Raw genomic sequence first — 72,089 nt, forward strand, 5'->3', positions numbered from 1 at the left:
TCCAAACAATCCATGTGGTTAGAAATATCTGACATTTTCAAAGACATTTATTTTTCTGGAAAACTATTGCGTTTTTCTAGTCAGTTGCAGCTTGAATAGCACAGGCGAACGAAAAAATTTTTTTGAAAACATTTTTTACTTTGATAGCTGATCTTTATAGATTTTTATGAGCTGAATCCAAATCTAGCCTGAGTTGTTTTATGTCACCCATAGTTTTCCAGCAATATGCTTTTTATTAAATAGTTTAAAAATCCTGTGCTATTCGGTAAACGGACAAATTAATGAAACGCTTTGTTACAACATAAGCATGGTTTGTATTTGCAGTAAGCTACCGAAAAACAATGATATATGTTAATAGAGGTTTCATTTGTCAGCTAGTATTGGTTTGTATTTTCTTTCTCTGTTTTCTTTGAAACTTCTTGTGTAGCTTTTTCTACGATGAGTCGCTTGCTGAACTTCTCGGTTAAGTGACCAACAGTAGTCTCCCATCATGTTGGTGTTCTAGCGTCCTTCGCAGCGTTTTTCCACCACTTTAATGTCCTGGTGAAAACGCTCTCCTTGCTCCTCACTAACATCTCCCCTATAGTCCGGGAAGTAATTAAGGTGACTGTTCAAAAAGTGAACTTTCAGGCTCATTAAACATCCTAAATCCTTAAACTTCTTTGACATTGTAGCTATAATAGAAACATATTCTGGGTCTTTTTCATGTCCTAAGAACTTTTTAACGACTTGCTTGAATGATACGCATGGTACTTTCTCATTTAAGGTCATTGTGGATTCAGAGTTAACATCAAACATCAATTTTCTAATGTCAGGTCCGACAAAGACGCCTTCTTTTAGTTTAGCTTCTGAAAGGTGTGGAAACTTTTAGCAGAGATACTTAAAACCTGGTACACCTTTAGGCAAAGTCTTTACACACTGTTTCATTAGGCCTAACTTTATATGTAGAGGTGGTAGGAGTACGTTCTTTGGATCTACAAGGTTTTTGCGTAAAATGTTCTTCTCACCAGGTTTTAAAGACTCCCTCACAGGCCAGTTATTTATGCACCAGTGTTGATCCCTACCCATACTGTCCCATTCACTAAAGAAACATGGAAATTTGGTAAACCCACCCCGCTGACCAAGAAGCATGCATGTTACTTTTAGAACGCCACATATCATCAAACCATGAGCAGAATAGCCTAATTTATTTAGCACTATTTCTAGGTTTTCATAGCTTCCTTTCATATGTACAGAATGTCCAACAGGTATAGATGCATACATGTTACCATTGTGTAACGAAACAGCCTTGAAACTGGTTTTGGATGAATCAATCAACTGCCTCCAGTGTTCCTTTTTGTATTCAATTCCAAACTCATTCATCAGACCGGGAATGTCTGAGCAGTACTCTAAATCACCTTCTTGCTGAAAAAAAAAAACTTGGAAAATTGCTGCTCTCTCTTTCTATACATGTATATGCTGGTTCCAACTGCCAATAAGTTATTTTCTTTTAATCTAGAGCCAAGCAATTCAGCTTTCTCTTTCGTTACGCCTAGATCCCTAACTAAATAGTGAAGCTCGGTCTGAGTAAACAATTTGGGCTCTAGACTTTCTGTATTGCAGTGGAATTCATCATCATCTGGTTTATCTAAATTAGAGTGTACATCAGAAAATATTTCTGTTGGAATAGAATTTAAATCATGTGGTGTTTCAGGAACCGGCAAATCGACATCATACCCTATTGGTCGTAATGCAGACGGGAGATTAGGGTAGCTTATTACCTTCTTGTTTTTCGAATTATGACCAGTAATACCAACACTGCAAAAGTAGCAATCATCGGAATGATTTCTTGGCTCCCTCCATATCATAGGAACAGCATATCTAAAGTCTTTTTTATCCTTTTTGGACCATTTTCTCAGATCTTCAACACACACATAACATACCTTATGAAACCGGAAAGTGAGGTTAGGTTGACAATAAACAAAACACCACCTGTTAACACAAAAATAGAATCGACCTTTTTCTGCCAGCAAATGTTTTTCAGCAGTGCTACCAACGTCATCTACATTCATTACACCTACTTTTTAAATTATTTTAACTATATAAAAGCTGTTAAATTCCTTAAAAAATCGCTTAATTTAATAAATTTAACTGTAAAATGTGAAGAAATTGTGGGTGATACAGTTTTTAAGTATCATATTTGGATTTCCCACCAAAAAAACTTAAGAATAAGGTATTTTCAGCAAAACTTTTTCCATCGTTGGCCTGTGCATCATGGTGAATTTTGTGGTCGTTTTAGAAACAGTATCATACATTGTTAGTAATGCAGCAAGTAATGAAATGTTTGCAACAACACCAAACTTTGATGCAAAAGATTGTAATTTTAACTTGCAAGTTATAGTGACTGATCAAAAATTTTGCAAAAATATTTTTATGGAATACTGTAACAATGCTAAGGCTGGAATCTATTTACACAGACATTTTTTTTGTAATTCTGGAGAAATTTTTCAAAATGTTGTTGACAGTCAGTGAAAGCAAAATCATGATTTTCTGTGATAAAGAAGGACACGGTTCTGGTTTGCCAGTTAAGCTTAAACGAAATAATGAACATAAATGTAACAGTAACATTTTGTATAGTCACGGAAACTGTGAGAAAAAATAATTTTTAGAATTGACTTTGAAATGGAAAGTTCATCGGAGGATGTAGTAGTTAAAAGGCTCAACAAGCCACCCAATAAACTGTATAATACTGAAAACACAGAGAAACGTGCTGAGTTCTTGATAGAACAAATCATTTTCTTGTTTTATTTTACTTATTATGTAAACTCTGAATTTTTTACTATGATGTAGGTAATGTTAGGATGTACAGACAGTCACAGAATTTACGAGACCCCTCGCACTATTCGTTATGCACAACCGAAAAGCTTTACTGTCTGCTCCAGAGTATAACAGGCTAGGAAACACAATGGCACCAACTTACAGTCAGTTTCATGTGTACCTAGTGTACCTTACACGAAACGAAAGCTGAGTTGAAAACAGTTACCTACACGTATCACAGCCAGTAGCGTCAAGTCGCCCATTGTTTTCTGCGACATGAAGCGGACCTCGCAAGCGGATTTTCAAACTAATTTGCATTTTCTTTCCCACAGTGTTTTAAGGTAATCACGAGTACAAAATTGGTTTCTCCATACCTTTATAATGGATTCAGTGAACGAAGACAGCACCGACACACTTGCTGGATCCACGTAACAACATTTATTCGTTGATAGCACAGACAATAGGGATCCTGTTCTAGATCCTTCGTTACGAATCTCTAGAAGCCATAGTACACTACGATGTTCGGACTGGTCGTGAGGCGTTTTCCGGCTACTGGTTCTATCAGAAAGCGCTCGAATGGCGACAACTATTTGGCGTGGCAGACCCCTGGAGGCGTTCTTCAGAGTGAAGATTACATCATTCTAACTGTCGCCTCCATTGGTTTTAACGCTTGATTGACGATGCTGCTAAAACATTAATCTAAATTTAGCATATACACTACTGGCCATTAAAATTGCTACACCACGAAGATGACGTACTACAGATGCGAAATTTAACCGACAGGAAGAAGATGCTGTGATATACAAATTATTAGCTTTTCAGAGCATTCACACAAGATTGGCGCCGGTGGCGACACCTACAACGTGCTGACATGAGGAAAGTTTCCAACCGATTTCTCATACACAAACAGCAGTTGACCGGCGTTGCCTGGTGAAACGTTGTTGTGATGCCTCGTGTAAGGAGGAGAAATGCGTACCATCACGTTTCCGACTTTGATAAATGTCGGATTGTAGCCTATCGCGATCGCGGTTTATCGTATCGCGACATTGCTGCTCGCGTTCATCGGTATCCAATGGCTGTTACCAGAATATGGAATCGGTCGGTTCAGGAGAGTAATACGGAACGCCGTGCTGGATCCCAACGGCCTCGTATCTCTAGTAGTCGAGATGACAGGCATCTTATGCGCAGGGCTGTAACGGATCGTGCAGGCACGTCTCGATCCCTGAGTCAACAGATGGGGACGTTTGCAAGACAACAACCATCTGCACGAACAGTTCAACGACGTTCGCAGCAGCATGGACTATCAGCTCGGAGATCATGGCTGCGGTTACCCTTTACGCTGCATCACGACAGGAGCGCCTGCGATGGTGCACTCAACGACGAACTTGGGTACACGAATGGCAAAACGTCATTTTTTCGGATGAATCCAGGTTCTGTTTACAGCATCATGATGGTCGCATCCGTGTTTGGCGACATCGCGGTGAATGCACATTGGAAGCGTGTATTCGTCATCGCGATACTGGCGTATCACCCGGCGTGATGGTATTGGGTGCCAGTGGTTACACGTCTCGGTCACCTCTTGTTCGCATTGACGGCACTTTGATCAGTGGACGTTACATTTCAGATGTATTACGACCCGTGGCTCTACCCTTCATTCGATCCCTACGAAACACTACATTTCAGCAGGATAATGCGCGACCGCATGTTGCAGGTCCTGTACGGGCCTTTCTGGATACAGAAAATGTTCGACTGCTGCCCTGGCCAGCGCATTCTCCAGATCTCTCACCAATTGAAAACGTCTGGTCAATGGTGGCCGAGCAACTGGTTCGTCACAATACGCCAGGCACTAGTCTTGATGAACTGTGGTATCGCATTGAAAATGCATGGGCAGCTGTACCTGTACACGCCATCCAAGCTCTGTTTGACTCAATGCCCAGGCGTATCAAAGCCGTTATTACGGCCATAGGTGGTTGTTCTGGGTACTGATTTCTCAGGATCTATGCACCCAAATTGTGTGAAAATGTAATCACATGTCAGTTCTAGTATAATATATTTGTCCAATAAATACCCGTTTATCATCTGCATTTCTTCTTGGTGTAGCAATTTTAATGGCCAGTAGTGTATAAACTAGCTTTCTTACCACTAATGGCAATTTCTTCTGTAGATACGTTGTCTATATAATAAAGCACCGGGCATCGCGGGTCAATTTCGAAACAAGAGATCTTACGGTACCAATAAATAAATAAATATATGAATAAATGAAAATAAAAGTAAATCATCCAATTGTGTTTGTGTAATTTATATGAATTAGGGCGGTGGAATGTTCTGTATTGGTGCAAGGTGTCTTGGGGACGGCGCAAGAGCGAATGGTCACTCGCTGCTGATAAGGACTACTACCTGATCTTCGACATAATGGGACCGCAGGACGCGGGCAGAAGTACGGGAGATAGGGCTTTATCGCCACACCGGGCAGACGTACCTGTAACTGTAGTTCTCAATGTAGTGTTACATATGCAGTCCACTTTTCCAACCGTGTACTTTTATTTTCAACCGCCTTTCCTTTGCAACGAGTATATGTATTCGTCTGCATTGTGGAAACAGCGAGGCAGCGCAGAATTACGGCGTGGTTTGCGGCTTCCTACAGCGTCAAATATTAACACATACGATTATTTGAAATGAAAACTCAGAAAAACGAGTTTTGCTAACATATGAGCTTCTTTATTAAGTATGTCTAGCTGACGTGGCACTTGTCAGCATACGACGGCTTGAGTACTGTCTTTTTTTCGTTTTTCTCGCATTTCTTCATTTTTCTGATTATGTTTTTCTTGTTACAAAAACAAACGTATACAAAATTTTAGTAAAATGAGTATCGCAAACATTCTGACAAATTTTTATTGTGATTCAGATTCTTGTTTCATAACCTTGAAAAATCTGGATAGTAGGAAAAGAAACATATGCAGCAGAAAACTGTATTGCACCTAACGAATTTCTCGTAGCCATCATTTGCAAACATTTACTGATGTTTTTATTTCTTATATTTCAGTAACGGCACAAAAACTACAGTTTGTGAGTAAGCAACATAAAGAATTTTAAATTGGCCGCAACATCTGCCTCTGCCATGGTTTAATCCTATTTCACTCCCCTCGGTAGTGGGAGGACAAAACGAAGGAGCTCTTTTGGTGTGAGTGAAAGTTTCTGTCGCTGGTGGGATTCAAACGAGAGACCTTTCGCATACTAAACAAAAACGCGCCGACAAATACAACCCCCATGAAGCAGACTTCTCGACGGACGTCTTGCCGCGCGGAGTGGCCGCGCGGTTTGAGGCGTCATGTCACGGATTGCGCGGCCTCTCCCGCCGGAGGTTCGAGTCCTCCCTCGGGCATGGGTGTGTGTGTGTTGTCCTTAGCATAAGTTAGTTTAAGTAGTGTGTAAGTCTAGAGACCGATGACCTAAGCAGTTTGGTCCCTTAGAAATTCACACACATTTGAACATTTGAACGGACGTCTTACATTAAACTCTGCGTCTTTTTCCAAGAAGCAGTCATTAATGTAATATTGTGAACAACGAAACCAGATGCTGAGAAACATGTGGAAAGCAAAATTTCGTGTCTATGATTCTAATTTTCGACTTTCTTCTTCGTGGCGGTAGTCATACTGTGTGAAATTAAGGAGAAAAACGGAGCAAAAATGAACACTGATCTCTTCCATTTAGCCGCGCGGGATTAGCCAAGCGGTCTCAGGCGCTGCAGTCTGGACTGTGCGGCTGGTGCCGGCGGAGGTTCGAGTCCTCCCTCGGGCATGAGTGTGTGTGTGTTTGTCCTTATGATAATTTAGGTTAAGTAGTGTCCAAGCTTAGGGACTGATGACCGTAGCAGTTAAGTCCCATTAGATTTCACACACATTTGAACACATTTTTCTTCCATTTAGAAGTCAAAATTTATTTTGTTATCAACGCTGACAGCATTATACCGTGGTGGGTTTCAGTTAGTGCGTGGAAATCAAAATCATGGTTTCTAGTCAGCGATCAAAGGGTGAGTGCTTTCCGGATTGGCGTCTGTCACTTCCGCATGAATGATATGTTCTTACAGAAGTTCGAAACTCGGTAATGCTAAGTTATATGTTTTCATCTTACGGGAGAGGAGATTAAAGTTCTCTCGCCCATTCGATCCATCTTTAAAGATAAGTCAGGTTCATGACCTAAACTTCAAACAAGCAGAAGTATAAAATACCATTTTTGGCCATTCGCATTCAAAAATTATCGATGAGGTCCTACGATCGAGTCCATTTCTCAGCAGGTTTTTTAGTATGCAGTCATTTACATGAGTACCAAAATTGTATTCTATATATTTGATATTCAGAAATACGAACCTTTTGTGTCCAATAAGCAGTTTACAAGGCAATATAGTATAAAAAAATTGAAGTATCCATTCAAGTAGTGCATACAACTTTTTATGTGCGTAAAATATGTAAAAATTTGCACTGTCCACTCAATCCCTTCGTATAATGACTCACATAACCACTTTGAGAACTGATGGCCGACTAGCTAAAATACACTTTTCAGTCGCGAGATGAAGTTATGTTCTTATTTCACATGTCCAGAATTGCTACAGAGTGGATCCAGGAACCCTCTCCCGAGTTTAAACGCTTCCGCTGGCCCCAGACATGAACATTTTTGAGCATATCTGGGATTCCTTGCAACGCGCTGTTCAGAAGAAACCTCTACCCCTCGTACTCTTACGGATTCATGGACAGCTCTGCAGGGTTCATGGTGTCAGTTCCCTCCAGCACTACCTCATACATTAGTCGAGTCCATGCCACGTCGTGTTGCAGGGATCCTACACGATATTAGGCAGATGTACCAGTTTCTTTGGCTCTTCAGTGTAAAAGGGATACAACAGCTCAAAGTATTCAGAAGCCAATAAGTGATCGCCCGCATCTCGTGGTCGTGCGGTAGCATTCTCGCTTCCCACGAACGGGTTCCCGGGTTCGATTCCCGGCGGGGTCAGGGATTTTCTCTGCCTCGTGATGGCTGGGTGTTGTGTGCTGTCCTTAGGTTAGTTAGGTTTAAGTAGTTCTAAGTTCTAGGGGACTGATGACCATCGCTGTTAAGTCCCATAGTGCTCAGAGCCATTTGAACCATTCACATCAAGAGGGTTGAGGTCAGGAGAGCGTGGAGGCCACGGAATTGGTCCGCCTCTACCAATTCATCGGTCACCGAATCTGTTGTTGAGAAGCGTACGAACACTTCGACTGAAATGTGCAGGAGCTCCATCGTGCATCAACCACATGTTGTGTCGTACTTGTAAAGGCACATGTTCTAGCAGCACAGGTAGAGTATCCCGTATGAAATCATGACAACGTGCTCCATTGAGCGTAGGTGGAAGAACGAAATTAAAATGAGCTCTAACAAGGAAATTAAGCGTTTCCGGACACATGTCCACATAACATCTTTTCTTTATTTGTGTGTGAGGAATGTTTCCCGAAAGTTTGGCCGTGCCTTTTTGTAACACCCTGTATAACAGCTACGTCGTCACTCTTCGAATGCAATTTTCTCCACTGGGACTGAGAATTGCCCCTTAAGGTTTTGTGTGTTGGAAGTCCCAGTCATGAATTTTACGTATACTGAAAATTTTCGAAATAGAATGCATGGAGACATCCGTCTTTAAATTGATAAAGACGGAAACATTCAACTTTTCTACCAACGCCGAATTTTCGAAACAGTAACGAATCTAAATTTTTAACACGGACATGTTTTTCACGGTATACTGTCTCTTGAGTGAAAATGTAGCCGTAACCAATAGGCATATGAGTTAAAAAAAAAGTAATTTTGTGGAAAACTTAGGACGAAATTTTTATACCTTTGCAGACCAGTCGTGTTTCGAAACATCCAAAAGCCAGATCTTTGTAAGTCGAGATGTTCATACTATTGTCACTCGGTGTTGCATTTCCATCGACTGCAATGACAAAGAGAGCTTTATATACGAGGGTAAGTCAATTATTATCCGCAATTTAGTTAAACTTTTGTTTATTTTGGTAGTACTGTCGTTTTACGTTGACGCATGCCTAGTTTATTTGTTGTTATATCTTTGCTATTTTCAGGCTGCTAGGTTAGTTTCGTTATCGCTGCCGAACTGTTAATCATGGCTGCTCCGCTGTCTATTTGCACGAAAGAATAGCAACGTTCAGTGATCCGTGTTTTGTGGTCCGAAGGCGTATCAGGGACTGAAATTCACCGAAGACTTTCGGTACAGTAAGGAAACAGTTTTTGCCACAACGGAGTGTCTAGGAATGTATTGAAAAATTCCGATATGGTCGCACGAGTGTTACGGACGGCCGGCCGTTGTGGCCTAGCGGTTCTAGGCGCTTCAGTCCGGAACCGCGCTGCTGCTACGGTCGTAGGTTCGAATCCTACCTCGGGCATGGATGTGTGTGATGTTAGTTAGGTTTAAGTAGTTTCTGAGTTCTAGGGGACTGATGAATGGTTCAAATGGCTCTGAGCACTATGGGACTTAACATCTGAGGTCATCAGTCCCCTAGAACTTAGAACTACTTAAACCTAACTAACCTAAGGACATCACACACATCCATGCCCGAGGCAGGATTCGAACCTGCGACCGTAGCAGTTGCGCGGTTCCGGACTGCGCGCCTAGAACCGCTAGACCACCGCGGTCGGCGGGACTGATGACCTCAGATGTTAAGTTCCATAGTGCTTAGAGCCATTTGTTACGGACGGTGAAGAAGCCGGACGACCGTTTACCGCCACAAATGAAGAAACCATTGAGCGTTGACGTGAAATGATTGTCTTAGACAGACGATTAACTATTGACGAAGTGGCACATCGTCTGCAAATTAATCACGGTTCTGCCTACGAAATCATTCACAACAGACTTGGGTTTCATAAAGTTTGTGCGAGATGGGTCCCAAAACAACTCACACAGTTGCATTAACAAACGCGCTTGGACATCTGAAAAAAAAAAAAACATTTGGATCGCTATGGTAACGAACTGGACAACCTCTGAGATAGGATCGTTACTGGTCACGAAACGTAGAGCCATCATTACGAGCGGGAGAGTAAACGACAGAGTATGGAATGGAAACATCCAAATTAGCCGTGCAAGAAACAAGACCCAACCGTCCGCAGGAAAACTGATGCTTACGGTTTTTTTGGGACGCATAAGGTCCAGTACTGGAACATTATGGGGAAAGGGACACAACAATAAACAGTTTACGTTACAGTGAGATGCTTACTGTCAGGCTAAAGCCTGCAATTCGAAGCAAACGCCGAGGATTGCTGTCAAAAGGTGGTGTGTTGTTGCACGACACTCCATATAGTCCCGATCTTGCCCCTTCTGACTATCACTTGTTTGGTCCCCTCAAACAGGCATTAAGGGGCCGTCGATTTGCCTCGGACGAAGCAGTGAAAGAAGCGGCGCATTCCTGGCTCGCAGCTCTACCAAGAACGTTTTTTTATGAGGGTATCAGGAAGGTTGTACAACGATGGACCAAGTGCATTGAAAGGCAAAGAGACTATGTTGAAAAATGAAGTTCTTTTAAGTTTCCTACTTGATTACAATAAAATTTTATAACTACTTTGCGGATAATAATTGGTTCAAATGGTTCAAATGGCACTGAGCACTATGCGACTTAACTTCTAAGGTCATCAGTCGCCTAGAACTTAGACCTAATTAAACCTAACTAACCTAAGGACATCACACACATCCATTCCCGAGGCAGGATTCGAACCTGCGACCGTAGCGGTAGCTCGGCTCCAGACTGTAGCGCCCAGAACCGCACGGCCACTCCGGCCGGCGGGTAATAATTGACTTACCCTCGTATATAAATGAAGTATTTGAGTTGCCACAGAAATGCGTTCAGATATTATGTCACACTGAATTACCAGTTTAATAATTTCGCATTAGCGATACATCTAACGCAAAAAGCATTTCTAAAAGGTCTGGGGCAAACCGAAGACCATCCCGTGAAATGTAACTCCAGTACATTGCCGTGTAAGAAGGAAATCCTGTTTATCCTCGGTCACCGGTTGTCATGTGTCGCAGTTTGCTCTTACGCAAAGCGACCGCAGGGCTAAAATAACGACTCGACATCGAGACATGCGCTGCGATTGAGCTGAGTAGAGAAATGCATCGCTTTTCCTCGAATGTTCACTGATGCGTTTGGTTATTCCGTTTCGTGTACTGACTGTTTGGTTTATAATGGCTGGTTTTCCTGATAACGGACTATGAGCAGACTGTGCTCCTAATTAATATTATTGTGCGGTGGACCTTTTGCAGCGAGTTCACGGATAATCTACTCATTAGATACCATGTTTCGCGATAATGCTTTCTTTCGTTGCTGAACGACAGTCTTTGGAAACTTCTACAACTTGGTATCATAGGTAACAAGTTGTGATGTTTGAAAATGTCCTGTATGGTGAACTAAAATGCTCTTGAATATATAGCACACTAAATTCGAAAGCTGCGACGTCACAAGCTTTAAATACAATGTTATATCTTAATTATGGCATGTCGGTTACATACTGATTTGAAGGATGGAAGATTGGGGTTTAACGTCCCGTCGACATCGAGGTAATTAACTACATAGCACGCCGCGCGCTGTAGGCGCTCGGTGTAGGGCGCCTTGCATTCTTCGCGCTGGTCCCCCTTGGAGGATCGCATGGGTGTGTCTGTTGTCCTTAGCGTAAGTTATTTTAAGGTAGATGAAGTAGTGTGTAGGCATAGGGACCGATGACCTCAGCAGTTTCGTCCCACAGGAACTTAAAATTTCGAAAAAAAAAAGATATAACACAAGCTCGGATTGTGTCCAAGGTGGGGAAGGGAACAGGCCATCAAAGGAATCATCCCAGCATTTGCCTTGAACGATTTAGGGATATCGTGGAAAAACTGTATCTAGATGCCCTGACATCCATCTGAGCCGTTGTCCTCCAGATTGCGAGTCAAGTGTGCTAACCACTACGCCATATTGATTTGAACACCACAGTCGGTTGCTGCTTTTATTACTTTTTGTTTTATTAGTTTTAGTTATAAGTAGTAGGGTAAAGAGAGCGTCGCCCCGCTCTGCATTGTTGCCAAATTTATTCAAGATGGCGGATCCAAGGCTCTGAGCACTATGGGACTTAACTGCTGAGGTCATCAGTCCCCTAGAACTTAGAACTACTTAAACCTAACTAACCTAAGGACATCACACACATCCATGCCCGAGGCAGGATTCCAACCTGCGACCGTAGCGGTCACGCGGTTCCAGACTGTAGTGCCTAGAACCGCTCGGCCACTCCGGCCGACGGGCGGATCCAAGATGACAGAGATAGAAGTGGCAACATGAGAATGACGTTGTGATGGGAAACACGTCAATTGGGCTACCTTCACTAACCTAACCACCTGCTCTCTCTCTCCCCTCCCCCTCCCCATCCGCCCCCCACCCGTCCCAAGAAAATGGCAGGAAGTTCAAACTTAGATGGGTAAAAAGGCTACTTGGGCTCCCTCCACTAACCTAAGAAAATGGCGGGACAATAGGTCACTTGGGCACGTCCACTAACATAAGTCATCTGACCACCACCTCTTTCTTGGAATTGGTGGGAAAAGGACTCAGCCTGTTCTGGGCTGCTGGATGGGATGGACATAAGTCTTTATTTATTTTCAGTGTTTATTTAAGCAATTTGAGCTGTCATACGCAGTAACTCCATCCAGTGTGTTCACCATGAGGTCCAGAGTCCAACTGACCTAGTAAACAGCACTGCCACCAGAGGGCACTATCGTCCCATGGCAGTCTGGGGAAAAATGGTGGGAAAAGGATTCAGTCTGTGTCTAGCTGCTGGTGAGAGGAAGGAGTGTGCATTGTTCATTTTGGAACAATTTATTTAAGGACAGATTTCACATAGTTTATTTATTGCAGTGATACATAACATTCGCCCTGATGTGCTTGGGGTCACAGTAAATAGCCTACAGACCTGCAAACTACTCGTAAATCTCCGAACGAACGGAGTACACTGATGTAAAGACACGAAAACAACTAGTAGATTGTCAAAACAATACATGTATAACGATCTGTAAACAATTTCACTAATTGCAAACTGTCGAAATAATTCATTGCACAACCTACAGACCTGCAAACTACTCATAAATTACGGAAATAATGCAGTACACTGATGTACAGAAATGCAAATAACTTGTAAATTATCAAAATTAATGCGTGTAAAACGCTCTGCAGACACACTCACTAATTATAAACTGGCGAAATAATGCACTGCTCAGCCCACAGACCTGTTCACAAAATAATGCAGCAGACACGTTCACTATATGTAACATTGGCAAAATAATGCATGCAAAGGCTGTGCAAACGCGCTCATGACGCTTAAACAGCCGAAAATAGTGCACTGCACAAACAGTAATTGCACGTAAAAACGCTTTCGAACTATCGGTAAGAAATTCGACCGTAACGTATCAGCGAACTTCGCTCTACAGAGACCCCAAGGTGCACACACCACTGCAGCGTGAGCACAGTGGTCCAGCAAGCAAGATGCCTCCAGCCGCACACACATGTTTACCGTTGCTGGTGCAATGATGCATAGCCCTAGTACATTCAGTAAACAGACGACCTAATACTCGAGTGAGTCACCATCGCAAGTGCAGCTAAAAGGTTCTCAGTGTTGTACTGACGTCACATGTCTATGTAAATAAGAGCCAAGGCTCCCTATGGATGCACTATAGAAACCTTTTGCAGTGCTTCCCAGAATACCACAGGATGCATTGTTCCTGGTGATCCTAATGGGACATCAGAGATGCATCTAGCTTTTGTACCTGCAGTCCAGCATCAAGTGAGGGACGTCTGACTAGGTACTCACCATCGCATGACCTGCTAAAAGGTTCTCAATTTTATACTGACGTCATATAGCTCTGTAAATAAGAACCAAGTCTACATCATGGAAATAGTAAAGTGCTGCAGAAATAGTTAACAGTCGCTTTTGTAGTAGCTTTCGTGATGTCTCAGATAGTCTGCATGGAAATTCTTGGCCTAGAAGGATTTTGTGGCGGTGTTCGTAGCGACAAGCAATTCGCTGTGGAAACGGCTTACGAAGTCACCGCCACACTTTTAATAGCGGGCCGACCGGTCCGCTGGAACAGTGAACAGAAAGATGAAAACCCAAACACTCTGATTAAATAAAAGTCGGTACTTATCTTTATTAACGAAGATACAGAAACAGTAGTGAACTCCGTGTCTACAGAGATCTGTCTAGTTCGAGTCGGAGCGGCTAGGTCAGCGTCGGCTGACGACAAACAACAACTCTGCTGCGATGAACACACAACTGACTAGCAAGTACACAATTCGGTGGCGAGTATACAACTGAGCGGCGAATACAGAACTGTCCTAGCGTTCGCGACTCCAGCGCTTAAGAACCCAGAAGCCAGCGGTGGCGCGAGCAGACTTGCGGCGATTTCCTGTCTCGCTGGCGCTGCTTATGCGGACGGCGTCCGGACTTTGATGCTGCCAACCTTTTGGCAGCGGGCTCGGGTGGCATTACTGGCTAGGATATAACACAGGAGCTGTTTACGAAAATAGCTCAGAATAACACCGATTGCATTCTTCCTGATGGTGCTTACGAGGGAGCCCGTCCATCACGTGTTGTCCTTCTTGGAAATCGTTAAGTCCCCCTTTCAACAAACATCTCCAAAATGGCAAACGTTCTCATCGCTATGTAGAGTCTCCAATGTCCCATCGCAAAGAGTGTCTTGTGAATGAACGGAGCTTTCTGATTGGCTCTTACCGAATTTACCTACCAAATTACTGATCCTGCCAGTGTGGAAGCACCGTCTGCAGACGAGACTTTCAGTGGCAAAACTATTTTGTACAGATCGCCATATCGCACTGACAGTTGATCCTGCAAAAGTGGCCTACAGATCGTCATATACGGAAATACACTTCCTCAGTTACACTGCTCTGCCATTGACGATGGAATCTTGAATCTCTCAGCGTGAAATCAATCTCTGCATACCATATCAATGTAGTAAACGAACAGTTCGTATCCTGCGCCATAAAAAATCACCACTTCTGCATCCGGAATATAGCTATTGACCATCAGACACGTTCCTGCACCCTAAGAGGCCTCTCCATTTGGACAGCTCCTGCTGTTAGTCAGAAATGTGAATCATTCCCTTCACAAGCCAACACCACCGTGCACACGCACCCCCAGACAGGATCGTCCTAGGAAACTGGCTTCATACATATTTGATTGCTATACTTACAATTAAATATTACGATTGTGATCTCAATTGGACGACATTTGACAATGAGCAAAGTATCGGAAATACCCCCTGCTGATGGCTGTGGCTCTGGAAACAGAAATATATGTACCAGTCTCATTACTTGACACACTTTTCCAAGTAAAAAAAATATTTCATTCCCTTTGTGGCTATTGCACTATTCCACGTCAAATCCATACCTTCCCTTACAACAGGACATAATAATTTTCTTTGCACATGGAGCACACGTTCACACACACACACACACACACACACACACACACACACACTTTATAAGCCTGATGCTCAGGGTGAACCAATCACACATCCCCTACTACTAAGTATAATACTACGCCAGTAACTGATTGCTGGCAATATGAGATAATACTGAACGAAAATCCACGATGGGTGGACGTTTCCCATAAGTTTTTCTTGCAGTGGTACCACAGTGTCTCAAAAAGAAAAACGCAACCGTTTTAGAAACCGCTAGATGTTAAAAACACGATCGGGACAACAATGTTACTGCCAGAAGCGGTATTGGTTCTACATCTGTTCACAAGCAGCGCTAACAATATCCATATTAACAATTATACAAGGGTTATAAATCGAGGTATGGCGTTATCTCCAAATGAAGTACTTTTTCCACACAATTACCACGACACTAGAATGAGATTTTCACTCTGCAGCGGAGTGTGCGCTGATATGAAACTTCCTGGCAGATTAAAACTATGTGCCCGACCGAGACTCGAACTGGGGACCTTTGCCTTTCGCGGGCAAGTGCTCTACCATCTGAGCTACCGAAGCACGACTCACGCCCGGTACTCACAGCTTTACTTCTGCCAGTATCTCGTCCCCTACCTTCCAAACTTTACAGAAGCTCTTCTGCGAACCTTGTGTAGGTAGGCTGTTTAGGTTTTTTTATTGGTAACGCCACCTCTGTATAAAAATCACTGGCTGTGCTAAGTAGGCTGTTTAGGTTTTTTTATTGGTAACGCCACCTCTGTATAAAAATCACTGGCTGTGCTGTGTGCAGTCTGTGTCTAGTTCGCATTGTTGTCTGCCATTGTAGTGTTGGGCAGCGGCAGCTGGATGTGAACAGCGTGTAGCGTTGCGCAGTTGGAGGTGAGCCGCCAGCAGTGGTGGAATCTTTTATTTAGCTGGCAGAAGTGGGGCTTGCTGTATTGCAGTAGTTCGAGTAACCAAGATTTTTGTGAGGTAAGCGATTTGTGAAACACATAGGTTAATGTTAGTCAGGGCCATTTTTTTTGTAGGGATTTTTGAAAGTCAGATTGCATTGCGCTAAAAATATTGTGTGTCAGGTTAAGCACAGTCTTGTACAATTTTTCTAAGGGGACGTTAGGCTGTTTAGGTTTTTTTATTGGTAACGCCACCTCTGTATAAAAATCACTGGCTGTGCTAAGTAGGCTGTTTAGGTTTTTTATTGGTAACGCCACCTCTGTATAAAAATCACTGGCTGTGCTGTGTGCAGTCTGTGTCTAGTTCGCATTGTTGTCTGCCATTGTAGTGTTGGGCAGAGGCAGCTGGATGTGAACAGCGTGTAGCGTTGCGCAGTTGGAGGTGAGCCGCCAGCAGTGGTGGATGTGGGGAGAGAGATGGCGGAGTTTTGAAATTTGTCATGAACTGCTATATATATTATGACTATTAAGGTAAATACATTGTTTGTTCTCTATTAAAATCTTTCATTTGTTAACTATGCCTATCAGTAGTTAGTGCCTTCCGTAGTTTGAATCTTTTACTTAGCTGGCAGTAGTGGCACTCGCAGTACTGCAGTAGTTCGAGTAACGAAGATTTTTGTGAGGTAAGTGATTTGTGAAACGTATAGGTTAATGTTAGCCAGGGCCATTCTTTTGTAGGGATTTTTGAAAGTCAGATTGCGTTGCGCTAAAAAAATATTGTGTATCGGTTTAAGCACAGTCATGTATAATTTTTCAAAGGGGACGTTTCATATGGCGACCCTGCCAGGATACCTCACTGGAATCTTCTGATTTTTTTCTTGTAGTTTGTGTAATTAGTGTAGCTTTTGTTTATTGCCAGCACGTAATTATAGAGAGAATTTCCATTATAGTTGTAGTTGTTCATTGTTGTACAGTAAAACATTTGTGGCATGCATGTAGATTTGCACCAAGTATTTCGCAGCTACACTTGCAATTAAGTAGACATTATTTCCATTGCTATGTTATCTTATTTTGCTCTTCAAATTGTGCTTTTCTGTGTTATCGTGTGAAATATTGTGACAATTATGGCGTGTGAAAAACGTAATATTAGGCTCCAAAGTAAACTGAGAAATGACAGTGAAGACGAAAACAGTGTGTTAGCGCCGCAGGGTAATGAATTAACTAATGTTCAAAGTAGTAATTTGGTAATTGTGCATAGGGAAATGGAGCGGGTTGCAAATAATGGTGTACACAGTGAAACAATTGGTGAACAGGGAAGCATTATCGATCGATCGGTCGGCAACAGCTCGCCTCAGGAATCCGAAATGACAGGAAACAATCTCGCAAATACTGTAGATTCAGGTTTTGGGTCCTCACCGTTTTCTCGAATAAGTCAAGACACATTTTCTGCTTGTCAAAATGTGAATATTGCCGGTGCAAATGCACTGCCGAAAAGCATAGAGGAACAGATTCCAGACACTAATACATTATTATTGCAATTAATGCAACAAATGAAACAAAATCAGAGTCAAATACAGCAAAACCTACAAAAGTTAGACGTAATGGAACAAAATCTTCAAAAGTTAGACATAATGGAACAACACCAGAGACAAACACAGCAACAGTTAGACACAATGGAACAAAATCTTCAAAAGTTAGACACAATGGAACAACACCAGAGACAAACACAGCAACAGTTAGACGCAATGGAACAAAATCTTCACACCACGCTTGAACAAACACGTGAAGATTTGACTACTGAGTTACATAAAATCGAATCGAAATGTCAAAAAGTCTGTAACGACGTAAAAACACAGATTTGTGAGAATTTTCAACCTATTTTTTCGCGGCATGAAAATGCATTACAGAATCACGAAGCAGCCATAAAAGAACTGCAAATTATTGTTCATGAAAATCATGAGACCTTGCAAGCTAAAATTGACTCAGTTGAGTCTACCGATTCGGTTACGCAACTTGAAAAACTCAGGAAAACTTAAAGGACACAGTAGAAAGACACATGGAGGAAATTAGTTCATTATCAGAGAAAGTAGTTGAACTTTCGGATCAGCTAAATAATTTATCTACGAAGGTAGATGATAATCTGAATGACACAAAACCGGCAGTCTTTAATGACACAGAAGAGTGTGAACAAATTAGGAAATTCAAACAAAATCTGAATCAAATTAATACGCAACACCAAAGAGAAATCCGCGAAGTGCAAGATCAGCTGACACAGGTAATACAAGAATTACGTATTTCAGAGGACACTCGCGCCCCAATACGGGAAGAGGGACATAGAAATTCGGAACAGCCACAAAATTATAACACAGCGCATTTCGGAAATTATGAAAGAAATTGGCAAGGTGCACCGAATTTTGAAATGGAACCGCCGAAGCGACGTAACAATGACCGATATGTGACTCGCCGACATGATGACTTTGACTACAAGCTGTTCATTACTACACGTAAATTCAAAACATTTAAGAATTCTAGCAACGACATTCATCCACAAGCGTGGCTCCATCAATTCTCTCATTGTTTTCCTCCCAACTGGTCATTAGAGCACAGATTAGAATTTATGTGCGGCTACTTAGAGAATGAACCAGCTGAAAGAATGCGATCGGTCATTCACGATTGTCACAGTGAAGGAGAATTTTATCATGCCTTCCTCTCAGCATATTGGTCTCAAGCTACACAAGACCGAGTAAAACATAGCATCACGATGATGAAACACTTTGAACAATCTGAATTTTCCAGTCTTGTCAAATATTTTGAAGACTTGTTGCACAAGAATCAGTACCTGTCAAACCCATACAGCCCCTCAGAACTCATCCGCATTTGCTTACTCAAATTGCCTGAACATTTACGACATATTATTTTGGCAGGACGTTGCAAAGACGACATTGAAGCTTTTCAGGGACTCTTACACGAATTAGAAATTGACACTGACAATCGCGGAAAACGGAAACAGGAAAACAATCACTACAGGTCACATCCGTCACAATTCCGTGACGACAGAAGCAATAACTGGACACGACAAGCCTATTCTTACAACGTAAATCGTGACCAAAACAGACACCACCCGTATGACAACCACTGGCAGAGTAATAGTTACAGAGAAAGATAGCATTTCCGTAGTAATGAATATGACAGAGACAATCAGAGAAATAGACAATATGTGAACCAAAACAATTATTATCGAGGCAGACAGAATAACTTCAGGCGCAACAGTTCAGCTGGCGCAGTTACGATTCAGGGAGAAATTCTCCACCACGTGACCGACAAGAAAGAAACTATGGAATCTACCGACATGACGACAGACGATATAATAATAACGGGCCGGCCGGTGTGGCCGTGCGGTTAAAGGCGCTTCAGTCTGGAACCGCGTGACCGCTACGGTCGCAGGTTCGAATCCTGCCTCGGGCATGGATGTGTGTGATGTCCTTAGGTTAGTTAGGTTTAATTAGTTCTAAGTTCTAGGCGACTGATGACCTCAGCAGTTAAGTTGCATAGTGCTCAGAACCATTTGAACCATTTGAACCATAACGACAGACCTGAATTTCATCAGAGCTGGCGGGATTTAAACAGGGCTGGGCCCTCTGGCCAAGGTGAATTTGTAGAAGTTAGACCTCCAAATCCCAATAACGACGCGCGCCAACAAAGGAACAGACAATGACTCGCACCGCAGGCAGCCGCGTGCGCCGGCTGGCTCAGAGAAAAATAACATTGACGCTAACCTTGAGAAAAATTTTAGCACTCCTCACCGACGTATACCGCATGATAATTCCGTTCAAGCTGAAACTCTGAGTACTAGGAAGAGTAAAGGACTGCACCACGTTTCTCATGTAAAACCGTTTATTGAAAGATAATCTGCTTTCTAACTTAGTCTTTGCTATAAAATTTTTCACTTTACATTACTAGTATGCTTAGTCAGACTTAGAATCTGTTAACATGCAACAATGTTTGAAGTTAAATATCCAGTCAAGAACCAAGAGAACTTATTTAAGCAGAACTTACGAAAGCATTGTTATTGTGAAGAGACGACACAGTGTTATTGTGTGTGTGCATTCTTGCTTGTTAGTTGCACGATTACGTAACGACTATAAGGCTCACATACTTAGAACATTTACCAGTACTGCTAATGAGATTTTAATGCAACATTTTGGTTTACTTGAAATTTGGTGTATCATGAGGTAAGTACATTGACTTCTGCAGAACTTTGCTTACAGAGGACGATAACTACGACACTTCTACAGAGATTATCTTACAACAAGACGCACAGTTTAGCGCTTCAGTACACGTATTTGAGTGATTAATTTCGCACTTAAAACATTTATTTTTTAAGATATTTGAAGTACAATGATACAAGGGTTTTCCGTGATATATTTCATTTCATTGCTGTAATCTGTAAAAAAATGGTTCAAATGGCTCTGAGCACTATGGGACTTAACTTCTGTGGTCATCAGTCCCCTAGAACGTAGAACTACTTAAACCTAACTAACCTAAAGACATCACACACATCCATGCCCGAGGCAGGATTCGAACCTGCGACCGTAGCAGTCGCGCGGTTTCGGACTGAGCGCCTTAACCGCGAGACCACCGCGGCCGGCTGTAATCTGTAACACCTGACGGTATAATTACATTAATCCTCAGGTGGGTACACGCCTACTTTGTGTACCATGTGTTTGGCAAGCACAAGGAGGCCTTGCTAATATGGTATTTGCTTATATAACTTTACACATCGGTACCATATTTCTCTAACACAGAATTACACAGCTATCTGATTATTTGAGAGAGAAACAAACATTCTTTTTACTACGTCAGTGACAGATGTTTACGCAATTACACAGTTGGATAACTTCACACTTATGAAACTGTATTTTGTCTGTACTTTGTAAACTGTTCATATTTTTTCGGAACCATTGTGATACTATGAGAGCTTTGAATGATGTATTTGGTATGGGATCACGATTTTTAAAGTACGTTTGAGGCAGATGACACTTTTGACATGAGCAGAGAATTTTTTTAATTATTGGAGGAAGCTACGACGATTTTGAGATTTTACTGAGGTGTTATGATGTTATTATTACAATGACTATGTGTATTATGCTTTTGCGGTATCTTTATGATCAGTAAGCTGATGCTATATGAGTTATTTGATTATGCTACATATCTGTAATGATGAAATATTGAGAAAGTGTCGACGAATAAGGTAAGGAATAATGAGTAGTGGTTAGGGACTCTGGTTTGTGAAAAAGGTTGTTGGAAACCAAGAATCGTACTTTAAGAGTTATGAAATGTGTGTATATGCGTGAATGTATCACAATGCTGGCGAAAAATTTTTGGACGCTGTTATATTTATAGGATTTTGTTTCTACAGATGTGTAACCCAAATTCTTGACCTGTGAAATATTTTTATGTGAGACTGTCACTGTGGTGGAAACTGCCGTCGTAAATATTTCAGCAAGAAAGGTAAGTGACCTTGGCGTAATGCGTTTTGGGCGCCCAGCTGAGAGGTAGATGTCTGACAAAAGAAAGCCATTAGGTGCAAAAAAAAAAAGGGGAGACCATTATCCTCGCTATTGACATTCCTTTGTAGAAAGCATCGCAAATACGACACGCTCAAACTTGAAAACATATGATTATACTGTGGAGCTTTTAATTTATGATATTTACTAAAATGCCTAATGAAATGATGAGAAACATTTTACATCCATTGTCTTTCTAGTTGAGAGATTGCTCATTTTGTTTAATATCTAGTTTCTAGCGGCACTGCAGCATTGGTTAAAATAAAATTTTATAGATGTACTAATATAAATATTTTCTGTCTACAGATCGAGTAAATAATAATTTTTTTCAAAAAAGAAGAGGGAGCACAAAAAGACATTTACCTTCACAGGAACTGCATTCATAATTTTCTTTTCAAGTACATGGTAATTTATTTTGTAGAATAAGTTGTGGTGCACCACTTTAATTACTTAGACATTAAGATGTGATTATACTTTTCCCTTATCTGCATTGTTATCTTTAGTGCACTATTTTTTCTGCTTGAGCTTTGTCATGTTTAGGTTTATAGCATTTGCTGCTGCTGCTTGCCAGGCATAATGTTACTGAATTTCACTTTGTATTATTCTTTTAAGCCAGTTTACTACTGATTTATTTTTCTTGTTTGCTGCTCATTGCCTTATATTAGTTGTAATTTATGCTGCTTGCTTTGCCTTTTGTATTTTTTATCATTGCTGTTTGTATTAATTGTTTTATGCTGCTGCATTGCCTCGTCCCTTAGTTTAGCATCGGAGCTCAGTAGATTTAAATTAGCTTAAGAGGGGGTAGACTATATACGAAACTAACTATGATGAATTGGAAGAAATGCATTGAGAAGCTATAAGAAACAGATTTGGCAAAAATGAGTATTGTGCACTAAGAAATAATTATTTTGAAAGAAATATGAATAGAATACAGAAAGCAAGTATAGATAGGACTTTTTGGGAATAATGATGAATGAAGGGAGATCTCCAAGAAGTAAAGAAAGTTTTGTTTGCAAAATACTGCAGTAAAACAAACCCTGTCCTTTCCTTTTGTATTATTATGCGATGTGTTTGTGTACCCTTGTGTATTTGTGTACTTCCTGTCTTTATGTGTTTATCTGATAAGACTTATGTTGTAGAATTTTTCTAGTACTAAGCTACATTCACTATGATAAGGAATACTGTTATCCTCAAATATAATTGGCATTAATAATATGTTATTTACTTTGTAAATATGCTTAGACATTATTTATTCTGTTTTGTTTTAATGCTTATGTGTAAAGTTGATGTTTCAAAAGTTATTCTGATCTTTTATGTATTTACTTATGTCATAATTCCTGTAACACTGATGTATATGTTAGTTCGATTCTTTTGTAAAGCCTGTACCACAAATGTTATCTGTATTGTTATGTTCTTTAATGATGTATTTTGTACCTTTGTTATTGTATTTTTATGTTATACAATTGTAATTGACACCAGTTCATCAAATTAAGTAACTTGTAAGTTACATTTCACTGCACACGATTCTGTTGGTCATAGTATATGGACAATATGTGAGAAGTAGGGACTGATAGTGTTTGCACGTGTGTTAATGATTCAGCAAGGGACTGGATAACAGCATTGCTGGTTCTAAGGACAATTCCAGAAACTTTGTGAGTGCACAAGTGGTGGTTTATGGACTTGCTATATTGTCCGCAAGACTCTCCGATGGTGATTGTGCACCTGCACATTTGCAACAGATGGCTGCTGGCCGTCTCTACAAGGACTACAGTGGGTCTGCGTCTTTGCTGACTCACCAGTACCATTATTTCTACAAGGACTGCAGTGCATCTGCGCCTCTGGTGGCCCACCAATACCATAATCTCTACAAGGACTACAGTGGGTCTGCATCTTTGATGACCCACCAATACCATTATCTCTACAAGGACTACAGTGGGTCTGCATCTTTGATGACCCACCAATACCATTATTTCTACAAGGACTACAGTGAGTCTGCATCTTTGATGGCCCACAAATACCATTATTTCTACAAGGACTACAGTGAGTCTGCATCTTTGATGGCCCACAAATACCATTATTTCTACAAGGACTGCAGTGGGTCTGCACCTCTGGTGACCCACCAATACCACACTCTCTACCAGGACTACAGTGGGTCTACTCTGTGATGACCTACCTACCAATATTCTTCAAAACGTCAAATGACTCTGCTGTGGGTTTGCTCTGTTGTAGCCCATTACTTGTCTGCATGTCAAGAGTCAGCACTGTCTTTCCGTTGGAAGGACACTACTTCTTCAAGACTGCATGGAAATCCACTACTTCTGTGTGCATTCTCTTTTACTGTTCAGACTTTGAAAAAAAAGAAAAACACTGTAATTTTACTGTGATGAATCAGGACTGTCTTTATAGACTGTGAGAAAATTTTAGCTTTTGACCAACATTGTATCAATAAGTGTGTGCATTTGATATCTTTGTTATTGTAATTATGAAAAATTTTATCAAATCATTATTGGCCACTGCCCAAAACAATTTGTAAAATTTTTTGTGGGGAGCATGGGGGCTATGTAAGTAGGCTGTTTAGGTTTTTTTATTGGTAACGCCACCTCTGTACAAAAATCACTGGCTGTGCTAAGTAGGCTGTTTAGGTTTTTTTATTGGTAACGCCACCTCTGTATAAAAATCACTGGCTATGCTGTGTGCAGTCTGCGTCTAGTTTGCATTGTTGTCTGCCATTGTAGTGTTGGGCAGCGGCAGCTGGATGTGAACAGCGTGTAGCGTTGCGCAGTTGGAGGTGAGCCGCCAGCAGTGGTGGAATCTTTTATTTAGCTGGCAGAAGTGGGGCTTGCTGTATTGCAGTAGTTCGAGTAACCAAGATTTTTGTGAGGTAAGCGATTTGTGAAACACATAGGTTAATGTTAGTCAGGGCCATTTTTTTTGTAGGGATTTTTGAAAGTCAGATTGCATTGCGCTAAAAATATTGTGTGTCAGGTTAAGCACAGTCTTGTACAATTTTTCTAAGGGGACGTTAGGCTGTTTAGGTTTTTTTATTGGTAACGCCACCTCTGTATAAAAATCACTGGCTGTGCTAAGTAGGCTGTTTAGGTTTTTTTATTGGTAACGCCACCTCTGTATAAAAGTCACTGGCTGTGCTGTGTGCAGTCTGTGTCTAGTTCGCATTGTTGTCTGCCATTGTAGTGTTGGGCAGAGGCAGCTGGATGTGAACAGCGTGTAGCGTTGCGCAGTTGGAGGTGAGCCGCCAGCAGTGGTGGATGTGGGGAGAGAGATGGCGGAGTTTTGAAATTTGTCATGAACTGCTATGTATATTATGACTATTAAGGTAAATACATTGTTTGTTCTCTATTAAAATCTTTCATTTGTTAACTATGCCTATCAGTAGTTAGTGCCTTCCGTAGTTTGAATCTTTTATTTAGCTGGCAGTAGTGGCGCTCGCTGTACTGCAGTAGTTCGAGTAACGAAGATTTTTGTGAGGTAAGTGATTTGTGAAACGTATAGGTTAATGTTAGTCAGGGCCATTCTTTTGTAGGGATTTTTGAAAGTCAGATTGCGTTGCGCTAAAAAAATATTGTGTATCAGTTTAAGCACAGTCATGTATAATTGTTCAAAGGGGACGTTTCACTTGCAGAACTAGCACTCCTGAAAGAAAGGATACTGCGGAGACATGGCTTAGCCACAGCCTGGGGGATGTTTCCAGAATGAGATTTTCACTCTGCAGCGGAGTGTGCGCTGATATGAAACTTCCTGGCAGATTAAAACTGTGTGCCCGACCGAGACTCGAACTCGGGACCTTTGCCTTTCGCGGGCAAGTGCTCTACCATCTGAGCTACCGAAGCACGACTCACGCCCGGTACTCACAGCTTTACTTCTGCCAGTATCTCGTCTCCTAGCTTCCAAACTTTTTACCACGACACTAAATATAGATGGTGATCACCCAAGTGTATATTATCAGACCAACAGTACGGTTACATGTCGCTGACAGATTTAAGTTCATAATAAAACCACTGAAGTTAGATAGTGGTTCAGCTAAGGAACCCGGTATGAAGCCAGTATTTGTAGCTCCCTCACGTTGCCTCTAGATACTCCTGCAGTATTTGTAATGCATTCTGTCTCGATGCCATATCAGAGGTTCTGTGATATATCCACTGAGTTACAAGCGATAGTTGATTGAGAAGTATCACGAACAGTAGATGGTGTGCTGATTATGATCGTAAGAAATGTACACTAACTTTTCAAATCTGTAGTGCTACGCTATCCAGTAGAAATGCTTCCTGTGGTTCGGAATCAAGTCTTTCCATTCAACCACATACCTGCATTGGATCCTATGGAGAAGACTTTTAATGATTACAGCCACTAGTGAATCGTATTTCTGGCACTCTCATATCTCAAAACGAGTCACCTTTTTCGAACCTATTTGCTAAAGTAAAATTTTAGATAGTCCCAATGCCTCTTGCAACTGCTGCCATTTCTGCAGCTTTGAGCTTGTGATCCTTCTAGTTTAAGTCGGAACTGAGCAGAAGCCGCAGAAAGCTATATTTACCACCTTCTGCAACCGATGTAGTAACAGAGTTACCTGGGTTAGTGCGACAGGACCGCGTTTTTAACATTCGGTGGAAATGGGAATATGTTGTCGTGGCTCCACCAACAGTGTACGATGTGTAAGGTCAGTGACAAACAAAGCGTGCTTCTGCAACACAAGATAGTAGAAAAGACAGTACAGAACTGGGAGGACACGGATTTTGCTACTGCATTGTGGTGCGTCCCCAAACTACATACAGATACTGCAGTCTGAAGCTTCTGCAACACAAGATAGTAGAAAAGACAGTACAGAACTGGGAGGACACGGATTTTGCTACTGCATTGTGGTGCGTCCCCAAACTACATACAGATACTGCAGTCTGAAGCAGATCCGCATTCCTCAGGGCCCATTCTCATCCATCTCCCCAATATGCTATCATCGTTATTCTGTAACATCCAACAGAAAAGAATTACGAACTATAAAAGCTCCACTAACTTCATCTGATAGAGAACTCAATAAGATTTTTACCACATTCCTCTCCTCCTGTGTATCGAAAACAAATACCGTCTGCATGACAGCATCGAGCACACGTGACATTCTATTTAATATACAGGTACTGATCCAATGTGCAGACCACCATAAAGTTGCATTGCCTGTACTGTAGGAGGATGACCGTATCCCGCAAACAATACTATAGGTCACAAGAGACACTCCCTGTATCGTTGTTTGAAACATTGCTCTTTTTTCTACTGTAACACGCTTTGTACACTCCCATACATTTTGTCTTTCCGACATGACTTCGAGGTCTGTGTCAAGTTCTAAACTGACCATTAACACATTCTGATCCATTGCCTGCCACAGAAAATTAGGCATCGCATGGAGTAAATCATGTTGTTGCTGCTGCTACCATAACAAATGGTTCAAATGGCTCTGAGCACTTTGGGACTTAACTTCTGAGGTCATCAGTCCCCTATAACTTAGAACTACTTAAGCCTTACTAACCTAAGGACATCACACACATCCATGCCCGAGGCAGGGTTCGAACCTGCGACCATAGCGGTCGCGCGGTTCCAGACTGTAGCGCCTAGAACCGCTCGGCCACTCTGGCTGGCCTACCATAACACACCTCAAACAGTGGGTTTTAAATAAAAGACAGTTACAACTTAAGGAAACTGGAGGAGCTTGGCGGCATTGTGGAGCGTTATCAAACTGCTGTCCGAAGGTGATTGACGACTTCCACATTTGAACTGATCTGTCACAGTGCAGGACATCTAATAACTCTCCGTTCCATTTCGATTGATTCGTCATATTGCAGTCATGTATGCCCTGTTCCAGTGCTAGTCATCCACAGAAGGTGTTTCCCCTCCACTAAAACTCTTTATCCATCGCAAACAAGCAATGTCAGTCAATCATTATGTGGTAACCAACAGTGTACCAGTGGATGGATGGGATGGAAAAGACACTGTCGATGTACTGTAGTAATAAGCATCACAGTTGATAGAGAGAACAATTTTAGTAATTTTACAGTAATTTCAACACTGACCAGTGGTGTGACAGCATTCTTCCCAGTTTCAGTATCATCGCTAAACTGCCCCTTCTCTATTTTGCGAGTATCATTGCGAATGTATATAGATGACTGTGTACTACATCCATTCATTGTTAATTCTCGGACACATGCAGATGGGTATTACAGGACATTCTCACAGTCTTCGGATAAAATCAGTGACTGAAAGATCCTCTTGTACTGTCTTTAACCAACCTGCCCTACAGCATCATTAACGATTTAATTGGCAGCTGACCGTAAGTCGACTGCCATATACAATGTCTCATGAATGAATGGAGCTTGCTTAGCCCATGCCCATCCAGATGCACAAGATTTCTCCAGATGCGCCCGTGTCGAGGAGGTTAGCACCTCTTATCGGTGTATAGTAGTAGATTTGAAAGTGTTGTGATGTAATAGCAGACAGTTAAGAAGAACAAGAAACGGGTGGTTTTTATACATGGACTCCAGATGGATGGAGTCGAACCATTTTACGTAAATCAACTACGCTATCAATTTTAAATTATTGTTCTAATGTCAGTAAGAGCGCTGCTTTCCACATGACTAATAGGTCAGAAACTAAAGTGATCTAACATTATAGTGCCGGCCGGGGTGGCCGAGCGGTTCTAGGCGCTAAAGTCTGGAACCGTGCGACTGCTAAGGTTGCATGTTCGAATCCTGCCTCGGGCATGGATGTATGTGATGTCCTTAGGTTAGTTAGGTTTAATTAGTTCTAAGTTCTAGGGGACTGATGATCTTAGAAGTTAAGTCCCATAGTGCTCAGAGCCATTTGAACCATTTAACATTTATAGCCTCTTTTAAGTGCAGAACCGTGTAGCCTTAGGAGTGTGTGTGTTTATGTTATCTCTTACGAATACCATCCTCGTTCTGATCCCATACACTAGAACAATAGTGTTTGAGTTTCGAAATTCTAATCTATGATTTATGTTTATTGTTATGTATTTATTTATCACTGAAATAAGTTAATGTCAAGTTCCAAGATCTAAGAAATAATTGGAAATTTTTAATTTAGGGAATATACTGTTAACAATTTGTATTCTGAACAAAATCTGAAGTAATCATAGTACAACTGAAGAAGCAAATCGAGAAAGGTATTGTAACCGTCACTGCCAAATGTAGATATTGGCGTGTGGTGGAGGAATGTTGGACGTGGATGGAAACTGTCGGGATGTGCCATATTAAAACTCAGCCGTGATCTTCAAGTGTTTTATTATTCCCAGCTACAGTGCGACGTTTCTCTCTGTCTATGTCACAGGGTCCCGCGATGCTGAGGACTCCACTTTGCTGTCTGCAAAACAGCTTGGCGCAGAAGGGCTACCTCAGCGACCCGTGCAATGTACTGTGGTGTGCTGGCCGTGTACTGCCGTGGTGTTTGGACGATGTCAGGATGCGCTGGCAGCTGACTCAGTGGCCTCCGTCCTCGCTGCCTCAACCCCGCTTGCGGGGAGCTGCAGGGCGGCCTGCTGCATGCTTCTTCGCCATCGTGGTTTAGGTCACGGCGACAACAAACACCTGCGATCCGACAGCCAAATCTGTGGCCCTCACGTCAGGATGCCTCCGGCGTATGTTTGGAGCCAACAAGACTGCCCACATTAGCGAGCTGTCGAATGGCCCGCCACTGGCTGGCTACGGACCCCTCATTGGCCTCAGATGGTCAAACCAGTGACCCACTGTGGACTGGAACGCTGGCCCCCCATGTGCTGCTGCATGTAGCTGGTGGTCTGACACGCCCTGCCATACAAGAGAGCTACTACACTTGAATGCCTCTCATTATAAAATCGGCACCTATTTATACGCTTCTGTGCACCTGTGTTTTGCTAACACTCGGAGTCATGTACTCATAACACCTAGGTAGGCCAGTGGGTCCCTTCTGCCTGTAACTTGCTCCATGCAAACCGCTGTGTTTACTCTCTCCAGCAGTTCTACGGCCCTATGGCCTCCATTCTACTTCGCAACCACTGGTAAGCATAACTTACTGTGCCTGGCTGTAACTTGTGCACTCAGAAATATTGCACCGAATCTAACTTTTCCCTGTCTTAAACGGTGGTGCCACTACAATAATTTGGAAAGAGCAGGTAGGTCTGTAAAGGATGATGAAGGTCATACAAAAGAAAAAAAAGAAATTGATAAGAGCTATTGTTGTGGAATAACTGACGTGTCACATTGATTTAATTCTGAGATTCTGTGGAATTTTTGTCAGTCCAATGTCTGAAGCAGATACCCTATTGTGTGTAAAGAATACAATGAACTTTGCAATTTACATAACATTGCAGAATTTTAATGTACAGTACATAGATCAGGACTCTATTCACACTCTCTTTAATTTTATTCTCACAGAAGCCATTGAGACTACAGTCATGCATGGTACTGGTTTTGGCCCACCTAGCCCTTGTCTCTCAGTGTAGCCCGTACGCACAGTGGGATAAGCCACTGTAGTGCACCGACCATATCTAGTTATAAATGGGCGAAGCTGGAAGTGAACTATAGCAGTGCCTGCCACAGGCAAGCACAGCTGTTATGCTTCACAAAATATAAGACAGCCTTCACAATGTTGTGAGGAAAGCCAGCCCGGGAGGATGTGGAAACAGTTAACACACCAGTGCCCAAGTGGTATATGCCCTGAGTGTTTCCACACCAGCGGCTGCCAAAATGGTGATTATACGTGCCGCAAGGCACAGCAGAGACCAAACAAGTGCAGCTCGGAAGCGTATAAATACCCAACCATTTACACTAAAGTCATTTCTGTTAGTATCACAGCTCCATAACCATGGGGCTTTATCGCTTAGCTGCCGCCTGGAATGCTGTTCATGGACCACAGTCGACTCAACATCACAGCAGTCCACCCTGAGACTGTGGGACCTGTAACCACCGTCACAATAGACCAGCACTGGTCCTTGGAAGCAGTTCACCGGCAATCGATGGGCTGTCAGTCACTGCCATTGCGTCGCCAGACTGCCGCCTCCTGAAGTGTACGGGGTGCACGGGCTTTACCATAACACACTAACACGAACGCACACGGTCACAGCTAGCCGAGGCCGCCTGGAGCTGGAGTCACCACTGACGCCAGACTGCCGCCTCCTGGAGTGTACGGGGTGCGCGGGCTTTACCATAACACACTAACACGAACGCACACGGTCACAGCTAGCCGAGGCCGCCTGGAGCTGGAGTCACCACTGACGCCAGACTGCCGCCTCCTGGAGTGTACGGGGTGTGCAGGCTTTACCATAACACACTAACACGAACGCACACGGTCACAGCTAGCCGAGGCCGCCTGGAGCTGGAGTCACCACTGACGCCAGACTGCCGCCTCCTGGAGTGTACGGGGTGTGCAGGCTTTACCATAACACACTAACACGAACGCACACGGTCACAGCTAGCCGAGGCCGCCTGGAGCTGGAGTCACCACTGACGCCAGACTGCCGCCTCCTGGAGTGTACGGGGTGTGCAGGCTTTACCATAACACACTAACACGAACGCATACGGTCACAGCTAGCCGAGGCCGCCTGGAGCTGGAGTCACCACTGACGCCAGACTGCCGCCTCCTGGAGTGTACGGGGTGTGCAGGCTTTACCATAACACACTAACACGAACGCACACGGTCACAGCTAGCCGAGGCCGCCTGGAGCTGGAGTCACCACTGACGCCAGACTGCCGCCTCCTGGAGTGTACGGGGTGCGCGGGCTTTACCATAACACACTAACACGAACGCACACGGTCACAGCTAGCCGAGGCCGCCTGGAGCTGGAGTCACCACTGACGCCAGACTGCCGCCTCCTGGAGTGTACGGGGTGCGCGGGCTTTACCATAACACACTAACACGAACGCACACGGTCACAGCTAGCCGAGGCCGCCTGGAGCTGGAGTCACCACTGACGCCAGACTGCCGCCTCCTGGAGTGTACGGGGTGTGCAGGCTTTACCATAACACACTAACACGAACGCACACGGTCACAGCTAGCCGAGGCCGCCTGGAGCTGGAGTCACCACTGACGCCAGACTGCCGCCTCCTGGAGTGTACGGGGTGTGCAGGCTTTACCATAACACACTAACACGAACGCACACGGTCACAGCTAGCCGAGGCCGCCTGGAGCTGGAGTCACCACTGACGCCAGACTGCCGCCTCCTGGAGTGTACGGGGTGCGCGGGCTTTACCATAACACACTAACACGAACGCACACGGTCACAGCTAGCCGAGGCCGCCTGGAGCTGGAGTCACCACTGACGCCAGACTGCCGCCTCCTGTAGTGTACGGGGTGCGCGGGCTTTACCATAACACACTAACACGAACGCACACGGTCACAGCTAGCCGAGGCTGCCTGGAGCTGGAGTCACCACTGACGCCAGACTGCCGCCTCCTGGAGTGTACGGGGTGTGCAGGCTTTACCATAACACACTAACACGAACGCACACGGTCACAGCTAGCCGAGGCCGCCTGGAGCTGGAGTCACCACTGACGCCAGACTGCCGCCTCCTGGAGTGTACGGGGTGCGCGGGCTTTACCATAACACACTAACACGAACGAACACGGTCACAGCTAGCCGAGGCCGCCTGGAGCTGGAGTCACCACTGACGCCAGACTGCCGCCTCCTGGAGTGTACGGGGTGTGCAGGCTTTACCATAACACACTAACACGAACGCACACGGTCACAGCTAGCCGAGGCCGCCTGGAGCTGGAGTCACCACTGACGCCAGACTGCCGCCTCCTGGAGTGTACGGGGTGTGCAGGCTTTACCATAACACACTAACACGAACGCACACGGTCACAGCTAGCCGAGGCCGCCTGGAGCTGGAGTCACCACTGACGCCAGACTGCCGCCTCCTGGAGTGTACGGGGTGCGCGGGCTTTACCAGAACACACTAACACAAACGCACACGGTCACAGCTAGCCGAGGCCGCCTGGAGCTGGAGTCACCACTGTCGGAAGTGGTTGTGTCAAGGGCCACCGTTCAGCCGATGCTGCGTCCTGTCAGCAGTGCGTCGCTGAATGCCACTGCCAAGCTACCCCTTCATGCACTGAGATACGGCGGGGTGCCGTATATTCCCGCAACTCATCTGCACCAGTTCGCTTAACCCTGCTACCTTCCTTGAAGAAACTACACAATATGCTCTTTCGGTTCATAATGACCCGGTATGGCATTTAAAGGTCATGAGTATTATAATTTGTTAAAAATTATTATAGTTGTAAATGTAGGTTTATTTGTTATAATATAAACAAATTTTACAGTGTTGCATGCCAACAATCTCAACAGTGATGTGAACTCTGGCCCTCAATGAGTTGCTGCGAAATGGAGTTTTATTCAGCGTACAAACTGCCAATGACAGGAAAAGTTAAATGGTTCAAATGGCTTTGAGCACTATGGGACTTAACATCTATGGTCATCAGTCCCCTAGAACTTAGAACTACTTAAACCTAACTAACCTAAGGACATCACACAACACCCAGCCATCACGAGGCAGAGAAAATCCCTGACCCCGCCGGGAATCGAACCCGGTAACCCGAGCGTGGGAAGCGAGAACGCTACCGCACGACCACGAGCTGCGGCCCAGGAAAAGTTATAATAGAGTTTTACATAGAATTCCACAATCTGGGCATTGGTATCTAACGTGAGCATTACAAACATGTTTGTTACAATTTGAGCACTTCGTTGGTATGCTGTTGTCACGACTCGATGGACAGAATTTGCATCTGGCACGTTAGCAGTTTTGGTTGCCACCGCTACAGCTCAGTGTTGATGGACTTCCTATTTGTATTCTTCTAAGAATGGCCGCATTTCGTGGCAGCAATTTTCTAGCTTCCATGTAAGGAATATCTAGGAGTTTTCCCTATTGATAGAGAAATATTCTTCTTTTGTAAAGGGCATTTTTTCCCATCCTGGATTTATTTCTCTCTACAGCCCAAAAGTTTTGTAGGCAGAGGTATCAATAATATTATGGAAGATGACTACTGGCCAGCGATTGGTTTTTCTCTTGCATGTGTAGGTGCCAATAAGCTGACACAATGTGTCAACTGATCCCTACTTGCATTGCAGTCCAGCAACGTTTTTGGTTTCCTCTCTGCTTCTTATTTGCCCACTGCTGTGCATTGTGCTAATCAGGAAAATGTGTTTGTTCGTCCTTGGAACGTAAGATACGACCGAGGTATACTTAGTGAAAAAAACTTTGAAGTGTGAACATCTTCTTTTCTTGATTTGTTATTAGGGAGTTCAGACTTATTTTTTCTCACCGTCACCAGCATTGTAAGATGTGTTTTGAGATGTGGCCTAATGCATATGGTGTGAATAAACTGTTATATGTGACATTTTGTCCTTTTAGCTCATGTGTCAGATCCATGACGACCCACATAGATTGATTTTTCTCAGGCGCTTGTCAAGATAACTTTCCTGTATAGAGTTGTGTCTTCAAAAGATAAGAAGTAGCACTGTCACACAATGTTCATGCTTTTACCACATATTTTGAGGGTTTGTTCAGTGTATATTGTTTGACTGGACAACTTTGTCGGAAAGCCACCAGTTGTTAATCCATAGTTACATTTGTGTCGGGATAATACAGTCCTGAAAGTATTTTCGCCCACTTATCCCACAGAACTCTTATGCGTGCCAACCTGTCATTCACTCTTCGTGCTCTTCGATCGTACTTGTCATCGAAACACATGTGAGATGCAACAGAACCGCTTCAGCGACATTACGCAGAAAAGATGGCTCTACCTGTTTCTGGATCCCACAGACTCTTTGTTGATTCAACATATGACTTATGCACAGCAGCCAGTAATAACAGGCCAATATAGGCTTAAAGTGTAATTTCATCTAATGCTTCCCAGCTATCCCCACAAACTCTTCGACCTTCAGTATTAATGTTTTCCACGGCAATACTCAGAATATTATAGTTCAGCATAAATTGAAAAGGCGATTTTATATCTCTTACTCTGGCGATAGCGTATCTTGTCGGACCAGGAGAAAATTTTATAGTATTTGCGGTAGATGCTCTTCCAGGTTCTAAGCACCACATGATTTTTTTGTCTTTAGACTGAATCAGTTGAACAGTTTGCACATTGTCATTTGAGAGCTCAATAGCTCAAATGTCTTCTGAATCAGATGAAGGATGAATGTTGTCGTCACTTATGTGATTTTCTTCTTCAGAAATACACTACTGGCCATTAAAATTGCTACACCAAGAAGAAATGCAGATGATAAAGGGGTATTCATTCGACAAATAAATTATACTAGAACTGACGTGTTAAAAAATGGCTCTGAGCACTATGGGACTTAACTGCAGTGGTCATCAGTCCCCTAGAACTTAGAACTACTTAAACCTAACTAACCTAAGGACATCACACACATCCATGCCCGAGGCAGGATTCGAACCTACGACAGTAGCGGTCGCGCGGTAGCACCTAGAACTGCCACGTGATTACATTTTCATGCAATTTGGGGGCGTAGATCCCGAGAAATCAGTACCAAGAACAAACACCTCTGGCCGTAATAACGGCCTTGATACGTCTGGGCATTGAGTCAAACACAGCTTGGATGGCGTGTACAGGTACAGCTGCCCATGCAGCTTCAACACGATACCACAGTTCATCAAGAGTAGTCACTGGCGTATTGTGGCGAGCCAGTTGCTCGGCCACCATTGACCAGACGTTTTCAGTGGGTGAGAGATCTGGAGAATGTGCTGGCCAGGGCAGCAGTCGAACATTTTCTGTAGCCTGAAAGGCCTGTACAGGACCTGCAACATGCGGACGTGCATTGTCATGCTGAAATGTAGGGTTTCGTAGGGATCTAATGAAGGGTGAAGCCGCGGGTCGTAACACATCTGAAATGTAACGTCCACTGATCAAAGTGCCGTCAATGCGAACAAGAGGTGACTAAGACGTGTAACCAATGGCACCCCATACCATCACGCCGGGTGATACGCCAGTATGGCGTTGACGAACACACACTTCCAATGCGCATTCACCGCGATGTCGCCAAACACGAATGCGACCATCATGATGCTGTAAACAGAACCTGTATTCATCCGAAAAAAATGACGTTTTGCCATTCGTGCACCCAGGTTCGTCGTTGAGTACACCATCGCTGGCGCTCCTGTCTGTGATGCAGAGTCAAGGGTAACCGCAGCCATGGTCTCCGAGCTGATAGTCCATGCTGCTGCAAACGTCGTCGAACTGTTCGTGCAGATGGTTGTTGTCTTGCAAACGTCCCCATCTGTCGACTCAGGGATCGAGACGTGGCTGCACGATCCGCTACAGCCATGGGGATAAGATGCCTGTCATGTCGACTGCTAGTGATACGAGGCCGTTGGGATCCAGCACGGCGTTCCGTATTACCCTCCTGAACCCACCGATTCCATATTCTGCTAACAGTCATTGGATCTCGACCAACGCGAGCAGCAATGTCGTGATACGATAAACCGCAATCGCGATAGGCTACAATCCGACCTTTATCAAAGTCGGAAACGTAATGGTACGCATTTCTTCTCCTACGAGGCATCACAACAACGTTTCACCAGGCAACGCCGGTCAACTGCTGTTTATGTATGAGAAATCGGTTGGAAACTTTCCTCATGTCAGCACGTTGTAGGTGTCGCCACCGGCGCCAACCTTGTGTGAATGCTCTGAAAAGCTAATCATTTGCATATCACAGCATCTTCTTCCGTCGGTTAAATTTCGCGTCTGTAGCGCGTCATCTTCGTGGTGTAGCAATTTTAATGGCCAATACTGTATTCTCCTCGCTGGCAGATGCATTTGCTAATGCTTCCAATTGCTCATAGGAATAAAGTCGTTCTGTCATTGATAGTCGCAGAAATTACTACGACACGCACATGAACTGCGTCTGGCCACAACGGTTGTGAATGTGCTTGCGTTGTTGCAGAACCTTCGCACACTTCATCAATAAGGAATCAGATATTCGCTTTTTTTTAAAAAAAAAACTGTTACGCATATACCTGAGGCATGTAGACATAAAACTTGACTATGATATTGATGCGTTCTGTGAACACACAAGTGTAACAAATTAGGTTTTGGCAAGGGGGAGAAAAGCAATTTTTTTTAAATTTGAGCTTTAAGGTATTTAGAATGTTTAGAAGAACAAAATCATCAAGTCTGGAGCAATACCATTTAAATATTCAAAAGTTATGGAAAAATATATTCTTTTTCGAGTCATATTGAACCGAAGGTAACAGCAGGGTTAACCGGCTAGAGCTGAGAGCAGCCCACCGTCTCTTGTGCTGCGCACTGTGGTTACTCGCCGGTCCAGCCACTTCCTTATCTCTGCACTTCATTGTAAGTACCGGTCGTAACCCATCTGCGCAAATTCGTATGTTGGTCATCGACTGCACTTGTCACCCTCGCCTTTGACTTCTGTACCGGTATCACCAGCACCATTGGGTGTTTCTCACCAAGGCAACAGTGAAGGAAAAGTGAAAGAAAGCAGTACTTTCTGCACAATCGAACCAATATCTTTGTTTTGCGCAGTGCAAATCGTGGGTTGTATTGCTTCAAGAAAGGGTCGTCGCCTTCAGTGTTAATCAGGCACAAATGTGCTAAAAGTATTACAATCTCTTGAGAAATGGACTCTACAGCCAGAACCTACATTCCTGTAATACCGTTAAAGGTTCATGGCCTTTCACACATATGTGCACTGTTTTCAAAATAAGTCTGCATAAGTGTTAACGACTTCCTTCCTCATCTGTCAACGATTACAAGAAATGTTTCTGAGGCAACTGAAAAAAATCAAAGCAGACGTCCAACAGGAAACCAGAGCTTCCTTAGTAACCGATGCATGTGCCTCTGAAGAGGATCTGTGATTTGATAAATATACTAAAACTGAATACGTTGTCATTGGTGTCACTATATAACCCCAGAAATGCAGATGAAATCTCGCGTTTTATGCACATTGAATTTCCTGCTGAAGACACTATATCTGGTCTTAATATTGAGAGAAAAATTTCGCCTGAATTAGAAAGTTAGACATTTCTGTCCCAGATTTAGAAGGTGCAACATTAGTAACATACCAGGTGGCCAAAATTTAGTTGGGACTTTAGCCGTTTAAACGGCTCCACTTTATACTACATGGCATTGGAAACATACTACGACACACGTTAGATGAAAAGAAATTTCTCAAAGAATGTTCTCAACAAACGCCAATAACACAATATCGTTAAAGCAAAAGGTTCAAGAACTTATATTAGGACCTTTTACACATAGGCGCACAGATTTCAAAATCAGGCTTCATAAATGTTAACAACGTGCTTCAAAGAATATCGTGAGTTACCTAAAAAAAAAAAAAAAACTAAATAAAAAGTCTAAGTAGGTTTCACACCAAAATGGTGAAGCCTGTGATAGATATCCGCTGGAATACCGTTTTTTATTTGTTAGTCTGCGATAAATGCCATTGACGAGATCATTGTCATATTGATGGAATGGAATAAAACGCATAGATTAGAAGGCTGGAATAGGAATCTTGCTACAGCTTTGATTAACTTCCTATCAAAGTTTCAAGACATCACTTATGAGGTTCAAGCAAAGAAGCACCTGACACTCCATTTTGTTTTGTTAGAGTACTACTACGAGGTGTGACTGGAAAGTTTTAAGAATGGATCCACTACTGCTTACCTGTTTGGCGGGCGGGTACACGGTGGGTGAGGAGTCAGTCATTGCCTTGTCCTTGAATGCCCTCTGACAGGAAACTGCGTTTCCTTTATTCAGTTCGTTGTGGCAGCTGGTTAAGTGCGGGTCTGCTAGGTCTTGTTGCCGGATTCTGTCTGCTTGAAAATGGACGTAAAAACGGAGCAACAAGTTTATGTGAAATTTTGTTTTAAAACTGGGAAATCAACTTCTGAGACTTACGAACTATTAAAAACAGCTTTTCCAGATAATTGTATGAGCCAGTCAAATGTTTTTGTGTGGTTCAACAAATTTAAAAATGGCGCGAATCATTTGAAGATGAACCACGGTCTGGCATTCCTTCCACCTCAAAAACGAATGAAAATATTGTGAAACTTCACGACTTAGTGCACTCTGATCATAGTCTTACAATTAGGGAGATTTCTGATGAACTTAATTTAGACCTTTTCCCCAGTTTTGCTCCTTGTTGCTCCGTTTCTGACATATAGTTGCCCTCCAAGGTCAGCCCCACATTTAAGGAAAGGTCTACTTTGTTCTCCTCACACTGAAGGAAGTTCTCCTATGAGCTGGATTGCAATGGCCGCCTTCAGGTAGTAACAAGGAATGTACTAAGTTTTCTTGTGGATTGTCCGCTCATGTCGTAGTTCTTTAATCTTCCTGTGATCGTGCTACTGTTGAGCCATACGAATGACTGCCTTTGATGCTGTGTGAAGTTCCCCTGCGGTCAAGTTTCCACTGTGCTTCTTAGTGGATTCCCTACTGAGATTGTTTATATACCTCATAGCTTTTTGCAGTTTTAACCATGAGGAATAATGTTTGGCTATTACATACACAATGCAAGTATCAGTGAGTGAGCAAACATGTTGATTCAGTTTATCCAGTATCTCAGATGATTCATCTGCATGATTCAGGGTGCTAAAAGTCCATGTTTATGACAGCTGATGGAGTGAGCGAGGACCTGTCTACCATATCTCCAATATCTCCAAGTTTTGTGGTGCGCTTCCTCCTGAAATGATGTCAGCGGGGTTATTTCTACACGATATGTTATTCTAGTCTTATATTGAGGAGAGACACGATTTCAGAGACACGATTTCCAACAAACGTTCTCCACGACGTTGGCTCTTTCTCCAACCATGCTAAGGCAACAGTAGAATCTGTCCAAAAGTAATTTTTGTTATATTTAAGTGCAGCCCAGTTTTAATCTTCCCCATTAAGCTAACCAGTAGCAGGGCTGCACACAGCTGCAATCTTGGGAGTGATATTTGCTCTATTGGTGCTACTCTGGATTTTGAACCTAAATGCTTGACTGAGAAGCTGCTTTTTCCACAGACAATTTCGAGAAATGCTCCAGGCATCAGAGTCATTGGAGAATCAGTGCAGCTCCAGCCGCTTTACTCCACTGCTGATCGTGCTTCGATCGATTCGTATGCTATTCAGTGACAATATGTGATTATTCATCTGATCCTACTGCTTCTTTGGGTCATCTGGTAATGGCTTATCACATTCTATTTGCCTTTGCCAAAGGTGTTGCAGAAAAATCTTGCAAATCAGTGCCATGGTCCTACAATTCCCAATGATTGGTTGGTTGGTTTGGGGAAGGAGACCAGACAGCGAGGTCATCGGTCTCATCGGATTAGGGAAGGACGGGGAAGGAAGTCGGCCGTGCCCTTTGAAAGGAACCATCCCGGCATTTGCCTAAAGCGATTTAGGGAAATCACGGAAAACCTAAATCAGGATGGCCAGACGCGGGATTGAACCGTCGTCCTCCCGAATGCGAGTCCAGTGTCTAACCACTGCGCCACCTCGCTCGGTACAATTCCCAATGGGTCGAATATGGAGATAGTTCGAAAAAATACACGTCGTTTAGTCCAACTTTCACTACTGTTCTCTGTATCCATCACCAATAATTGGAAGATATCGTTATGAGGGTACCACAACAGACCCAAAGTCTTGACTGTTTCTTGCTGCTCGTTGTGCAGACCCCATGGCATTTGCGCTTCATGGTGTTCAGCTGGGATTTTTTCAACAATCTTGACTCATTGGCACACCATTTATGAAGGGGGAAACCTGCACTTGCAGTAATCTAACCACATCTTCCTGTAGACAGAGTGCTTTTTCTTTGGTATTTGCTCTGCTCAAAACATTGTCTGCAAAAAAATATCCTTGTAATATGTTTATAGCCCTCGGATATATTGTTCTTTCATTTTCTCCTAGTTGTAACAGGCGCCTTGTTGCTAAAAGGTGCGCAGCTGCTGTACCATAGGTGAATCTTGTCAAACGATAAGCTTTGATTCGTTCGTTGGGAGACTCACGCCATAAAATTCTTTGTAGATCATGATCTGCTTGTTGGACCTCAATTTGTCTACACATTCTTGTAATGTCAGCAGTGAAGGCATATCTGTGTGTGCGGAACCGCAGCACAGTAAAACGTAAGTCATCTTCTACTGTTAGTCCAACCATCAAGATGTCATTGCGATAACTTTTCGATCATGTCTTCACTGAGGCATTAAACACTATTCGAAGTTTAGTAGCACTGCTTGAATCCCTAAGCACCGCATGATGCGGCATGTAATATGTACGCTTCTCACTATCTGTGGTTACCAACTCCATATGATCCAAACTTTCAAATTCTCTGATATAATTAACACAATGTACCATTAATTCTGGGTGTCCTGATAGCCCTCTCTTTAGGCGTTGTAAGAACATGTACCTTTATTTGTGGAATCTTCCAGTCCTGCATGATTAATTTTCATTGGTAGTTTCACCACGAAACTACCATTTGCTTTCCTCTGAACGGTTACTGAAAAATGTTCATCACATAATTGCTCTTCTTGCGTGCACACAGAAACAGGTTTCATTTCTTCTTGCTATCAGAATCATTCGACCTGAATGTTTATGTTGCTGTCATGTGCGAGGTGCGTGACAGTACCCTTTGTGTATCAGACTTGACTGAGTAGTGATGTCTCTTTCCTGACACAATCCAACCGAACGATGTGTACTGTAAGGTTGGGTGGCTGTGTCTCTGTAGTTGACTAGGTTTCAATACATCAAAAAATATCGATTCTCCAAACAGGACATCAGTCTCTCCAGTTTTATTGAATGATGGATCTGCTGAAGTTATATGCTTGGGAAGTTGCCAGGCGGAAATTTCAAGGGATGCAGTTCGGAGTGGCCCCGTTACGCGTGGTAGTGGCAATTTCTGCCACAGAATGTATCAGGATGACCAAACGTAGCGGAAAGAGGTACCATATTAAGACTCATCTGAGCTTTCCAAACGATTTATTTGTTTCCACTACAGTGCCCTGTTCACCTCAGTCCTCATCACAGGGTCCCGCAATGCTGAGGCCACCATCCAAGTGACCCAGTGCAATGTGCTGCTGTGTGTCGGCCTTGTAAGACTGCATCGTCAGGGCTGCGCCGGCAACTGGCTCAGTGGTCTTCTTCCCCGCTGACTCAGCACTGCTCTGCTGGGAGCCGCCAAGCGGCCTGCTGCTTCCTTCCCCACTGGCATAGCTGAGATAGCAGCGACCACAAGCACCTGCGATCCAGCATCCAAATCTGTGGCCCTCGCCTCGGGATGCCTCCGGTGTGTGTTGGAAGCCACGACGATACCCGTGGTAGCGAGCTGTGGTGTGGCCTGCCACTGGCTGATTAGCTACGGACCCCGCTTCAGCCTCAGAGGGTCGAACCAACGACCTGCCGTGGACTGGAACACTGGTGTCCCATCTGCTGCTGTGTGTAACTGATGGTGTGACACGCCCCGTCGTCCAGGAGAACTCTCACACTTGAATGACTCTCGTTACAAAACGGCACCTATTTATTCTCAGCTGTGCACCCCTGTTTTGCTAACACGCCATTCTGAGTAAAGTACTCACCACACCTAGGTTGCGCCAGTGGACCCCTTCTGCTTGTAACTTGCACCATGCAAACTGCTGCGTTTTTCAGTGGTTCGATGGCCCTGTGGCCTTCATTCTACTTCGCAACTGCTGGTCAGCATACCTTATTGTCATCAGGCGCACGCCTGACTGTAACTTGTGTGCTCAGAATTGTTGCCCCGAATCTAACTTTCCTATCTTATATTGCGGTACCACTACATTATTCCCCTCTTCGGAAAGACCCGGTCCCCGGGTCGACCCTTAACTAGCTCGTAGCTTGTTTGGGTCGGCACCTATGACATATTTCCTTACTATTAGAGAACTTAAATGTGGTTTAGTGCCCCTTGAGACCATAACATGAAAAACGTAAAAATTCCTTACTGGACGACCACTGCTCGATCAACCCCTTACCTACTTGTCTCACGCCCTCGGTATCCAATCCGCTGGGACTTGAACTACCCTTGGGTCCCTCTTGGAATCAGCTCTCCGCCTGATCAGAAAGAAAACAACACATAACAGAGTTAAGGCTGTGATGGCACTTGGCACAGAGGTGCTCAGAAAGATCATTCTTTGCATTGCCTTTCCCTGTACTGAGTGACATGTTGCACAAACTGTTCGGCTAATATACCGGATCTCAACAGACCTGGCTCCAGAGTTTTATTTAACAAAGTCAGATTCTGCCTTGGCAAAAACTCTAAAATGGCTTCTGGCCTGTACAACTGTGGCTGCGTAACATTCGATTGCATGACTCCTGAAACTGGTGCTGGCAGGTGGAAGGTTGGTCCTATTACGTTACACTTAGATCCATTGATTAAAATTCCGCTCCCCCTGAGATCTATACGTTTCGCTTCTGCAAATATTCCTTGCTCAAAAAAACTTGCTACTACTACCAAATTCTCGTAGGTGCAGAAGATCTATTGCATCCCGACCTGTTGTAAGATCAATTTTGGTTCCACGATGTCCCTTGGACAGTCTATTCCTTTCCCCCTGGCTAAAAATATCTGCACCGTGCACGTGTCCTATATTTGTAGCTTCACAGATTTTCCTCCAACATTCACTATTTTTTATCCCAACCCAACTCCGATTGTGTGACTACTTTCAGCCTTAAATTTACATTATATGAACTGGTGCAATAAACACGAATTTCCTGACCTAGCAATGTCGATAACAAAAAATTTAAACAGCAAGTCGTACGACTCTGACATCGTTCAACACATATTTATTACGGCTTTGCCGCAAACTTTACTCCGACGCATTTATGTCTCCAGAACTGCGTTTGATTTCTCCTCCAACAACACTCCACATACGGCAGACGCTACACTTCCCTTTTCAGTGACCTGAAGACAGGGATCACCATCACCCTTCCTCCCTCTTCAAAAAAACTGCTGGCTCTAGCAAGCTGATAATACTCTAAAATACATATACGAAAATACAGTGCCCAATTACTCTATGCAAACCCAATGGTACACGACAAGAAAACAAAAAAAACTACAAATATTCTACTACTTTCTGGATCGCAAAGAATACGGTACTTCATGCTGTACTCTATCTTCCTGGTTTTCTCTGCCCTGAACAACTCTCTTCACTCTCCCTTTCTTCCTCTTTCCTTCCTGTGACACACCTGGAATCACTTCTCGGCAACCCTTAAATGGCCGTAACTGCCCAATGTGTAGTATCGTTGATCTAGTTGGCAGCTGAAGCTTAACATTAACGGGAGATGTGGTTTCAGCAACATGGTACAGCCCTTGATACCTCGTGAGGAACTTCTTAGTTTTCCCTTTTTGCGTATAGGGGCTGGACAGCATTACCCATTGCCCCACTCTATACTGCGGTAACTTCCTTTCCGCTTTACTGCGTCTTCCTGCCTTTCCAGAGCCTTTGTATTCGCCTTTTGTACCCGTTTCCAAACATCCTGAATTATTCTTGAGAATTGACGTACAGATTCACCGGTCCTTCCTTTCTGTAGCTTCACTAAATCAAACGGTGACGGCATTTTTCGCCCATACACTACCTCATATGGAGACCAACCGTTATTTGCATTGTATGCGCATACAATATGCCTCAAATACTCGTCCCACTGATGGTGATGAGAATCCACATAAAAACTCAACATCTTCCCGATTGTTCTGTGTACCCGTTCTGTCCTTCCGTTTGCCTGTGGATGAAACGTGCTCGTCCTCAACTTCTTTACGTTCAATAATTTACATAGTTCCTTCATTAAATACGACATGAAGCTGGTCCCTTGGTCAGTAATTATTGTCTCCAGTATACCAAACTTCAAAATCCAATTGTTTACTAACGCTTGTGTGACTATTGCTGCCTGTTGATTTGGCATAGCCACCATCTCCAAATACCTCGAAAAACGGTCTATTATTGTCATGACGAATCTGTTCCCCGATGGTGTTCGCCTAATAGGTCCTAAGACATCAATCCTCAGCAAAGAAACTGGACATATCGCTTCGGGTAATCATTGTAGCTGTATCTGTTTCAGACTCAAATCTGCTCTCTGCGCACATGGTATTCAATTCTTGACATATTGATCCTCATCCACTTTCCTACTTCTCCACCAATACCTCTCCGCCACTCTCCTACTCGTCGCTCTATACCCTCCATGACCAGAAAACACGTGATCATGTGCTTCCTTTAAAACCTCATCCCTCAACTTCGCTGGCACTACTACCCTTGGTCCCAACTTCGTTTCCCTGCACAGAAGACCGTCGTACATATTTAATTGTGGCTGTGTCCGATACAATTTTATCGTTGTCAGCATCCTGTAATTTTTGCCGTACAACTATGTCATAACCTATGACTTCTACTTTTGCCACCTTCCTACTCAGTGCATCCGCATTACCATGCTTCTTCCCAGGCTTGTGGACCACCTCGTAGTCGAATTCACTGAGCCTCACAGCCCATCGGGCGAGTCTAGTGGACGGATCCTTCAACCCCAACAACCACTTCAATGCAGCATGATCTGTCACTACCCGAAATCTTCTCCCATATAAATAACATTTAAAATATGTGACTCCATAGATTACGCTAAGCATCTCCCTCTCAGTTGTTGAGTAATTCCTCTTTGCTGCGTTCAACAGCCTAGACGCATAGGCTACAGGATGTTCTTTCCCATCAATTTCCTGACTAAGAACACACCCTAATGCTTGATTCGATGCATCGCATGCTAATATAAACTCCTTTTCAAAGTCTGGAAACACAAGAACCTGACTTGATGTTAACACTTCTTTCAGTTTTCAAACGCTTTCTGACACTCTTCTGTCCACTCAAACTTCACACCCTTCCGTAACAATCATGTCAACGGCTGTGCTAAATCTACAAAACCCTTCACGAACTTTCGATAGAAATTTACAAATTCCGATGAATGCTTGCACTTCTTTGCCTGTTTTCGGTTCTCGAAAATCCCTTACAGCCTGTACCAACCTCGGATATTTTACTTCTTCTGATGCAAAATAACACTTCTCCAGGCTCAATGTCAAACGAGCTGCTCTTAACCTCATAAAGACTTCCCTTAACCACTGTCTATGTTGTTCCATACTACTTGAAAACACTATAATGATCCAAACAGACCAGACACTGCTGTGGTTTCAAACCCCTCAAAACACTGTCTAGCAACTTCTGAAACGTTGCCGGAGCGTTTTTCAAACCTAATGGCATTCTAATGTACTGGTAATGGCCTCCAGGTGTAGAGGAAGCAGTTTTTGGACGATCCTCTGGAGCCACCTCTAACTGATGATAACCACTTGTCAAATCCATCGTAGAAAACTACTGGCACTGCCCTAAGCGATCCAAAGTCTCCGATATGTTTGGAATGGGGTTTGCGTCTGTTACTGTCTTATTATTGAGGTATCGGTAGTCACAACACAACCTGTATTTCTTAGTTCCATCTATAGATTTTTAGACACAACTACAATGCCCGCTCCCCAGCAACTGTTACTATGCTCTATAATACCATCCGCAAGCTGCTGATCAATGAAATCCTCCACAATCGGCTGCAAATACCTCGGTATTCTGTATGGTTTACGGTAAACAGGTGCTTCATTCCCTGTTGGTATCCTATGCTCAACTAATGGAGTTGCTGGTAATGGCCCTTGTGGAAAAAACAAATCCTTAAATTCCCACAATAATTCTTCCATATGCTCTCTTTCTCCTCCTTTCAAGTGCTTAATTTTGTCATGCAATGCTGTTCTATCGGCGGTTAGCGGTTGATCGCTTCGCCTACCTCTTGAACACCAGTCTTCATCATCTGACACATCCAAATTTGCTACTAAAACCCCTTTCCTCAAATTTGCGTCTACAGCGCTAAAATTATCCACGCTCACGGGAACTACTCGCCCGTCGTTCCACTCCTGTACGCGTACAACACTACGTTTCACAAAAAAACCCAATGGACCCAAAACTTCATTATCCTTCAATGGTTCAATAGCACATACTGTACCCATAGGTAGATTTGACTCCACACTTACCCAAAGCGACTTCCCGGTGCCACTAGACACACACTCATGCGAATTAAGCCTTAATGCTAATGTACGCGGTTCAATTGGTTTGTCCATTATGTTGAACGCCCCTCGCGACAGCTCTGCACTGACAACAGTTTCCCCTAGCAGAAATAACATTCCACCAAGTTCCACAGTTCGTTGTCTAAGGTCAATTTTGGCATGATATTGATGCAAGAAATCTACACCTAGGATCATGTCGTAGTACTCCATGCATGCATTAAATCGGACTTTCTCTATTCGAAAGTCAACTGTCACTGACCCCAAAGGCGTAACCTCCTTATCCCCCACTCAACGCAACTTATAACGTGGTGGGTCTAGCTTCCTTCGTCCCATTATATTCCCAGTAGTCACTGACACTTGCGCCCCTGTGTCCAAAAAAATCTTAAACCTTTTAGTTCCTATGGATCCTACCACTGAACATTCCACCTCTGCGTATGTATTCGTAGCATTGAAATTAAATGGGAGCTCCCTTAGGTGGGTCTTAGGCCCCCTCTGCCATTTAACGCTTGTTCACCTCTCCTATCTCCACTTCTCCATGCTCCACGCTGCTGATTTCCACCCCTTCCTCTATTCCTTGGTGACTGGGTACATTGCCTCTGCACATGCCCCATACGACCACACTTCTAACATTTTATACCCGCTGTTAACACTGTTTGCCTCTCGCGTAACCCTGTTGCCACGTCTATTTTCTTACATTGAATTGGCAGCTGAATGGCAGAATACAAATCTTTCGGAGTCCCTGCACACACTTTCCGTGACATATGCGCCGGTAACCCTCTCAAAAATACATCAAGTGTCCTTTGCTCGGCCTCCTGCAACAGAACACTATTCGCTTCATCACTCTGAGCCAACTCGTAAGTATACTCATTAATTTCCCTTATCCTGTCCGCACAATTCTCTATCATCTCCCCCTCTCTCTTTGGCATTGTACTTAACCTCTCTCTAAAGTACCAGGCGCTATTCTGTTTTTTGTACCTTTGTAAAAGCACTTCCTTTAACTGCTTAAACTGTCCTGCCTTCCTTAAGGCCTCAGAACACTTAACATACGTTTTCATCACCCGTTAATCTAATCTTGGCTATATGTAACAACTGTTCATCAGGCCAACCATTCATCACAGCTGAAGTGTCCAAGTCCTCCAAAAACGAACGCACGTCCTCAGATGCCTTCCCAGAAAACAGAATAATCAAACTCGTGGCAGCTGGATCAGTCTCCTGCTGCGGCATCCTAGGCAACAACGACTGATCCGATGCGGTTTCCTGCTCACTTCTAAATGTTAATTCACTTCTCAACTGTGTATTGTCGACAGTCAATTGTGCCATCTTTTCCATCAAAATCCGCACCGCTTCTGGTTCCGACACACCTTGAGTCCTTGACTCTGTCATTGTGTTGCTTTAGTTCCCAGTTAGTCCTGAAACAAAACGTTTAAGTACAAGAACAACCTGACTTCCTACAGCTCTGTATCATCACACTCAGTGTCATCATAAACCAATACAAAAGTAATTAAATGCCACGAGAAAAAAATAATAAATCTTACTGTCTCAAATACACTTACTCTGACAACAAAAAATAGGATGCCCCCGCAAAACACCTAAAATGTGGCTTGTCAGGAGCCACACTCGAAAAAAAAGGCAAGAAAACGTCCAATACTCAAAAGAAAACTGGTCAAAACTCACCACATTTTGTGCCCGTAATGCAGGTGGTGGGCTCGAACGTCGTAATGTACAGATGACATCCGCTATTCTGACACCAAATATAGTGGCAACTTCTGCCACTGAAAGTGTCAGGATTACGAAATGTAGTGGGAAGAGGTAGAAGGCACCATATTAAGACTTGTCCGAGCTTTCCAAATGACTTGTTTCCCCGTTCACTTCGGTCCACGTCACAGGGTCCCCCAACGCTGAGGCCACCGCCCCAGCGATCCAGTGCGACACACTGCTGTGTGTCGGCCTTGTAGGACCACGTCATCAGGGCTGCACCAGCAACCGGCTCAGCGGCCTTCTTCACCGGTGACTCAGCGCTGCTCCGTGGGGAGCCGCCGAGAACGACCACAAGTGCCCGCGATCTGATGTCCGAATCTGCGGCCCTCGCCTCAGGATGCCTCCAGCGTGTGTTGGAAGCCAGGACGACTGCCCAAGGTAGCGAGCCGTGAAGTGGCCTGACGCTGGCTGGCTGGCTACGGACCCCGCGTCGGCCTCAGGAGGTCGAACCAATGACCTGCCATGGACTGGAATGCTGGTGCCCCATCTGCTGCTGCGTGTAACTGGTGGTGTGACAGGCCCCAACATCCAGGAGAGCTGCCACACTAGAATGACTCTCATTAGAAAATGGCACCTATTTATACTCAGCTGTGCACCTCTGTTTTGCTAATGCGCCATTCCGAGACATGTACTCACCACATCTAGGTTGTGCCAGTGGGCCCCTTCTGCCTGTAGCTTGCGCCATGCAAACCGCTGCTTTTTTCAGTGGTTCGAAGTCCCTGTGGTCTCCATTCTACTTCACAACTGTGGGTCAGCATAACTTACTGTCAACAGGCCCGGTGCCTGGCTGTAACTTGCACACTCAGAAATGTTGCACCGAATCTAACTTTCCTATCTTAAACTGTGGTGCCACTACAGTGTGATAGTAATGTGTGGACACCATGTGTGTGGTGGTCAGCAACTCTTGAGGGAATATATACCTTCCAAGTGATGACTCTACCATTTGAACATCGCTTATACCAAATACTGGAATCAGATACTGGCTGAGCTGTAGTCCCATTCGATCTCCTAAACTCTCAGACATGAAGTTCATTTATGAGGCACTATCAAGAGGTGCTCTGCATAGGTACACCTTCCGATCTTCGTCGGCAATGTTTATAAGGATAGAGCGGTTGATAACAGTACTTCTGCACGCTAGTGGTTTCCTGTCACTGTGCAGTATGTTTTCTGTTGTGGTGTACTGGCTTATTGCTTTCTGTCGACACTATAACTGGCTTGTTCACTGGGTAATAGCATATTGTCGTGCTTGTTACAAATGCAACACCTGCCAGTACAACATTCCTTCTGCCTATGATTCGTGCCTAGACAGCTGAAACATAGCTTCTGACTGTTCACAAAGTCTGTCGTGCTTGCAATATCGCTCTCCTTGAACTTATTTTTTTTTCCTTTATTGGATTTCGATTCCCCCCCAAAGGGGGCGGGCTGGCAGCCTCTTAGTACGCTGCTCTTCAGCCTACAGAATTTTTAAAACATAAGAAGATAAGAAACAATAACAGCAGGCGGTAAAACTGTGACGTAAATTGTAAAATGGTGGATAACTGGAGAAAGTTAAAACATAAAACAAATGGTGGGCGATGATAATAAAATACACAGGAAGCAGACAGGGAAAATAGGAGACAGACAATTAAAAAACATGGCGACAGTCTGGTTTCTGTTCGCAAGAGATATAAAAATCACACCCTGTGACAGTATGATGTCCATTTGCAACACTTCGGAAAAGACACACAACTCTTAACAATCACTGGAAGCACCGCACTAAAAAGTCGTCATGAAGATGACACACCACAGGCAAGGGCAGATGGGGGTGGGAGGACCTGGACAGATGAGGGGCCAAGTTTCCGTCACTTCCGACAGATAGCGTAGCTGCAGGACAGTTTCAAAATGGCGTCTGTTGGTGATGTACGTTCCAAGCAACATTCGGTCATTGCATTTCTCGCTGCAGAGAAGGAAACAGAGGGGAATATTCATAAACGCTTGTGCAAAGTCTGTGGTGCATCTGCTGTCCACAGAAGTACAGTTAGTCGCTGGGCATGGAGGGTGAAATCATCAGAAGACGGTTTGGCGGAGCTGATGTCGTTCGCAAGAACAGACGCATTACGCCTCGGGAGCTGGCTCTGCATCTGTCAATCAGCAGGGGGAGTATAGATGCAATTATCCGCACTCTTGGATATTTGAGGATTGGTACCGACAGGGCATACACGCCCTCGTTTCACGCTGGACGAAGGCCATAGAACGGGATGAAGATTACGTGAAAAAATAGGGTGTGTAGATCAAACACCTTTCTTTCATGTGTGTAATTCTCATTATGTTCAATAAGGAATTGTTGAAGAAGAAATGCGATACATTACTTTCTGGTAAACCCTCACATTATCTCTAGCGTCTGACAGCTGGTTTCTAGAAATGTCACTAGGTCTTTCAGATGAGAAAATGTGGTGCCAGCTGTTTTAGATTCCCACTGTTACCTCAGATTCACACTAATGTGATCCAGGAAAATGTGCGACAGTTACACCGCAGACAATGGAATGCCGACCTGCGTCACCTCAACTGAATTCAGATTTCTCAATAGCTGGTTGATCAACATCCGTATGTCCTTAACAGATTAACTTTTGACGCTGGACAGATTCAGGAGTTTTTTTGTATGGAAATCAACAATTAGCTTGTGATTGTTGTACCTTTGAACAATCAGACCCCATGCAATCTTAAAAGTTACTTCCTGTGTACTGATAAATGTTTTATTTCAGTAAGTAGATCTAAAAAAAAATTGTTGTGTGTATTGGTGTCGTTGATGGATAAGATCACTTACTGGCTTCTGAATACCTTGAACTGTTGTATCCCTTTTACACTGAAGAGCCAATCAAACTGGTACATCTGCCTAATATCGAGTAGGATCCCTGCATGGACTCGACTAATGCCTGAGGTAGTGCTGGAGGGAACTGACACCATGAACCCTGCAGAGCTGTCCATGAATCCGTAAGAGTACGAGGGGGTAGAGGTTTCTTCTGGACAGCGCGTTGCAAGGAATCCCAGATACGCTCAAAAATGTTCATGTCTGGGGCCAGCGGAAGCGTTTAAACTCGGGAGAGGGTTCCTGGATCCACTCTGTAGCAATTCTGGACATGTGGGCTGTCGCATTGTCCTGCTGGAATTTCCCAAGTTCTTCGGAATGCCCAATGGACATGAATGGATGCAGGTGATCAGACAGGTAGCTTATGTACGTGTCACCTGTCAGAGTCGTATCTAGACGTATCAGGGTCCCATATCAGTCCAACTGTACACCCCTCCCCCCCCCCCACTACACACACACACACACACCACTGCAGAGCCTCCATCATCTTGAACAGACCATGCTGACATGCAGGGTCCATGAACTTTTGGGGTTGTCTCCATACCCGCACACGTCCAACCGCTCGATACAATTTGAAATGAGACTCGTCCAACCAGGGAACACGTTTCCAGTTATCAACAGTCCAGTGTCAGTGTTGACAGGCGCAGGCGGGGCGTAAATCTTTGTGTCGTGCAGTCATCAAGGGTACACGAGTGGGCGTTCGGCTCCAAAAGCCCATATTGTTTATGTGTCGTTGAACTGTTCACACGCTGACACTTGTTGATGGCTCAGCATTGAAATCTGCGGCAATTTGCGGAAGGGCTGCACTTCTGTCACGTTGAACGATTCTCTTCAGCCCTCATTGCTCCCGTTCTTGCAAGATCTTTTTCCGGCTGCAGCGATGTCTGAGATTTGATGTTTTACCGGATTCCTGATATTCACGGTACACTCGCGAAATTGTCGTACGGGAAAATCGCCACTTCATCGCTACCTCGGAGATGTGTCCCATCGCTCGTGGGCCGACTATAACACCACGTTCAGACTCACTTAAATCTTGATAACCTGCCATTGTAGCAACAGTAACCGATCTAACAACTGCACCAGACACTTGTTGTCTTATATAGGCGTTGCCGACGGCAGCGCTGTATTCAGCCTGTTTACATATCTCTGTATGTGAATACACATGGCCGGCCGGAGTGGCCAAGCGGTTCTAGGAGCTACAGTCTGGAGCCGCGCGACCGCTACGGTCGCAGGTTCGAATCCTGCCTCGGGCATGGATGTGTGTGATGTCCTTAGGTTAGTTGGGTTTAAGTAGTTTTAAGTTCTAGGGGACTGATGACCTCAGAAGTTAAGTCCCATAGTGCTCAGAGCCATTTGAACCATCTGAATACACATGCCTGTGCCAGTTTTTGGCGCTTCAGTGTATTTTTATTCGCTGCAGTCCGGAACCGCGGGACTGCTACGGTCGCAGGTTCGAATCCTGCCTCGGGCATGAATGTGTGTGATGTCCTTAGGTTAGTTAGGTTTAAGTAGTTCTAAGTTCTAGGTGACTGATGACCTAAGATGTTAAGTCCCATAGTGCTCAGAGCCATTTGTATTTTTATTTCAAACGGGCACTCGCAGGGTTCTTAAAATATTGACAATGGTGTTTGTCTGCTAAGACATTTACATGGACGGCAGCCTATGTGTTTAAGGGGCTCCGGAACGCCCTATACTTGCAATGTTAAAATAACGCTTATAAATTACATCGTTCCTCACAAAGTATTTGAGGTCGGAAGTTGAACTTTTTACAGATTATTTATTGGAATATGGGCTACAACTTAACACAGGGATTTTACAAAATTTTAGTTCAGTTATTAAAGATGATTTTTTTTCAATTGTAATGAAAATTCACAACATTTTTTTGCAATTTTTTATTTATATATTCAAAAATATACAGTTTTTTGGAAAAATGCTGTGTTAAATTATGCAGAAGGTACTGTGTAACATTTACTGAAAGTTTGAAACAAATATGTTTGGAAGATCCTTAGAAAACATGTAATTAGTATGAGAAAATAAAAGTTTTGGGAATCGAGCGACAAAGATTGGATTAACTTTATAGTGCATTCCAGGTCCATAGGATGGATTATCTTCATCCTCTGCAAACTCCTCCTCCAGCTTCCTCTTGTTCCTCCTCCTGTTACTCTTGCTTGTATTTCTAGACTCTTTACAGCCCTGTTTGCAGCCCGAAGGCGTTCCTTGTCTAAAGCAAGCATCGCTCGTTGCTGTGTTCGTAGATTTTGCTACCATTTTCTTCAGTTGCAGTTACTGCAACACTGTTCCAAAAGGTGGTCATGTATGAACACTTATCACATTTCAGTTGTATTTCACTAGCAAGTCCTACGTGCTTTATTATGGAGAGTTCCAGACCAACTTCACTACAATGAATACATCTTACACAGTTTGAAAAAATTCCTTTGAGAACCGACATATAAAATATTTCATTCACATCCGATTCGCCCATAAAACATTCATAGCTTTCACTCATTGAACCAAGCTGCTTCTGTGAAGTATTTTCTTTCCCACTTTGACCGCTATGGGCAGGTGTACTTGAGAGGTTAGGTTCACTCACTTGGTTATCGTCTTTATTGTTTACAGTAATAACACATACCTTTGGCTTTCCAAAATTTCTCCTTTTCTTAAAAGCCTTCAGAGGATTTCTAATAACTTTGCTTTTACTCATTATTATACTTCAACAAAACAGAGACTCAAGAAACAGAATTATTTACGAATATTTTCGAGATAACGACAGAGTAAATAAATATGAAACAATCGACAATCACACCAGCGATATATATTGAACCATCAGAGGTTAGCCACAACACATACTTTATCTCACATCCCTAAAATGTATCTGATGAACACGGACGTTAATAATAACACCATTTGACAGCAGTTTAACAGCGCCACAGTGGGTCACGCCCATGTAGACCACATTTCAAAAAAAATTTAAAAATAGTTGTAGTCTTCGGGATTGAATAAATTATATATCTATTAAAAGGTAATAGTCTGCAGATTCAGAAAACGTAAAAAAGTAAAAATTGAACTTTTCATGATTTTGAGCCTTTCCGGAGCCCCTTTACACTTGATTTGCCACTAATTTGATTTTAGTATTTTCCTTGACAATCTAAAGGTTTCATTAAACCGATGTCATGCCATTTATAAGAAAAGATTTTCATTGTAGGCCAATGTAACGATACCTTAAAAAGGCGAAAAGCGTTATTGGCAAAATATAAAACAATAAAGCCACAAGCGTTTATCAAAGAATGCTCTTTAGTTGTATTTAACAGTGACTGCCTTACTCTAAACTGTGATTTGATCCTTCTTGAAAGCTGTTAACAAATGTGGAGAGTCTAGTCACTTGTGACTTGGCCACTGCTCTTTTGTGAATGAAATTTCATTTTTTTACGCGATTCATGGTTAAGGATGTTAGTACACAAGATAGCAGATTAAGGACATAGAGCCAGATTGCTTGCACAGCAGGAACACGGGACCCGTTGGGCGATGAATGGGCTGCAGCTGCTGGCGGCGTTGGAGACGGACGGCGCTACTCATTGGCGTGTTATCGTCGGATGCAACGCTGAGCTACGACGTCTGCTGGCTCGAGATACACTTCACAACGCGATTATCGTGGAATTTGTATGCTGGAGAGCTGTGCTGCGGACGTAACTCACCTCACTGTTGATGGGTGAGAGAAACTCGGAACACATGCTAATCTCAGGGAATCACTCGCAAAGCCACTGAACCGTGATTTATTTTCAAAGAATATTCTTAAGAATTTATTTTATTTACTAGCGATTCATCAAGAACATTAACAATTTAATCACACTATGTAAGCATGGAAATAGTTGCCAGGGAGTAACTGATGAAATCATAACCAAATTCCTTTTAACAAATGGGAGCTTTATTCACTTTAATAGTGCCTAAAAGCATTTTTTTAAAGAAACAGATTTAAAATCATAATCAGAAAGCACCCTCTAAATATCAAAGTTACAATTTATTCAGAGGCAGAAAGAAACAAGTTTTGACTGTACGAGCTTTCGGGCAGAGAACCTTGCCACTCCCTTTTGACGCGGCCGTAGTTACGACCGCTCACAACAGCCTCTGAAAGACTACACTGGTGCAAATCTGCAACACACCAGATAACTTTAAACTAAGAGTTTTAACAATTTACACAAGCACACAAACTATGCACCCCCCGCAGGAGGGATGGAAATGGTGCAAAACAATAACAATTAAAATATTAACCTTGCCACCGAAGGTGCAACTTGATTTTAACTTCTAAGAAAAGTCTTACGGTGAAAGCGTGGCAATTTTATATACTAAAATGATCATTTAAATAAAAGCCCATGAAATGCAATCTGCCGGCCGGTGCGGCCGTACGGTTCTAGGCGCTTCAGTCTGGAACCGCGTGACCGCTACGGTCGCAGGTTCGAATCTTGCCTCTGGCATGGATGTGTGTGATGTCCTTAGGTTAGTTAGGTTTAAGTAGTTCTAAGTTCTAGGGGACTGATGACCACAGATGTTAAGTCCCATAGTGCTCAGAACCATTTGAACCATTTTAAATGCAATCTTATATAAAATTCTACAAGGTTGGCCAAACAATAGTGAAGATGCTCTACAGTACACAGATACCGCCTCTCAAGATCATAGGCAATAATATCAAAGTTTCCAAAGATCAAAACATATTTCAGGTGACATCTTGGGTTGTCGGGTGTTCTGCCGGATATCAGCGTCGTACTTGCACGATATTTCGGTCACGTAGCTCGTAACCTTCATCAGGTGCGACCTGAGACTGCTCCTCTAGTGGACCTGAAGAGTTACATATTTCAGGTATTAGGCCGTTACACTCCAAGCAAGAAACTCGTTAACACACTAAATCCGACGAACATGACAGAGGCAGCTACTAACGTACGGTAGATTGATAGGGAGATTACCGAACAACCCGAACCGCAGGTTGCTCTAACCCGTCCCTACTCCACAAGGGAAAAACGGACCACCCAATTTATAAACAACCACCTTCCCGCGGGTGGGCAAACGGAGAAGAATGGTAGGACGACCCCAAAGTAAAACGGCTGGTGACCTCACCAAGAAAACAAGTAGAATTTAACAAGAGTAAATCAAACACCATATCACCAACCACTTAACTTCTATTAAACTGCGATTTCTCGAGAAGACCTGGCGCAGCACCCCCAAGCTGCCAGCCGCTTCAACGGACGCAGGAAGACGCGCCGATCTCCCGTCGCACCGGCCAGACTGATGTCGTGGGTTGACTCCTGTTGATCTGTTGTCGACCGCGAAGTCACTACCCCTCGCTATTCGCCGCGGCCCACTGGACTCACATGGCGACCTGACATGCGCCGACGCTCAAGACGGACAAGTATCTTGTATCTCAGTGCGCGACCGACCAACCGATCGATCCAACCGCCAATGACCATTGCCTGAGCAAAATCGAGCAGACTGCCGGCCTAACGCGCAGACTCAGATGCAGGAACTAAGCCCCGACCCGGGCGACCACTCGCTGAGTTCTCTTACTGGCGGAGTGGAAAGACTCATTTTGACGGCTTTAAAGGTTGATCCGAACGACAGACATACTAGCACGCCTAACAAATGCGGACGAGAGACAGACTAGCAACCTGGGGACGAGAGACTGACCCAGACTGACCGACTGGCGAGCTCATAGCGCCCCTTAAAGGCACGTGAACAGGCAACCTTTCCCTTTCCCACCAGAGGGAGACACCAAAGCTGCGACTGCAACAGCGGAGCCACCGCCAGAAACGGAGGGCGACTGCAATTTTTACCACGGCTCAGCCATGGTAACCGGATACTCGTAATTCGCACCTTATGTTTGTGTTGGAATACTTTCGAAGAGTTTTATTGGCGCCTGGGGGACGAAAATGTAGGTAACTGCAAAACGTGCAGTAATTCTTGCACTTCCTCGCTCTTTCCACCATCCAGACGAATGCGTACACTCGTTGCAAAAGAGAGGCAGTTGAAAATAAAAGCATGTGGTTGGTAAAACTGGATTGTTATTTAACACTACAGTGCGAGACACAGTTACAGGTACGTCCACACGGTGTGGCAGTGAAGACCCACCTTCCTTAAGCCACCCATTCACAGGCTAACCAGTCAACAAATCCTCCTGCCGATCTGACTTGCCTCGTCACAATCACTTGGAGGAGTACGTTTTTATTACGGTCGAGCCCAGGATCGGGGTGTGTCGGTTCCACTGGCGCACCTGTGCCTGCCAGCCCCGACCTCTACCTGGGAACCCCCACTTCGTCCTTTTTGCTTCTGTTTTGGCATGGTGAAAACTGCCACGCGACTGGGCGCAGGCAGGGTCTTCCACACAATCACAGTGTGCCCACACACAGTCCCAGCCGGCGACCCACTCAGTAGGGGAGGGGGTTTGGGCGATTCGCCCGGCTGTGGCTGGGCCGTCTTACTTAACGGTAGGACTTCACGCTGACGACACCGCCTACTGGTGTGCAGCATTGAAAACGACAACCGTACAACGAAAGACACAGACCTACCTACAACGACTAGAAACCTGGATGGCAAAATTGAGAATCCGTCCAAACCCATCCAAAACCCAAATTGTTTTATTTAGACACAGACGCCTGACCAAAAGACGACAACAAAATACAGATGACATACTACTGACGGTGTGGAACACACCACTAAGACTTAATGACACTGCCAGGTACCTAGGAGTGTAGCTAGACAAACATCTAAATTGGGCAACACACCATGCATACCTGCTAAACAAGATAAGAAAAAGAGTACAAGGAGGATTCCATGGATGTGACAACCAAACTGCAATCCACACCTACAAGTCGTACATTAGACCTTTGATAGAATACACTGCAGCCCCCTTAGGAGCTTGCATAAACCGGTAGCAGAACGACTTCACTCGACCGAAAGACGGCTCTTATGCAGCATCTCTTGACTGCCAAGGTTCACGCCCAGTGATGACGTATATGACATCACAGGCATGGAGCCGCTACAGAACAGACTGAATAAACTCAGAGCAAACTACAGTAGACGTATATTAACGAAACGCCCAGACATGGAAGATATCCCGACAACAAGACCACGAGTGAACAGGCGACCAAAATTCAAATACATCCAACCAGCACGTACAGTAGCACACAACACCAGCCAAGAATACCCAGACCTCGCCCCCATCATGGAACCCCTAACCCAAGACATCCCACTTCCCCCACACCTGAACCAAAGACAGAGAAACTAACCCTATAAAATTCACACACACACACGAACACTCACACATGAACAATAGAACTGAGTTTGACATAAAACATAGCATAGACATAAAAATTATGTAATTGTTCACCACTACCACGAAAGTCATCTCCCTAAGGTGATTGGAGGACCTTATGTGAACAGGAGAGCACCCTAAACATCAAACTGACAAATGCTCTCTAAATTCAATTGTACAATGAAATCAATTGCATATCATCAAACTATGCTCGCCTCCCACCTATAGCGAACAATATAAAGAAAAGTGGCACTGTTAATGTTAATGTTAACGTGTATCTGTCTAAACATATATATACACATGTAATTAATAAATTAATAAATCACTTAAGTAGTAACATAAAACAACACCACCACCACTCACAAAAATGGTTCAAATGGCTCTGAGCACTATGGGACTTAAGATCTGAGGCCATCAGTCCCCTAGAACTTAGAACTACTTAAACCTAACTAACCTAAGGACATCACACACATCAATGCCCGAGGCAGGATTCGAACCTGCGACCGTAGCAGCAGCGCGGTTCCGGACTGAAGCGCCTAGAACCGCATGGCCACCGCGGACGGCCCACCACTCACACACATAAAATGAAGCAACATCACAAAAGCTAAATAAAAGCACATACAACAGTTGCCTCAAAGCATAAACCGTAAACTACTGAATTGTATTCTAAGCATTTTACGCAATGTATCTTATTGTTCTGTATTTTTATCGTATGCTACTAACTTTATTGTATTCTAATGAATTCAAATAGGATTTATGGAGTAATCATGATGAAAAATATTCTATAATCTATAAAGCTTATACTGTATTTCAATGATTTAAAATTTATTTTATTTTATTTTTATTTTATATTCTTTTATACTCTATTCTGTAAACATGATCAAATGCACTTTTGCAAGAAAACTGAAATAATGAATAAATGAAATGTACTTGTACAGCAAAAGGCTGAAAAGGGTAATGCAAGCCCTCAAACAGCCCGCCCATCCCCTTCAGGGATGGAAAAAAAATAAAAAATAAAAAAAATAAAAAACAGCCTCATCTGGCCGCCCCATCGAGTAGGTAGAAATTCTTACCTTAGTTTATCTGGTAGTATATTGTGGTTCACATAGCCAAATGCACTAGATGTGTGGTGGAAAACAGCATTGCTGCTATTTTGTTATTAAATGATTGTAAAATGTGATGAGTGAACTTGTGAATGGAATTCTCAGATGAACAACTCTAATGAAATCCGAACGGTGATTGACTGAGGATATAACTGTTGCTCAAGGGGGACGCTATTCTAGAATACATCACCTTGTCAAAAATTTTGGAAAATTCTGTCAGTAGTGAAACAGATCGGTAGTTATTGACATTTTCCTAACACCTTGCTTACAGAGGGTGAAAAATCTTTATTACTCTGTTGGAAACATAACCAAATCTTGATGAACTCTTCTATTTGGGAGAATATTTAATTTTCTGAATGTCTGTAGAATGTAGTGACACACTCATGTGACTGAATTTTATGAAAGTTGCCTTTTCAACATACTGCTGTGATTTTTGTCTTGAACTGTTTGTCCTTATATTTACTGTCACATTTGAGAAATGATGATTAAACATATTTGTGATTTGTAACTGATTATTTATATCCCTTCCATTTAATTCTAAGTGATTTTCCTCTGTTTGGTGGCTCGTTGTCCTGTGTCTCATTTCACCACATTCCATACAGCCTTACGTCTGTTATCGGAATTACTGTTTTTTGACATAATGTGTATGTTCCTTGATTTTTTAATAACTTTCATTAGTAATTTTAAGTATTTTTGGCAGTGTGCGGCTACTGCCGGATTTTTACTTATTCTTGTCACCAAACACATTTCCATTTCTCATTCACAACATACTTTAATTGCCCTAGTGATCCATGGTTTTTTACATGACTGTCTAATGTTGTTTCTGATTCTATTATACGGAAAGATATTTTCAAATAATGATACGAATTTACCACGGAATACATTAAATTTTATGTCAGCATTTGGGTCATTATAAATTTCATCCCAGGTCATCTCTCCCAAACTATACTTAAAATCGTTAATTCTGAAGTCATTAATTATTATGTGTGATTTCAGTGAAGAGTCTCTATACTGCAAGGCACTATATTATATATTACATGCGCTCACTGACTGTTTTGAGATTCATCAAAGAAAATATTATCGATTATGGACTTTCTAGCGTTATCCACCCGTGCTGGAAAATCTGCTGAGTACGACCGGTGAACGAAAAATACCTTCAACAAAACTCCAGCAATCTTCATCAAATGTTAAACAACCTTTACACGACACAGTAATTAACTTTAGGTCAGGTTCCACTGACAAATTACACGAGGTTCCTAACCGTACTGCACAAATTATGAAAGATGATACTTATCCTGTTTCGCGAAAAACATTGCGTCATTGTTACACATTATTGGACATCAAATCCCTATGTGACTGCAAGAGACACTAATTCTCTATCGCCTAACTCCGTGTGCCGACCGACTACTCTTCCATACGACATAACACGACCGATAAGTGCTGGTAGAAATATGACTGCAATTTCTGACGATGTAATCTTTACGGAGAGATGAGTTGACCTATTAACCAAAGATTTTATTGTAAATTTAATTACAATAAAATGCTTTTTATTGGTTCGTTCGCTATAAAATACAGTTAACTGCTACAATAAACTTTTTTTTAAAAACAGAAATGCTAGAATAAATTACGTACTGACGGAAAATTGGGTAACATTTCTCTTGCTACAAGGAATTGTTCAAGTACCTTGTGGATAGGCTCACAAATATGGGGCATGACTCCATTAACAGTATTGTTCGAGAACTAAAATAAAAATTCTATGCTCTTCGAACAGTCTCCGGTAAGGTCCAGTCAAATGAAAGTGAGACAGATGGGAAAAAGTAAGCAAATTGTTTATTATTTCGAAAGTAATCACCATAACAGTTAATACATTTGTCCCATTGTGAGACAAGACGGTTAATGCCTTCATTGAAAAACGTTGGCAGTTGCCTACGGAACCATGACTGTACGCATACGTGCACCTCTTCGTCCGAAACAAATCGATGGCCACGTAGTCTTTCTTCAGGGCTCCAAAAATACGGAAATCGCATGGGGAGAGATCGGGACTGTATAGAGGAAGTGTAAAAGCTTCCCAACGAAACTTCTGCAGCGTACTCGAAACAACCGTGGCAACATGTGGGCCCACCACATAGCGCACAGTTTTCCTGGTAGATCTGATGGTCATTGTGAACCAAAACGTATAGTCTGACAACTATAGTCTGACAACAGCTTGCTTGTGATCATTGACTACTATTAAATAAAGAAATTTTGTACTTCCTAGATCACTTTCTTTATTAGCGACTATTTTGCAGCTTGTAAAAGTATAACCAGCGGGCCGACGTGTTTCAACTACGATGCACGTTTTTCGCAAGGGAAAACCCTTACACATCCTCCATACGGTCCAGATGACCCTCGACGCGATTTATATATTTTTGGAGACGTGAAGAAAGACACTCGTGGCCGTAGACTTACTTAGAACGAGGAGGTACATGCCTGGGTACAATTATGGCTCCGCAAATATTTTTCCATGAAGACATCGACTGTATTGTCTCACAGTGGGATAAATGGGATAAATGAATTAACAGTTACGGCGTTTACTTTTGAAATAATAACCAGTTCACTTACTTTTATTCCATCTGTTCCATTTTTATTTGACTTTCCCATAGAGTATAAAATCACTTGAAGCGGGTTCTTTGATCACGTACATCATCTTTAATTTCAGAACCTGATTTGGAAATCAATAGTGAAAAGCGTTCCAGTAGATAATCAAATTGGTCATCAAACACTGATAGCAATCTCTTGAAATCATCCTGGTAACTATTACAAAGTTCCATGTCAGCCAAATTAAATTGTCCTTATATCCTATTTAGAATCTACTTTATAAGACTCCGTAATCTTTTCTCCCATTTTTCCTTCGATTCCACCACTTAATTTTATTATGAGCTGGCTCATGGTCGGCTTCACGCGCTCAACTGAGTCACGTCTTCGTAGATACTTCAGTGGGTGTGAACTATCCGAAAAGGGTTTGGTCACGCCTTTAAATCCATGGCAGCTAATACGAAAGCGTGGCACACGGTTATAGTTGTGTTAAGTAAGTTATCTACATAAACAATGCTACCGAAGGAGAAGGGGGAGGAAAGACTATTCGCGCTATAAAATGTTAAAGCCGTAAGTTAAGAACACAGGGCGCATTAGAACTCTTTACATCCATCTTATTCAACAAAAGTTATTCCGTTTAGAAGCCGAAACATATACACAGGAGACCACGCGCTAGCTGCAGACGTTGGCTGCCTAGCGCTAGGACTGTCCGCTAATATTAAACCCTGCTATTTTTAAAAGACTGTCACGTCATATGCTGTTTTGATGAAAATATCGATTTCTCTCACGCTCGTGGCACGTGTACAATGTTTGTTCAAACATAGATTCATCAACGTTCTCCACAAATATCCGTACGAACCAGCAGTTAAAACATGTAGCTAATTAGTTTAGTGAAGCGTTACTGATTATGTATGAAGTGTCTGTAGCTGTTCTTCAATGTTTCCGGGATTCGGAGGCCATCTACAAAGTCACGTAGGAACGGATCTGCAGTTATCAGTCGTGGAGAAACGACGGCTCTCGATGGGAAATTTGTTGAGACCATTGGATACGAAATGAAAAATGCCCTATTCCTTCACTTGATTCGTAAGCGCCGTGTTGTCATATACATACACATTGCACAAGAGGCATATTCATCCAATAAGTTTGAACTTGATAAAAAAATAAATAAATAAAAAAAAGTAATCGCAGTCAGGAAGAGCACCACGCCTTCATGCGATAAATAAATGAAACACATGGTACTGCCTCAAATAATTCCTCTCGAGCGATATACCCACTGAAAGTTCTAGCTAACTACAACAAGGGACTACTACAGTTAGCCGAGATTGGTCCCCTATATGTAACGCTCTCTCTCTCTCCGCTCGGCTAAATCCTTGTTTCCGAATATGAAACCTACGCGTAAGGAATAATGTAGAACAAATTAGCGAAATTGATAAATATTCGCCGCATTAACAAACATAAAAATTCTAATAAATAGAAGAATTATCACAACTGGCAGGGAAAAGTGAATGCGATGTGTTTACAGAAACCAAATAAAATACTGTCTCCAGTCCAATAGCACAACAGTAATTTTACACCTATGTGTGTTATGTGAATTGTATTTTCACTACTGACTAAACCACGTGGTCTACAATGTTAATTTGTAACACGTGATCCATCGACATAATTTTACGCAATGATCGAAAAAATTTCACTGTGCTTCTCAAATTCTCTGCAGCCAACATGTACTAATTCCAGTAGGCCTAATCATTGGGATTGTTGGTTATTGAAAGTATATGAATTTAGGCCCTTCGCATTAAAAATTGAGGTGCGTTAACTTGAAGTAACGTTGAGGTTTTTCAGAACATTCACCTAGCTCACAAAGCTGTGTTAATAATGTTTTCGAATGTACTCTGGCAGTTTTAAAGAAACAAAGAAACAAAAGGTACGACATATCAAACAGACAAAGTATATTTGCAAACCAGTAACTAAACATGAAATGAATGAATCCAGATAACTGTAGTTGCCAGAATTAAACCATGAAGCTCTGCAAGTTTTGACTATTCTCAAATACGAGGGTTGTCCAGAAAGCAAGTTCCGGTCGGTCGCGAAATGGAAACCACTGAGAAAATCCGGTAAAGCTTTGCACGTATGTGTTGGGCAGTGTCTCTAGTATGTCCGTCGATCGTGTCGCGTCGCTATTTTGAGTTTTGAGTGAACAGTGGGCACATAAAGATGCGTAGGGAATAGCGTCTCCCGCAAAGTATGAGGGCCTGGTTAGAGATTTCGCCTGTGTCATGCAGCTCACATAACACAACTGTCGAGCAGTTCCTTCTTCGTGCCAATTCTCGGCCGCACACTGCAGAGGCAATGAAGACGCTCCTGCAGCGTTTCCGATGGGAAGTATTTGATCACCCACAATACCCACAATCAAGTATGTAATTGGCTCCCCCTGAGTCTCATCTCTGCTCACACGAACCGCTGACTACTATCAAGACAAAAATTTTCTACAGAAAACGATCTGCAGACCAGTGCAGATAACTGGTCGAAAGCACAGGCGGCTGCTTTCTATGACGAGGATATTGGGAAGTTGATACAACACTACGACAACACTCGAAGTTGGAGCGGCGACAGTACAGACAAGCAGGTGGAAGGCGTACCTAACTGTTGCAAATAAAACGTTTCTGGGTTTCACTGTAATTTCCATTTCACGACCGATCGGAACTTACTTTCTGGACGACCCTCGTATACTTGAGAAACATTTTATAAGGGGTGATCAAAAAGTTTCAGTCGCTGCAGCGTATACGCCGCGCAGCGCGTCTTCGATTCGGTTGTATAAGCACCCACATGGAGGCAGAGTATTAGTGTTGAATTCATGTCTTTCCGATGTGTGTAGGTTAAATACGGAAACGTGAAATATGGCAACGTTATTACCAAATGTGTCCAAACAGGACCAGCGTGCTGTTATTATTTTCTTGACTGCCGAAGGACGAATACCCGTAGACATCCACTGGCGAATAAACAATGTGTATCGGACAGCATGTCTGCCGGAAACCCCCATGGGGAAATGCTGCGACAAGGGATCTGCCGTTTCGTAATAACGCACGTAACCATGTAGCAAATGTTGACACACAGAAGTTACGACAGCACACGTGGGAGACACTCGACCAACCGCCCAATAAACTTCATCTTTTCCCACATTCGGTCCCTTAAAAACGGCCTCGATGTGTCCGAGATTCCTGTCGGACGAGAATCTGCAGCAGGCAGTTACGGGGTGCTTCGCTCGACAGGACGTTCAATCTGGTGCGCCGGTGGGATTATTGCCTCAATGGTCACGGCGATTTTGCCTGATTGGCACACCGATTTTGGACTATGCGGCCTTCTAACGGAAACACTTTGATCGCCCGTTGTAGTTCCGAAGTATTCTGACTGTCACATTACAAGTACATCACAGCTGTACGCTTATGCAAGCATTCTGGCAAAAATTGGGGAGAATTTCATACAGTTTTGAATATTTTCTATTAAGATGATTAACCAATGAACGATATTCATTGTTCGTTAAGGGGAGGTCTTCTATCTTTGGTCCGAAAAAAGCTTGTTTTTTGAGAAATTTTTCGGGGTGTATTATAGTTATCAATGTCAAATTTGGTCAAAATGTTTACTGATATTTTCACTACAAACTGGAATTTTTTCGACCGGGAATATCGAAGAGTAAAGGCGGAAGTGCCGTAGGAACGAAACAAAATTTCGATGTAGACCTCCACGCTCGGAATGTCACATGTCAGCCGGCTGGTCTGAAATCAAAATTGAGTTGACGTTAGCGAAGTACACTACTGGCCATTAAAACTGCTACACCAACAAGAAATGCAGATGATAAACGGGTATTCATTGAACAAATATATTATACTAGAACTGACATGTGATTACATTTTCACGCAATTTGGGTGCATAGATCCTGAGAAATCTGTACCCAGAACAACCACCTGTGGCCGTAATAACGGCCGTGATACGCCTGGGCATTGAGTCAAACAGAGCTTGGATGGTGTGTACAGGTACAGCTGCCCATGCACCTTCAGCACGATACCACAGTTCATCAAGAGTAGTCACTGGCGTATTGCGACAAGCCAGTTGCTCCACCACCATTGACCAGACGTTTTCAGATGGTGAGAGATCTGCAGAATCTGCTGGCCAGGGCAGCAGTCGAACATTTTCTGTATCTAGAAAGGCCCGTACAGGACCTGCAACATGCGGTCGTGCATAATCCTGCTGAAATGTAGGGTTTCGCTGGGATCGAATGAAGGGTAGAGCCACAGGTCGAAACACATCTGAAATGTGACATCCACTGTTCAAAGTGCCGTCAATGTGAACAAGAGGTGACCGAGACGTGTAACCAATGGCACCCCATACCATCACGCTGGGTGATACGCCAGTATGACGAAGACGAATAAATGCTTCCAATGTGCGTTCACCGCGATGTCGCCAAACACGGATGCGACAATCATGATGCTGTTAAAAGAACTTGGATTCATCCGAAAAAATGACGTTTTGCCATTCGTGCACCCAGGTTCGTCGTTGAGTACCCCATCGCAGGCACTCCTGTCTGTGATGCAGCGTCAAAGGTAACCGCAGCCATGGTGTTGTGTACATAGTTCCGTGTAGTCACCGCGTGCACAACTTTCCCACTAGAGCGCGCCCCACTAAGTACAACAGCGCAGGCGCAGCGCTCGTCCGCCTCCGCACTACGAGGTGGCGCTGCCATAGAGACGGACCAAATTCTGCTTCCACCAATCCGCGTATTAATATGTAACGCAGCCAATGAGATTGCTGCTAACGTAGAACCTTTTCTCCTTGCGGATCACACTCACACAGTCATACATGAACTCGGTAGGTATTATAACGAGTGCACAAACCTCCGGTTAGTCAGTCTGCATTTGTCTGCACCAGTCTGTACCTGTCTGTAATAGTCTGTACGAGTTCTACATTTGTCTGTACCAGTCTATAGTCCAGTTTCAGTCTGCGCCTAACAAGATTCCTATATTCCTGTACATAGCCATGAAGATAAATGTATAGACACTTTTGTCAAGTATCAGAGATATATATGAGAATAAGATTAACGTACAAATACCAAAGGAACTGCAGATTGTCAATTGTAAATAGCATCCAGAACAAGTTAAGTAATTTTTATGCTTGTTATTATTTTAATAAATGTGTGTGAAAATTAATCAAGTTCTGTTTAAAGTTTTTCACCGTCAATCTGCTACTCTAAGCGTGCAAGTGGCATTTCTATCGTCTGACCTAATGGCAGAAGATAAACACGCCACGGTAAGACCACGAGACATATTGCTGACACTCGCCTACTTCGTTAGAGCGACAGGTCAAATAATCTGATGGTGTGTGTACTGAAGGTCATACAGTACACACACCACACATGGTATCCGAGTTGATGGTCCATGCTGTTGCAAACGTCGTCAAACTGTTCGTGCAGATGGTTGTTGTCTTGCAAACGTCCCCATCTGTTGACTCAGGGATCGAGAAGTGGCTGCACGATCAGTTACAGCCATGCGGATAAGATGCCTGTCATCTCGACTGCTAGTGATATGAGGCCGTTGGGATCCAGCACGGCGTTCCGTATTACCCTCCTGAACCCACCGATTCCATATTCTGCTAACAGTCATTGGATCTCGACCAACGCGAACAGCAACGTCGCGATACGATAAACCGCAATCGCGGTGGGTTACAATCCGACCTTTATCAAAGACGGAAACGTGATGGTAAACATTTCTCCTCCTTACACGAGGCATCACAACAACGTTTCACCAGGCAACGCCGGTCAACTGCTGTTTGTGTACGAGACCTCGATTGGAAACTTTCCTCATGTCAGCACGTTGTAGGTGTCGCCACCGGCGCCAACCTTGTGTGAATGCTCTGAAACGCTAATCATTTGCATATCACAGCATCTTCTTCCTCTCGGTTAAATTTCGTGACTGTAGCACGTCAAATGGTTCAAATGGTTCTGAGCACTATGGGACTTAACATCTTAGGTCATCAGTCCCCTAGAACTTAGAACTACTTAAACCTAACTAACCTAAGAACATCACACACATCCATGCCCGAGGCAGGATTCGAACCTGCGACCGTAGCAGTCGCACGGTTCCGGACTGAGCGCCTAGAACCGCGAGACCACCGCGGCCGTGTAGCACGTCATCTTCGTGGTGTAGCAATTTTAATGGCCAGTAGTGTATATAAGATTATTTAGGGGTTGTACCTCGCTTAAGTTATTTCGACAAAATGGCGGCCATTTGAAAAAAAAAGGGTTTTTTCATAGATTTTTCGACTTCGTCGGCCAAGTAAAAATATTTATTGTTGATGGATCGGAATAAAAGTGGTAAAACTCCTAGACAATTTAGTTAGCTTCGTCGGAAACAAATATTCATGCCAGTCGGTTCAGTAGATTTGAAGTTACCATACCGCGTTATAAAAAAAAAAGGTCATTTCGAGATAAACGCGTTTGAAGTTTTGACTACATATAAATGCAATGTTATGCAACTTACTTTCAATCTGGTATTCCGGGTCCATAAACTAGTCCTTCCTCTTCCTCATAGAGGGTGTTCTGCTCGATCTGGGCCATCCTGCGCTGCTCCAGAGCCGCTCGTACGGCCGGTGACAAGCGAATGCTTGGCGAACTGCATCGAATTGAATCCCAGGGTGACGTCCATCTTTGTCATGGTCTTCAGAATTGCTGAATACCCTTCGTTAAAGATGCTCACTGCCAGAAATGTCTCAATCTCCACAGTCTTCGCACCAGAATGCAAATGCTTGGGGGCTAACATAGAAAAAAACTGGTGCGTGAAAAAGGCCAACTTCAGGCAGTTGCATTTTTTTTTGTTCAATCGCGAATAACAAACATTTCCGTTCTGGATTCGGAAAAACCGTTTCAGGAGTGGTTTCTAAACACTTTTATGGAACCAAAAACGCAATTTTAAAAAAACCGATTTTTTTGAACCAAAATATAGTAAACCTCCCTTCAAGAAACCGTTTGGGGCTCTTCCTCCATGCAACAACCATATAAGCTCACGGCCAAAGAATAAATTATCCCCATAAAATTGACCACTGGTCTCTCTCGAGCGTAAGTGGTACCAGGTGGTAAGTAATCCTCCAGCGCTGTTGCAAGTCCTGGGAGTGAAGTGGTGCGCCGCGCGGGATTAGCCGAGCGGTCTCAGGCGCTGCAGTCATGGACTGTGCGGCTGGTCCCGGCGGAGGTTCGAGTCCTCCCTTGGGCATGGGTGTGTGTGTTTGTCCTTAGGATAATTTAGGTTAAGTAGTGTGTAAGCTTAGGGACTGATGACCTTAGCAGTTAAGTCCCATAAGATTTCACACACATTTGAACTTTTTTTTTTTTTTGAAGTGGTGCGTACGTACCAGTCAGCTGTAGGCAATAAGCGTAATAAGATAAAACGACATGGTGACAAAATAGCAGAAAGTAGCTGTCGTGTTTGGACGTGCCCCTTACTACACCATATGTGAAGTTGCCAAATTTGCTGGTGTATCAACGCTAACCGTCCAACGTGCCTACGAAGAGTGGTGTGCCATTGGCAGTCGCAATATATGCCGTACAAACAGGGACCGGAGACGAGTACCAGGCCTTGTCAACGGCAATCGGTTCCAAACCCGACAGGGATTGCTGTCAGTCTATGCAGATTCTTCTTAACTAGTTCCGGGGCGACCTTTCGGTAGTCACTGTGCCTTCAAGGAATATCGCACCGATTATTCCGCGAATGGACATTGCACACCACACAGCTATCTGTTGAGCGTGAAGAGACTTCTCGATCGCGAAATGCGGATTCTCAGTCCCCCAAATGCTCCAATTTTGCTTATTGACGAAGCCATCCAAATGAAAGTGGGCTTCGTCGCTAAAGCAAAACATATTCACATCAAAGTCCCCTTCGTCAACTCTGTGCACAGTATTACTGGCGAAACACAACCGCTGTTCCACTACCCTGGGGCTTAACGGCTGATGGGTCTGAATGAGATAACGGCCTTAACAACAATTTGTCGCAGTGTCTCCCGGTTGATTTCCACCTGTTGTGCAGCTCGTCTGATCGATTTCCTGGGGCTGGTTTCAGACACAGCACGTGACTTCTCGATGTTTTCAGGCGTTTTCACCCTTTCTGGACTACCGCCATTGCCAACACTGTCATCACGAACATCACCCTTTATCTCAAACTCGCGCATCAAATTCTTGACTGTCAGAACACTTGGACCGGTTGTCTTCAGCCTGAACACGTTCGCAAACTGCCTTTGAGCCGCAGTTAGGCTGTTATTGCTCGCGTAACAAACCTTCACAAGCGTTATACGCTCAGGCACTTTGTACCATGACGTTTCCACGTGCAAATGGCCGACAACCACAAGGTGCATGCGCATGATTGTGCCAATTCCCATCATGCTCTGCGGCCAATCTTTCAGTTTGAACGTCCTAACGCAAATCGTTCACAAGTTATGACGGTTTTATTTCATATAGTTCAATAACTGTCACCCTGTATGTGACCAGCGCAGGCGTGGTTTTTTTTTGTTTTTTTTTTTTGTTTTTTTTTTACATCTGACCAGTTTTCAGTTGCTGGGTTCTCGACCTTTTTTATGTGGCCTTGTTTTATAGGAAAGGAAATCCATTACGGAATTTCGAAATTGTCAATGATGATAGAGGTATAGGATGCACCTTTTGTGATCTCACTTTGGTTTTTCTTTATGCCCCTTCTGGCTGTGGTCGGTCTATGAAATGTTCGCATTTCTGCAAAGAGGAAATCATTTACCTACTTCGTAAACCTTACATAGATTCCATTGGGTGGTGATTTTAATTGTGTTCTACGGCTGGTGGATCAGTCTCCTAATTTTATTTATAGTGAAGAACTCGATGGCACTGCAAGCTCCTTGCACCTATGAGATGCATGGAATGGTCGGCAAGCGCACCCTCCCCTGTAAGACTGGCAGCGAGGACTGTGTTTCTCTGGGCAGAAACACCGAACAAGGAAGTAAAACCGACGAATACCCTCTCTCGAGAACAATCTGAGGCAGTATCTAGTCGCCGTCGCTGGGTTTCGGTTCATCGTGAAGATGCCATTTGAGTTGCAATATGTTCGGAACTCATTACCTTGGAGTCAGACGGATACTGGAAAGTTACGATACGTTTCCGGTCGAAGATGCACGCGAATTCCACGATCGCTGAAACAACATGCCGTCGCATCCGGTACTGCAAGCAGCCTATTACCAGCACGTCGATACTTGAGTGAAGCGACGCGTACGTGCACCGTTCCCTCCTCATCTGTGTTACTCTCATGGCTTATTTACTTGTTTCTTGATATCCTGCTGATTAGTTCTCTCTCGATATAGCTAGTAATTTTCCGTAAGGGCTGGAACGAACTCCCACCGTTATTTTCTTCGTGGACTTTTATGCGTTCTTTTACTGTGGATAGCTTTCGTGAGCCAACAATATTCCAAAACTGTGGAATCGTTTTTACCACACTGTGAAAGCTGTCACGCCTTTCCCCAAGTGAGATATCAATGTGGAAATTTTGTATTCAACTGCAGCATCTATGTTACTCGTCTGTAGTCATTTCCCCTGTCCCTGAAAAGGTCAAACACGCCACTACTGAAGCAACTCCTGTAGGTTGCGAGAACCGACGCTGAACCGTCAA

Source organism: Schistocerca serialis, chromosome 3 (genome assembly GCF_023864345.2).
Source record: "Schistocerca serialis cubense isolate TAMUIC-IGC-003099 chromosome 3, iqSchSeri2.2, whole genome shotgun sequence".
NCBI classification, from domain to species: Eukaryota; Metazoa; Arthropoda; class Insecta; order Orthoptera; family Acrididae; genus Schistocerca; species Schistocerca serialis.